Here is a 60,948-nt window from a genome sequence, read left to right as displayed (position 1 = left end):
TATCAATTGCACTTGGTCGATGTAGTGTTGTAATACTAAAGGGTTTTCAATCTTGCCATCGCCCAAATCGGTCCAACAAGCTGGCGATCTGCACAGCCTTCCATACAAAGCCTCAAAAGGTGCTATCCCAATACTAGAATGGTAACTGTTATTATACGCAAATTCTGCCAATTTCACATGTTTGTCCCATTTTCCCTTCCACTCTAAGACACATGCACGCAACATATCCTCTAAGGTTTGAATGGTCCTCTCAGATTGCCCATCAGTTTGGGGGTGGAACGCTGTGCTTAGCTTAAGCTTGGTACCCAATGCCTTTTGCAATTGCCCCCAAAACTTGGAGGTAAAACGTGGATCTCGATCTGAGATGATAGACTTTGGCACTCCATGCAATCTCACTATCTCGCCAATATATAACTCTGCAAGACTTTCTAAAGACTGACTAATTCTTATTGTCAGAAAATGAGCGGACTTCGTAAGTCGATCAACAATCACCCATATGACATTATGTTGTCTTCTGGTGTGAGGCAAACCTACCACAAAATTCATCGTAATGTCTTTCCATTTCCACACTGGGATATCAATTCCTTGCAACAAGCCCCCTGGCCGTTGATGCTCTGCTTTGACCTGCTGGCAAACTAAGCACTTTGCTACATATTCTACAATTTCACGCTTCATTCCAGGCCACCAAATTTTTTTTTTCATATTCTGAAACATCTTTGTACTGCTAGGATGCATAGAAAACTTTGATTTGTGAACTTTATCAAGCAACTGTCGCTTCACCCCTTCATCTCTAGGGACCCACAATCTTTGTCGGAACCGCAATGAAACCCTCTTCATCTTGATAATACAAAGAATTTACCTTCTTGCTTTCTTCCATGTTCTTAGCAAAATCAGAATCTTCCTTTTGCTTCAATTTAAGCTCATCCAACAAAGGATGTCGTATCAAAGCCGTCTTTGTTGTTTTGTCCTCACCACAAAGATAAGGCTGCCATGCTATCACATCTTGCAACAATGTCCATGAACGAGTCAACATACTGCACAACGTTGCTCTGCTCAAAGCATCAGCCACCACATTCGCCTTGCCTAGATGATGTGATATCGTAAAATCATAATCCTTTAAGTATGCAATCCATCTTCTTTGCCTCAGATTTCGATCCTTTTGGGAGAATATATACTTCAATGACTTGTGATCTGTAAACACCTCAAATGTTACCCCATAGAGATAATGTCTCCAAATTTTCAGTGCAAACACAACCGCTCCCAACTCCAAATCATGAGTGGGATAGTGTTGCTCATGTACCTTCAACTGTCTTGATGCATAAGCTGACTCCTGATGCATCTGTGTACACCACAAATCCAGAATGACCCGATGGAAGCGTTAGAATAGGGGCAGTAGTAAGCTTGTCCTTCAGGGTTAAAAAACTCTTTTCACATTCTTCATTCAAAAGAAACTTCACTCCTTTTCTTAATAGCTTAGTCATGGGCGTAGCTATTTTTGAAAAGTCTTGTATGAACCTCTGATAGTATCCTGCCAATCCCAAAAAGTTTCTAACCTCAGTTATCCTCCAGTTCTGTATAGCCGACACCTTAGCCAGATCGACGGATACTCCATCCTTTGAGATTACATGTCCCAGAAAGTTTACCTTTTCTATCCAAAATTCACATTTTGAGTATTTAGCATAAAGCTTATGCTTGCGCAAAAGGCACAACACACTTCTCAAGTGATCTATATGCTCTGCCTCACTCTCTGAGTATACCAAAATATCATCAACAAAAACATTAACAAATCGATCCAGGTAGTCTTGGAACACCTGATTCATGAGGTCCATTAACGCTGCGGGGAACATTGGTAAAACCAAAAGGCATGACCCTGAATTCATAATGCCCATATCTAGTTCGAAAAGCAGTCTTAACAATATTTTCCTCCCGTATCAAGAGTTGATGATAACCTGTCCTCAGTCTTGCATTATTGAGTTGATCAAACAAGTCTTCAATTCTTGGAAGCGGATACTTATTCTTGATGGTGACTTGATTCAGCATACGGTAATCTATGCACAAGCGCATCCTCCCATCTTTCTTCTTAACAAACAACACTGGTGCTCCCCACGGTGACACACTAGGTCGGATGAAGCCCTTGTCTAAGAGCTCTTGCAATTGCTTCTTCAATTCTTCTCACTCTGCCGGTGCCATTCGGTATGGTGCCTTAGAAATGGGAGCTATCCCTGGTAACAACTCTATCTGGAATTCCACTTCTCGTGTTGGAGGCAAACTTGACAGTTCCTCAGGAAACACATCGGGATACTCACTCACCATGGCAACCTCCTGTAACCTCGTTGGTTCAGTCTCATTGGTCAACACATTGACCAAGAATGCAACACTTCCATTTTCTATCAAATGTTTAGCTTTCAATGCAAACACCATTATCTTGTCAGTTCGACTAGCTTTACGAGCATGGAATTCTACAAGTTGCATCTCATCAGTCAACAATCGTATCTGTTTCTTCCTGCAATCTATATTAACGTAATGCGCATATAACCAATTCATGCCCAAAATCACATCGAACTCGCTGAGACTCATGATCACCAACTGTGCAGATAAGTGATGTTGATGGATCTCCACGTCCAGATCAGGTAGATACTCGTGACATGACTCTTGAGCATGCATAGGGCTAACAACTTTTAAAACATATGGCATTTTCCTAGCCGACACTTCTAGTGAAGTAGCAAATCGACTAGATATAAATGAATGAGTCGCCCCTGCATCAAACAAAACTTTAGCAATATGAGAACCACTAAGTAAAGTACCTTCAACAAGGTCGTGTGCCTGAAGCTCCTCCACAGTAGTCGCATAGACACGTCCTGTCGTCTGTCATGCGCTAGAAGGACCGGCCTCAGGCTTCTTCAATTCTTTTTCTTGTCTTATGGGCAATCTTTGATGAAGTGCCCCATCCCTCCACAATGTAAACACGCCCCGGTCACCCGATAACATGGCTTTCCGGGGTGCACACGTGAGCAAGTTGGGCACCTTGGTGAAGTCGGAGTGGCCATTGACCCATGTGTGGCCTCACTGCGGGTTGGCTGGTTCCGTCTGAACGTTCTGTCATCACGCCTCTCATATGGCCTTGCCCTGCCTGCAAAGGGTTGGCGCTTGACCTGCGTTTGCCCATAGTGTGATTGCTGGCCTGCCTTCTTGTGGTGATCCTTTTGTGTCCTTGCCCAGTCCTCTTCTATGCATCTTGCCATGGTGACGCCTCATCCAAGTCACGAGGTCTGCTTGTCAAAACATTGCTTCGCAGTCCATCCTGCAGCCCGCGCACAAACTTGCCTACTCTGGCCTCATCTGTAGTCTAAAGGTGCGGGCAATACACCTTCAAGTGTCGATATATCGTAATGTATTCTTCCAAGCTCAGCTGATTCTGCTGCAAATCAATAAACTCTTGCATTTTCTTGTCTCTGACATGCACTCGAAAGTAAGTGTTGAAGAAGGAATCTCTAAACTGCTTCCAAGAGATTGACAGTTGGCCCGCAAACCGGATCTCACTAGTCGATTGCCACCAATTCTTGGCAACACCCTTCAACAAATAAGAGCCATAATTCACTTTGTCTTCTTCTTGCATCTTTAGAAGCCCAAAATGCGTTCAACTTCCTCAATCCATTCTTTTGTCTTGTCTGGATTGCCTTCTCCTGTAAAGACAAGCGGCTGCATTGCCATAAACTATTGGTACGACACCGTCGTTGCCTTCTCCCAAAATGGCCTACTGGTGTCTCCAGTAGGGGATGTATGGCTCCTCTGATTACTGACCATCGACTGCACAAGGGAGGTCAGTGTCTGCAACGTTATCAGCAGTATAGTCTGCTGATCCACAGGTGGAGTCTGTCTCGGTGGGGTTTGGGCACCCACACTAATCTGAGCATTTTGTTGCCCAGATGTACTGTTATCCACTGGGGTACGTGCATCAGAATGGGCCGAACTTGGCTCTCTTTGTGCCTCTATAGAAGGCTCGGCACGCTTCTTGCCCCTACTTTGATACTCCATCTGCACAAACAAGAACTTTTATTCTCAAACCAAGTCTATGACCGAACTCACAAATCAAATCACAATATGCATGAGCACAAAGTTCAAAACATCGATCACATTATGTACTTATACTTGTAAAATAAAACTACAATAACAATTTAATCAAATAGATGCGTACCTGGGCAACACGGCTTTACAGATAGGTTTTAACTCACATCCATAATGGGGTTTGTCATAGCTTTGATACCAAACCTGTCACACCCCAACCTTTTTGACACTCAAACACATTTTTTTTTTCTAACATAAAGCATTGAAGTGTGACGACACAACAATTCAAAAGAGGGAGCTATGCCATTCAAAACAATGGAGCGAACTTTCATTCATATAACAACTTTGATTCATACAAAATCACATCTAAGTGTATGACAAAAATGCTCCAAAACATAGAATTGATGTCTAACAAAAACAAGACATCAATACAATCAAAATAAGACGCACCGGCGCTACAAAAGACCCAAAACCATCCCAGTAGAACGTGAGTAAAGCCATCTGCTCAACCTGCTGCCCCTGGTCCACCAAAACCTGAAAAATGAAACAACAGAAGGCTTAGCCTTCACAGTATGGCAACAAGCTAGGAAAATTCCAAACCCTCTTAGGTAGAGCTCAAATCTGAGAACAATCATAAAAACAATCTATCATCATGTCGTGTCAGGGTATAGTCACATCATTTGCCAAGAAAACCCCTTACATAGACCACGACATGTAAAGGCCACTCAAGGGCCATAGTAACACAATGTCAATCTCATGCAAAGCATGCATAAACATTTCATTTCATTCATATCATTCACATGCACATCAATCACATATATTCGTTCACATACTTTCATTTTCATTACCTTTAGTGAATTGACAGTTCTTGTGGGTACAAACACTCGCATGTGCACACCATGGGCGGCCCATAGCCGGGAGAAAACCCCTGTGGTGGCCCATAACGGTATGGATCCATTCATCCGCGGCAGCGATAGAGCACTCATTCATGGGTGTGTGAATTCCACGGAGAGATACTCTGCCTTCCTTAGGACACCTAGGTTGGAAAGGCAGGAGCCCAATGCTCCAAGCACAACACACAACAGTACTCTGGGGCCTTGCACCGCCTGCGGTCCGAATAGGTGAGACGAGTGGCGAAAGCGGGACGTCTCCCAAACACATTGCCACAACCCACTCGCCTCTCATCTCTTATTCATACATTATTATCATTACAAAAGCACATTCACAAAATGACTGGCTAGCTCATGAGGTTGGTTCTCTTCACGAATGCACCCGCACCTCCAATTGCCTCCACATGAGGTTTATATATAACATTTAACAGTCATAGCTAGTCGTCATACAGTACGGGTACAATTACCCTCCAATTCATTCATTTGCATCATTCTCCGCGGTAATGTCTATGCAACTAAACACAACCTTCACATCAATTATCACAACAATCACCTCTTTGAAAAACTTAGCCAAACCACACAAAGTAGTCTCGATCTGTGATTGGCTCGTAGCTGTCCTATGCAGTTATCATTCTAGGATGCTTTCTAATGCACAATTGGGGTCGAGGAGACACTCGACTCGATACCCCACCTCATCTGTCCTAAACAGTTATCAATTCTAGTCTGCACATGCAAATGCGTAACATTTTCAAAACATGCTTCTTGTTAGAATCTATTGTAATAGGGAACCGGGTCCGGATATGGATCCGGTCCCATGGGCGTGGGTACCGAGGCTGGCTCGGTACCCTAGGCAGGTCTTTCTATCTCTCCCTCTTATATTCTCCACTTTAGTGTAATTGTTGATTAAGTGAGAATAACATTTTTCTCTCTCCTAGGGTTGCGGTTGTGCCCCTAGGTTAGAGCTTCTCTGTGGTTTTTCACCTCTCCTTGAGGTTTTCCACGTATATCGTGTGTTTCCTCTCTTTCTCCTTTTCTTGTTACGTGTTTCTACATGGTATCAGAGCCACCGGGTGTGTGGTTTTTGCTCTGTGATCGTGCGCTTCCGTTGTTTCCACCGATGCTCGTCTCCCGCCGCTGCCGCCTGTTCTAGCCCCGCTGCCGCTACTGTCGTTTGTTCCAGCGCCATCGCCGGTGTCAGTTCTACTGCCGCCGTCCGTCCCAGCACCGCCGCCCATCCCAGCGCCCGCCGTCGTCATCGCCGCTAGCGTTTTCTCCGCCTCCACTGCCTCTTGTTTGTCATCTCTGGTGTTGGGTACTGCTTTTCTTGGGTGATTGTGATGGCCGAAGCGATGACTCCCAAGATTGATGATGCCCTAGACACGGGCAGCAATACCAAAAGCGAGAACTTGCCTGTTCAAGTCACCTCTATCCGGCTGAACAAGGACAACTATATCCCTTGGTCTGCTGCCCTAGAAATCGGGATAACCAGTCGTGGTCGCCTGTCATATATTACTGGGGAGAAGCCTGCACCTTCTAAAACCGATCCACGATGGGCGGCTTGGGCGTTGGAAGATAGTCAGGTTAAAGTATGGATTATTGGCTCTGTTTTTGCAGATATTCAGCCTTTGATCTTGCGTAAATCGACTGCATACGACATGTGGACTATGCTTTGCAGCCCTGAAGACTAAATGGGAGGAACTAGACTACCATGTGAATGATGACTGGCATTGTGGTTCAGATCATGCCTTGTATTGGGATAAGGAATGGATGGACAAGACTTTTATTTTCCTTGGAGGCTTACGCGATGAATTTGAACCTATTAGGAGCCAAATTCTTAACTGTGACGAGATTCTCGGGATTGAAGAGGTGTATGCTCGTGTGGAATCGGAGGAACAGCGATGCCAAGTGATGCACATTGACTCCAGTCAGGGAAGTTCTCCGTCAGCCTTTGTTAGTCGTGCTTCAGGGACTGGACAGCGCCCTGCTCGACGGTGTAGCCATTGCAACAAATTGGGACATTCTGTTGATTTTTGTTGGGATCTTCATCCAGAGAAGCGTCTTGTTCGGGGTCGTCCCCCTCCTAGTCGGCGGAGTCCTTCTGTGCCTGAGCCTAGTCAGAGTGGTTCGTCAAATGTTGCCAAATCGAAGCTTTCTTCCGATCAACTCAAAGAACTGCAAGCTTATATCAGCCGACTGTCTACTACTCAGGCTAGGCTCAGTTAGCCCAAGCTCTTGTTGCCACTAGTGATCAAGGTAATTCCTCACATGGTGATTGGATTGTTGACAGTGGCGCTACGCATCATATGACCGGGGACCCTAAGATGTTCCAAGAATACAAATTGTCTTCTGGGTAGCAACGTGTGTCTATGGCTGATGGCTCCTCTATCTCTGTGGCTGGGAAAGGGAGTTTGTCCTTGTTCAATAAATACTGCCTTCATAATGCTCTTCATGTTCCCAATATTCCTGTGAATTTGTTGTCTGTCAGCAGTATTACCAAGGAACTCAATTGTAATATGATTTTTTCTGTTGATCGATGTTTCCTGCAGGACTTGGTGACGGGGCAGAAGATTGGGATTGGTTCGGCTATTGATGGTCTCTACAAACTGCCTGTGTAGGTTGCATCTGCGCTTATTTCAGCCACTAGTGGACAGTTGTCAGGCGCAGAAGACAGATCTACTATTATGCGATGGCACGAGCGGCTTGGTCATCTTCCCTTTCAGTTGATTAAGAAGTTGTTTCCTAGTTTGTTTCATTCTATGTCCATGGACTCCTTCACCTGTGAAGTGTGTCAGTTGGCTAAACATGTTAGGGCCTCGTACCCTATTTCATTCAATAAAACCACTCGTCCATTTGCTTTGGTTCATTCTGATGTTTGGGGACCTTCGGGAGTACCCACTTGTCGTGGTTTTCACTACTTTATGACTCTTATGGATGATTACTCCCGTTGTACGTTCGTGTACCTGTTGAAAGAACGTAGTGAAGTTCCTGTTATTGTCAAAAACTTTGTGGCTTTTGTTGAGACTCAGTTTCAGACCTCTGTCCAAGCTTTTCGCACTGATAATGCTAGAGAGTGTGTCTCTCAATCCCTAGATGATTTCTTGAAGAGCAAGGGTATTGTCCATGAAACGTCCTGTAGTTACACACCTCCCCAAAACGGCGTGGCTGAACGAAAGAATCGCCATTTACTAGATGTTACTCGGGCTATTATGTTCCATCGGCGGGTTCCTAAGCGCTACTGGGGTGATGCACTCCTCACTAGTGCCCACCTTATTAACCGTATGCCTACCCGTGTATTGCAGGGTCATTCCCCGTATTCCATGCTTTGGCCGACTCAGAATCCCTGGCCTCTTACTCTGCGGGTGTTCGGGTGTGTATGTTTTGTTCATGACCATAGTTCCACTCTTAAGAAACTTGACCCTCGGTCTATCAAGGCTGTCTTCCTGGGGTATTCCTCCACTCAGAAGGGATACAAATGTGTTGATCCTACCACTTCTAAAGTCTATGTCTCCCGGGATGTTACTTTTCATGAACATGAGGCATACTTTCATGGGAATCCTCTTCAGAGGGAGTGTCTAGGGAATAGTAGTGAAGAGTATTCCTCACATCAGTTGATTCAGTTTATGGATTTTTTGGACTACAAGGCTAGTGACAGTGTGGCAGCCACAGTTAGAGATGATAGAGACAGTCACATGGACAGGGGCCTTGCTGATAATCAGCCTACAGCCCGTGATCACTTGTTTGGCCAGGTGTACGAAAGGAAGAAGACTGATGTGGTTGAAAATGTTGATGTAACCAATCCCAATCCTGTGAGTTTGTGTCTAGGGAACAGTAGTAAAGAGTATTCCTCACATCAGTTGATTCAGTTTATGGATTTCTTGGACTACAAGGCTAGTGATAATGTGGCAGCCACAGTCAGAGATGATAGAGACAGTCACATGGATGGGGGCCTTGCTGATAATCAGCCTACAGCCCATGATCACTTGTTTGGCCAGGTGTACGAAAGGAAGAAGACTGATGTGGTTGAAAATGTTGGTGTAACCAATCCCAATCCTGCGAGTTCCCTGGATGACCCAAGTCTGATCAATGAAGAGCTTCCTATAGCCCTGCGCAAGGGCACCAGGTCTTGTACCTCTCATCCTATTTAGAGATTTGTCTCTTATGCGAAACTGAGTAAGAATTACAAATGCTTTATTACATCCTTGTCTAAGTCTGTTATCCCCAGGTGTGTGGAAGAAGCTAGAGAGGATCCTAAATGGCTACAGGCCATGACAGAGGAGATGGATGCCTTGGCGAAGAATGACACTTGAGAAGTTGTTGATATTCCCAAGGGGACTCATTTAGTTGGTTCCAAGGGTGTTCAATGTGAAGTACAAACCAGATGGTACTGTGGAAAGGTATAAGGCTCGCCTTGTTGCAAAGGGGTTTAGCCAGAAATATGGTATTGATTATCTTGAAACTTTTGCTCCTGTTGACAAACTAAAAACTGTGAGGGTTATCTTAGCTCTTGCCGTGCAAAAGAAGTGGAGCATGGATCAGCTTGATGTCAAGAATGCATTCTTGAACGGCTAGCTAGAAGAAGAGGAATACATGAGCATGCCTCCTGGATATGTTCAAAGCGGGAAATGTTGTCATCTCAAGAAAGCCTTGTATGGATTAAAGCAGTCCCCTAGAGCATGGTTTGAAAGACTGAGGATAGTGATGAAGACTAATGGATACAAACAGGGGAATGGTGATCACACCCTTTTCATTAAGCAGAGAGATGGCCTGGTGAGTCTCCTTCTTGTGTATGTTGATGATATGATAGTCACAAGTGATGATGACGAAGAGAAAAAGAAGATGAAGGAGAGGTTAGCTGCCGAATTTGATCTTAAAGATTTGGGTAAACTAAGGTACTTTCTGGGATAGAGATTGCTCGGTCAGAGACGGGGCTGGTTATGAGCCAAAGGAAATACACTTTGGATCTGTTAAAGGTGATAGGTAAACTTGGATGTAGGCCCTTTCTAACTCCAATGGAGTCTGGCACAAGGATAAGCATCAAAACTGGCACAATCTTAGATGAGGAAGGAAAAGGGAAGTATCAGCGGCTAGTCGGTAAGCTTATCTATCTTACTCTTACTCGCCCTGATATTACATATGCTGTGAGTGTGTTAAGTCAGTTTATGCATGCTCCTACTGATTGTCATTGGAAGAGTGCAGAAAGAGTGTTGGGGTACCTAAAGAATGACTCAGGAAAAGGATTACTGTATACTCAGCAAGATCAACTCAACATTGAAGGATACTCTGATGCAGACTGGGCAGGATGCACAGATACTAGAAGGTCTACGACAGGATACTGCATATTTCTTGGGGGTAACCTGGTGGTATGGAGGAGTAAAAGACAGGAAGTCTGTTCCAGGTCCAGTGCTGAGGCTGAATACAGGGCTGTTGCTATGGGGGTTACAGAAATGTTATGGCTCAAAATTCTTCTAGCAGATATTGGGGTTAAAATGGAAGAGAAGATGAGGATGTATTGTGACAACAAGTCTGTGATTAACCTGGCAAATAATCCAGTCCTGCATGACAGCACCAAACATGTGGAGATAGATCGCCACTTTATACGGGAACGCATAGATGCAAAAGAGTTGATCCTGCCCTATATGAAGTCTGAAGATCAAGTTGCAGATGTCTTAACTAAATCCTTATGTACATCTCAATTTGAAAAGAATGTTAGCAAGCTTGGCATGTTCGACATGTATGCCAAGCTTGAGGGGGAGTGTTAGAATCTATTGTAATAGGGAACCGGGTCTGGATATGGACCCGGTCCCATGAGCACGGGTACCGAGGCTGGCTCGGTACCCTAGGCGGGACTTTCTATCTCTCCCTCTTATATTCTCCACTTTAGTGTAATTGTTGATTAAGTGAGAATAACATTTTTCTCTCTCCTAGGGTTGCGGTTGTGCCCCTAGGTTAGAGCTTCTCCGTGGTTTTTCACCTCTCCTTGAGGTTTTCCACGTATATCATGTGTTTCCTCTCTTTCTCCCTTTCTTGTTACATGTTTCTACACTTCTAATAGTCTTTCAAAACAAATCATATCATGTATCAAACCGTTTTCATGCATACACACATTTGTTCGCAAAACAATCCATCAATCATATCAAAATCCTAGGATCCCACGATCCTATGAACACTTTGTATGATTTTCCAGAAATCTGTGTCTCTCCGGCCTGAAACAAGAGTGATTGAGTACAGAAGGTAGAAGTCGATGGAAGAGAAGGTGCAGTTGGCGTAAAAAACCGCACTGCAATCCTTAATCACTGTTATTAAGACAACCTAATCAAATTACAACAGTTTGTACAAAAATATGTAAAAAAAAAGTTACAAGTATGCCACCGCCTAGTATATTTGGGCGTGTGGTTATAAAAGAATTGGATCGGGTCGTCTGGACAGACCTGATCCTGGGTGCACAAACTTAACTTGTTCTTCAATTCCTAGAAGTGCTGTCCTGTGAGTCCTTTGGTGAAGAGGTCAGCTACTTGTTCACTGGTGGGTACATAAGTAGGCAAGATCTCGGCTTCTTCAACCTTCTGACGGATGAAGTGTTGATCAATCTCTATGTGTTTGGTGTGATTATGTAGAACGGGGTTGAAGGTAATTTTTATCGCACTTTGGTTGTCACATAGTAATGGTGACTGAACAATAGGAAGGCTGAGTTCTCCAAGAAAATAGCATAACCATGACGCTTCAGCTGTCCCAGCAGCGATCGCTCTATATTCTGCCTCAGTGCTAGATCGAGCAACCGCGCACTACTTCTTACTACTCCAACAAATGAGATTAGAATCAAGAAAAAGACAGAAACCTGAAACTGATCGTCGATCATCGGGATCTCCTGCCCAGTCTGCGTCGGCATAGGTATAAATGCGATGTCCAAGCATAACACTGGGGCATCTTGTGTAGACTAGTCCATCTCCAAGAGTAGCTTTGAGATACCGTAAGATTCGCTTAGTGGCATCATATGTCCTTCCGTGGGTGCATGCACAAATTGAGAGATCTGATTTACAGCATATATTATGTCTGGGCGTGTTAAAGTGAGGTATTGTAACATACCAACAATGCTGCGATAGAGTGTAGGATTGAGATGCAGCAGTTCCATTAGAGGCAGTCAATTTAGTGTTGACAACACTAGGAGTAGTTAGGGGTTTGCAATTAATCATGTCTGCCCTATCCAAAATATCAAGAGTATACTTGTGCTGCGTAAGAGTCAATCTTTCATCTGTCTTGTCAAGTTCAACACCCAAGAAGTACCGTAATTCGCCGAGATCCTTCATCTTGAATTCTTGCTTCAACATATCTTTAACATAAGATATATGTGAAGAAGAATTCCCAGTGATAACAATATCATCAACATAGCTAAGTAACCAAGTGGTAGCTTCCCCGGTATGGTAGATAAATAAAAAGTGATCGAGAGAACTTTGGAGAAAACCAACTTGTTGTATATGATGAGAAAACCGATCGAACCATGACCTAGAAGCCTGCTTCAACCCATATAGAGACTTGTGTAACTTACATACCCATTTTTGAGGATCATGTGTAGCATAGCCGGGAGGTTGCTCCTTGTACACTTCTTCCTTTAGAATCCCATGAAGGAAGGCATTTTTGACATCCAACTGATAGAGAGTCCATCCATATGAGACTATAAGAGAAATAATTACGCGGATCGTTCCCATCTTGATGACCGGACTGAATGTTTCATCATAATCTTCCCTGTATTGCTGAGTGAAGCCTCGCGCCACAAGACGAGCTTTATATCGATCAATGCTACCATCAGGCTTATACTTTAGTTTGTAAACCCATTTGGAGCCCACAACATTCTTACCATCTGGACGAAGAACAATCTGCCAAGTCTGACACTCATTCAAGGCTGCCATTTCCTCATTCATAGCTTTAACCCAACATGTTTTCTTATTTGCATGTTGATAACATTTTGGTTCCACCTTTTTGTAGACTTCTGTCATAAAAAAGCTGAAAATCTAAGGAAAAATTGTTATAGCTCACCCATCTATCAATAAGATGCCGTACGCATTGTGATTTGCGTGGAGCTGTGGTAGGGACTGACCGCCGATAATACACCAGGCCTGAGAAGCGGTTATCTATAGGTGGATCATTGGGCTGAGAGGATGAAGGCAGGCTGTCCAAGAAAGTGGTGTTGTCCAAGGAACTATTGACAAATTTTTCTGGCTCATCAACAACTTTCTCTCTCTGCTCAGGCAACATTTCCGCCCCTTAAAATTTCAGCATGTAACCAAGTATCATATATCTCATTTTTATCATTGAGTGTCACAAAAGGCGCCTTTGGATCCTGTAACCTGCTTTCATAAAAAACAACATGCTGTGAAATATGCACACGCCCAATTTTAGGATTGTAACATCTATAGCCCTTGTAATTTTCTACATACCCCATAAATCTGCACAAAACAACACAATCTTGAAATTTGTTTCTTAAGAAAACATCAATATGCACGTAGCACACACATCCAAAAACACGCAATTCCTCAAAATGTGGCTGTTCCTGATGTAATAGAAAGAATGGTGATTTTCCATCAAGCAAAGCCAATGGCAGCCGGTTTATAACATGGACAGTTGTATGAAAAGTTTCGGTCCACAATGTCATAGGTAAATCTGTCTCATGCATCATGCTGAGCACACTTTTAACGATATGCCTATGTTTCCTTTCAGCAATTCCGTTTTTGCTGAGGTGTATGCTGGCATGAGATTTGTCGCTGTACACGACTAGCTTCGTGCTAAAATAACTTGGCCTTCAGATCTTCAAAGGATGGGAGGACAGGTAGAACTTCCAAAGCTGTGCAAAATATGTGAAAATCAGTTCCCAGTCCACTTAAAGCTTGCTGCACCTTGTCCTTGTCACTGGATGTCCAATGACAGCAAGCTGGTCGCTTATTTTTTTTATTTCATTCAAATATTCCAAAACTGTACGCGTCCCGCGCTTGATGTCCTGAAACTGCCGTTTTAATTGTAGAAATCGTGCTTCCGATACATGAGAGTACGTCGTGGCAAGCATAGACCACAACTCTAGGGCTGTTAAATCATCATCAACGCCTCCCAATACTTCCTCTGATAGAGTAGAAGTAATGTAGGCAACAAGAGACTGGTCGTGAGCCAGCCAAACTTCATACTCAGGGTTGTTTTCAGTAAGAGTTTCATACTCAAATCTGATCTCAGTCCCAGCCAAAGTCCCAGCAGCTTGATCTACCACTACAATCCTCTTCACTTCACGGTCGATGCACTTTGGGGGCACTGGGGTGGTGAAATCGATATGTCCATAGAGTTGATGGCTCTTAATAAATGGGACTATTTGACATTTCCAAGTCAAATAGTTGTTGTGATTCAGTTTTTGGGAGACAAGTTGGGAGAGAAAACTTGGAGATAAGAGAGAGGAGTTTCGCTGGTCCATGGCTGAATAATGAGAGCAGAAATCGAAGAGGAATAATAGAACGGGTTAGGTATTTTGCGTAATGGTTTGGTTTGGAGTTTGGAAGAATTAGGACAAAAGGGGATTAGGATTATGTGATGTAGAAATTAAATGGAACAGAATTAGGGCAGATAACACAGAGGTAGAATTTAGGGCAAGTACTGGAATTTGGGCAAATCAGGCCAGAAATAGGATTTATATCAAATACTGGAATTAGGGCAAATCACGCCAGGACTGAATCCACTTACCGGAAGACGATGCTCAACCTGGCTCTGATACCATGTAAGATTTTCCATAAATCTATGTCTCTCGGGCCTGAAACAAGAGTGATTGAGTAGAGAAGGTAGAAGCCGATGGAAGAGAAGGTGCAGTTGGGGCAAAAAACCGCACTGCAATCCTTAATCACTGTTATTAAGATAACCTAATCAGATTACAACAGTTTGTACAAAATTATGTAAAAAAAAATTACAAGTATGCCACCGCCTAGTATATTTGGGCATGCAAATGTAAAAGAATTGGATCGGATCGTCTGGACAGACCTGATCCTAGGCGCACAAACTTAACACACTCATTCACACATTTGCCCAGGCATGGATTTGCTTGGAATGCTGCCATACTAGTCGTGCGCCTACAAAACTCTTCAAAATGCCTCGAGCTTCGAAACTGGTCACTCAAGGTCTGTGGGACGTGCCCGGTGTACCTGCAGACATAATCATAAGATAAGATTTCTATTAGTTACTTATACAATCCAAACAAACATAAAACAAAATCATTGAGGCACATGTCATCACCTCAAGAAGGTGTCGACAGGTAGTTTCGATCTACAAGCCCTCCAATAGGCCTCCTCCTAACCTCTTGACGTTGCCACCAAACGTCAAAAATCACTGTTTTGATCAATCCATCACAACCCAATTCTCATTTGCTTCCTTTAGTCGAGGCGTCAACCCCATAGTCACATCCAACTTACGTATGTTTTCCCCAAATGACTCCAAGGTACACCCGTTCACAAAAACATGTGCCACGTGCTTACCAAGACAATTCTAAATCTTCCCCACAACATCACAATCTCTACCATGTTTCCCTATTGCTTCGAAAATCAACACCTCAAGCTTAAAAGATCAACAAATACATGAATCATCGCTTCTCCAACATAATCCTAAACTTTCCCCAAAAAGCAAGGTCGCTAACATGCATCCCTAAACATCAACTTCTAATTTCTAGCATGCTGAAACAATAATTATACATGCTCTAACAGAAAATATTCGACAATTTAGGTTACATTTAGCTTTGCTCACCCCAAATTTAGTGTCCAAACTGCCGCAATGTTCTTGACTACCGCCTCAAGCGTTCGATCAAGTGCCAATGCCCAAAATTGATCGCTGCCTCCACCACTAACACCTTCTAATCGTTGTTATGAGGAAAAGAACACGTCCCCCAAGCTGGAATCCTATCAAACAGTGATAAAATCAGTGAGGAAGAGTGTTCGACTGGGGAAAAGGGGAAAAACAAATAGAAAATGGGGAGAGAGAGCTCAAGTAGGGAGCATGTGGGCAGGGGGAGGCACTGACAAAAAGGGGAAACAGAGAGAGAGAGGGTTCAGACCAAAAAAAAGGGGAAAAACGGCAGTGAGGGTGAGAGTGCGTGAGAAGGGAGAAGAAAACGCGAGGGTGAGAGTGAGTGAGGAGAGGGACCGTGTGGGAGAGAGCTAGCAGAAAAGGAAAAGAGAGTGGCGAGAGAGAGAAAGAGAGAACGCACGGCAGAGAGGGAAGGGAGCATGGGAGTGGCAGAGAAGGGAAATAGCATGAAAGAGTCTTTACCCAAGCGCCGCCGTCGCAGCCACCGCTGTCACCACCGTCGCCACTGCTCAAACCTTCGCCTTCTTCTTCTCTGTGTTGCAGTCGTAGCTCAGGGAGAGTCGAAGAGGGGAAACGAGGGAGAAGAGGGACAGACGAGGGAGGAGAGGGCGACGTCGGGACCCTCTTGCGTGTGGAGATCGGGTCCGGGTCTGGACCCGCTCCAACCCGACCTGAAACATGAAACGAGCGTTACATGGAAAATCTTGCAAGCTAAGGAAAGCTTTATATGGGCTCAAGCAATCTCCTCGAGCATGGTTTGAATGACGTAGACTTGTAATGAGACAATGTGGATACCATCAAGGGAATGGAGATCATACACTCTTTGTGAAGAGAAATGAGCAAAAGTTTACTATTTTATTGGTATATATTGATGATATGATTGTTACAGGTGATGATGAAGATAAAATAATTAAGTTAAAGAAACTGTTGGCGATCGAGTTTGATCTCAATGACCTTGGTAAGTTGAAATATTTCCTTGGCATTGAAATTGCTAGGTCTGGGACTAGCCTCGTGCTAAATCAACGGAAGTACACTCTAGATTTGTTAAAGGAGACCGAGAAACTGGGGTGTAGACCAGCTTCTACTCCTCTAGATGCTGGCCATAAGCTAAAGAAACTGATGAAGATGAAATAATTAAGTTAAAGAAACTGTTGGCGATCGAGTTTGATCTCAAGGACCTTGGTAAGTTGAAATATTTCCTTGGCATTGAAATTGCTAGGTCTGGGACTAGCCTCATGCTAAATCAACGGAAGTACACTCTAGATTTGTTAAAGGAGACCGAGAAACTGGGGTGTAGACCAGCTTCTACTCCTCTAGATGCTGGCCATAAGCTAAGTCTTAGAATGGGGAGCCTCTCTGTGAAGAGGCCAAAAGAAGATATCAATGGCTTGTAGAGAAGTTGATTTATCTTACTCTCACTAGACCTGATATTACCTTTGCTGTGAATGTGATGAGTCAGTTCATGCATGCTCCCAGTTCATGCATGCTCCCACGGATGCCCACTTGAAGGCTGTTGACAGAATCTTGTGCTACTTAAAGAGGAATCCTGGCAAAGGTCTTTTGTATATCAAGCAAGACACTCTTGGGATCGAAGGTTATTCAGATGCAGACTGGGCAGGCTGTATTGACATTGGGAGGTCCACCTCTGGCTATTGTATATATTTGGGAGGGAATCTCATAGTGTGGAGAAGTAAAATGCTATATGTTTGTTCTCGTTCCAGTGCTGAAGCAAAATACAGAGCAGTTGCTATGGGAGTTTCTAAGCTTTTGTGGCTGAAAGTATTGTTGACTGATATTGGTATAAAGGTTGAAGAACCAATGAAGATGTATTGCGATAACAAATCTGCAATCAACTTGGCCAACAATCCTGTGCTTCATGACAGAACAAAGCATGTTGAGATTGACCGGCATTTCATTCGAGAGAGAATTGATGCTAAAGAACTTGTACTTCCATACATGAGATCTGAAGACCAAACAACTGATGTCCTGACCAAAGCATTGTCTTCAACTTCATTTGGGAGAAATGTATCCAAGTTGGACATGTTTGATCTGTATGACCAACTTGAGGGGGAGTGTTGACATGTTTTAATGTACGGGTTTGGATCTGGACCCGGTCCAGTGGGTGCTCTTATTTAGGCCTGTTGAGGCTCTACTTATATCTTTGTAACCTTAATTTTTGAGAGTGAATGAAATCTTAAGAGAGAGAGTCTTGTTGCTAGTGGGCACCAGTTCCACCTCATCCGTGGTTTTTTCCCTCTTGTTGAGGGTTTTTCCACGTTACATCATGTTCATCGTATTCTTTTTCCTATTTTTCGTGTTTCTACACTAATCATGGCATGACATCCCTGTGATGCTTCATTATTGACAGTAGGTAATGGACTTTCCCTGTATCTGTCTCCTTTTCACCCTTGTTTGGGATACTTTTGTAGCTTCTGTTTAGGTGTTTAGCTAAACATTAAAGCGGATAGGCGTTCGAGGCTGGGCAACAAGCATTGTTTGAAACTGACATATTTGAGCAGCGCTGGCATTTTTTCAGTGATGGTGGAGAAATCAGAGCCATATGGTACAAAAAATTGTGAAAGAACTAGTTGACTCCGGACAGCTTGAATTTTTGTACTAATAATTTGATTTTTCCAATCTGTTGAAACCATGTTTTCAATTAGGTGTTCTCGCTTCGCCTTTTTCTATGATGTTCAACTATGGATGGTGGTTCTGGAATTAATGGACCGACATGCCTTTTGACATTGTAGAAATGGTGGTATGTGTATGCATGACGAAGCTGCGCCCCATTACATCGATATGATTGAGCAGACGACTCTAGGTCATGGGTTTATAAAGGAAGAGTTTGGCAAGACACCTAGAATTGGTTGGCTGATTAATCCATTTGGACACTCAGCAGTACAAGCTTATTTGCTTAATGCAGAAGTGAGTTTTCTGCTGCTACTTTTTGTACTTAATTTTTTAATTTAGCTTTGGTCTTGTTGTTTCTTGATCTTTTTTTCACCTGGTGAGGAGGCTATGTCACAAGAACACTCCATTTTGATTCTGATTATCTTGACGTAGAAATTACATTGGAAACTTGAAAAGAAATCCGGGGCCTGCATGATGTCATTATTCTTTCCACCACTGTATCTGGTGACAGGTGTGCTCCACTTTGCAAAGGATACAAAGTAGCATCTTCAAGAATATAACATATCCATAACATAACGTGATTAGCAAAAGTAGAAGATTAAGAAAGGAAAAAAATGAATCCCTACCATGATGACATAATATAGACTATATAGTTACTCAAACGAGTTTGTCAAGCCTTAGTCGAGTCGAGCTCGAGATCAACAAGTAACGGTGAGTATCAAACGAGTTTGTAGAGCCTTACTCGAGTCGAGCTCGAGCTCAACACGGGATTGTCGAGTCGAGCTCGAGGTTTCCTTTACTCGAGCTGAGTTCAAGCTGACTGAACTCGGGGTCGACTCGACTCGTGTTCACCCGTAGTCTTCTATAAGGAGACACAAGGCCAGGTGAGAAATAAGATCATCATTGAAAATGGGCAGACATGGATTCCACCATCAGTTCGTGCGCTCCTGCTCAAGTAGAAGTTGAAAAGGTTGTTGTACAAAAGAACTTTCTCATTATATTACTTTTTCAAAGTGCTGTTATGTATTATCTAAACCATGCTTCTGTGTCTCATCGTAAAATCTCAAGATATGACCAAAACAAACTGAGATAAGAGAGATAATGCCATAAGATTTGTAATGCTTGCTAACATCTCTGTTGGTTACTTTTCATCTTCAATTGTTGAAAGTTGTAATGCTTGCTAACATTTTTTCTTGCTCACAATAACTTTCTTCATGTTGCAGGAATTGATTTCTCAAGCACATGCAATCTGATTAGCAGCAAGACTCGTGTCAAGTCCAGGGGAATGGCTTGCAGCAGTGTCATTGTTGCTAGAGCTATCAAAGAACTGTTTATTTTTATGTGAGAAAATTGGTTCCAGACCTGGTGCCATTCTACTTTTGATTACAATAAAATGCAATACTACTTATTCATTGGTAGCTGAAAAAGCAAACATGACCCTAAACAACTTGGTGAAGTGTCCAAAAAATAGCAAGATCATGGCAGAAAATAAACTTTTGGAACCTCTTCTCAGCAACCTCATTGAAGGTATGCACTTGATATCTACAGACTGCATTGCATCGTAATCACTTGACTGCACCTGCGTTTTCTAAACTAGTCGATAGTGCCATTTGCATATACACACAGGGATATGCATTCACCAAAAGTGACTGAAACATGTATGTATGTATAATACACACACACACATATGTATATGTACTATATGTAGGTATGCATGTATCATGTAACATGTACTTATGTGTCCTGTGAGCAGGAAGAAAAGTGTGAAGACCAAAAGTTTGCCACATTTTCTGCCCAATGTGGTATAATATTACATGTATAATATATGTATATTATATGTTGTATATGTATATTCTATAATATATTAGTAGTATATATGTTATAGATGCCAACATAGTGTTAACTTATTTTCATCTCATCAGTTGGACAATGTTTCTGCGGGTATGACTGAATGGAAGAGTCTTTTGAACAATTACTGGACAGGGTTTAGCAAGTACTGTGACCATGTGACCAAAGTTGATATTCGACAGGTATTCCTTGTTTCCAAATTGCTAATGAATTGCAGGAGATTTTTTTTTTTTTAGGCTGTTGCTTATAAATTTATTTTTCTATTTGAATCTTTGTAAAATTCATATTAGGCATTTCAGCTAGTTGTATTGGTATGAAAATCCCTGAACAAGGGAAAGGTGCAAGTTGTAATTTACCTCTGCTTCTTGCTCTTCTCTTACTGGCCACTCTTCTTGCAGGTGGAACAGATGTTGGGAGAGACTTTTAAGGATCAATTATTCTCTTCTCTACTTATTAAACACAGAACCTGTCCTAGGTACTTATGCTGGTGTACACTTCTTCTTTTTTTTTTTTTTTTGGGTTCACTAGCACCCTATTCCACAGTTATCTGGCTTCAGATATAATTTCCTGCACCTAATTTCTACCAAGCTTTCATGAATGACCAAAGATGAGTGGAGGGAGATTTGATACTAACAGCTCAGCTTGCTGAGTTGTCAGTTTGCTGGATGGGCTAATGCATTCAATCTTGCTTTTTCTTTTGGGGTGCTCAAGGAGGTCTAGTCAGAGCCTCACAGGCCAATGCATGTACAAGGAAACGAATGGACATGAAAACATATTCATATTTGTAATGTGCTGATATGGTAAATATTATTAAGCTATTTGCAAAATTTGCTTGAGAAGTTTCCGACCAGAGCTAAGGAATTTTGTGTGTGACCAGGTTAAACACGAAAGGACAGAAAATTAGAAAAGAGCAAGGTACTCACGAACTGATAGAATATGCACAAAAGTTTGTTTATAATGAATAATGATGTCATATAAAATGACACTAGTGTGGCTGTGTTTTGCTTGTCACACAGACACAAGACTGTGTGAAGAAAATGATCTCGGATGTATCGATGATTCAGGGTTTCTCTCTCTCTCTCTCTCTCTCTCTCTCCATCTTTAAGTGAATCACAAAGTTAAATAAAAAAATATATGTAAAAATTATAGCTTACAGCATAAATGCTTATCTGGTAATGACAATTATCCTCCTCTATGTTTGAGAGATTGAGTTATCAGCATATGCAGCAACTCATCAAAATATCCGAGCAAAATCATATACCAGTTTTTGAAAAAATAAAGGAAAATTTAGTGTTGAATTATTTATCTCGTTACATGCTTGTCTGGGATTTGTCATATTGATATGAGCTCGATAGACACCAATGCTGGGGCCCTTAGCTTGTATATGGTCCTGTGTTCATCTTGTCTGTTTCCTTTTTCTAGTTTTGAAGAAGGAATCAAGTATTATTGTATTGGTAAAGAAATGTCATATTCTGTAAAATTAAATGTATGACCTTTGTTACAGTTGTCTAGTTGGGAGCTTGATCTTTAAGTCAGTAGACATGGTTCCAGATACTTCATTGGTTGTGATCAACATCCAAAATGCACGTGAGTTTTTTAGAAAAATTACTCATGCTTTTTCTCTTGCAGATTTTACATGTAAAACTAGTTATTCTTTATTTCATATCCAAGATTTTATTTTTTGTCCATTTTATCCTAGACCAGCAGTTGTTGCTTGCAAGTAGTCTTTGAATCCCTATTTTTGTTCATGAGCTATAGTTTGATGTAGTACAACTCTCCCTCTCCCCCACACACCTACATGTTACATTCATGTGCATCTGTTTGGCCTTGTCAGAGCTGCTAGTGAAAACTGTAAAAGTATAACGCTATCTGTGCTACCAAACACTGTTTAGCAATCTAGTCAAGCTAATCAATATGCGATGTCCTCATATTTCTATGTAACACATTTTTAGACCGATCATGCATGTGCAAACTTTAGGGCATCCTATGATGTATCATTACACACTTCATTTTTGTTGGACAAAGAGATGATAAGTGTAGGATGAGGATTTAGCAACTACATATTTTTCATTCTACGGGCTTATGTTTCAAAAGATAAGGAAAATGGAATGATGGACAAACTTATTCATTGTTCTTCTCTCTTTAGTTTTTTATTGATTTTTTTGTTTTAATCTATGATTCTATACGGTTAAACTAGCAAGCTTTGGTTGCTAGTCCACCAACTAGTCCCTGGCCTCCAAATTGCCAGTGCATAGATTGAGGACTTGTTGGTTGACTTGGACATTCTTCTTCTTTCTTCCTTCCTCTCTCTCTCTCTCTCCCTCTCTTTCTCTCACTATGTGTGTGTGTGTAGCCTCCTCCTCCTTCTGTTTATTATTATTATGGTTACTATTTCTAATCAACTGTCAAAATTTTCTTATATAATGCCTTTTGATCAGTCTGTGATCTACAGCTATCAGTTGTCTTGGGAAGCAGATATTGTGTCACTGTGTGCATTTATCTTTATTGATTTGTGCACATGCTTGTGTATCTATTTGGTTTTGTTATGACGAGTTCAAATTTACCAATACACACTCTCACACACACACACACAGAGAAAGGTACGTTTCTGATGAATTATAATATTTTGCCTTATTTTACTTTTGGCACACCAAATATTGTGTTTCTACACCTTATTGATTTTATTTTAGTAAACCAACTAATCCCGATTAGTCATGACTAGTGTTTTTTAGCCCCTTGACTGACTGTCTGACTCACGAATTTTGACATCTTAGGTTTCAATAAATTCAACAAAATGTGGTCATACTATGTTACACTGATTCTGGTTGTGAGTGCATCTTCAAGAAAAAAAAATGCATCAAGACTTTCATCATCTTCTTAACACAGCTTTTTGTATTTATGTTTCTTTGTTGTCTTACATTTGCTTGGTCTCTATTAGGTTAATCTGTTGTTTGCAACCAACGTTGCTGAAGAAGGCCTTGATATTCAAACATGTTGTCTCATTATCCGCTTTGACTTACCATCAACAGTGGCCAGCTATATACAATCCAGAGGTCGTGCTTGCATGCAGGAGTCTGAATACCTTCTTCTAGTAGAGAGGTAAATTTTCATTTGTTTTCTTCCTGCAGGATCCAAGTGTTCTTACATGGAACTTAGGGCTTGTCTGAATGTTGGAATAAATGGTCTGAGACAAACCTTCTGTCTTGAGCATCCCATCCACATTTTGACATGGAAACACCCTTCACCATCTCCTTTGATTTTTCTTTTATGGCTCGTCTGACACTGCACTCTCTTCTAGAATTTCCGTCACACTCTTATGGGTGCAAAGAAAAGTGATAACAAAAGGTCCTGGGATATGCTGTTTGAGATCTTTCTTACTGCTATTAAAACATACCCTTAATTTTCTCTTTTTCTGTTGTATTAAGTGTCTTTTCTTTTGGCTTACATTATAAATTTTGTCATCTGATGTAGGAACAATATCCATGAGCTAAATCTGGTCAATGATTTCATTTCTGGTGAAAAACATATGAACAATGAAATTTGAACCGGACATCTGATGAGACTTTTGATGCCACAGAAGATTCAATTTATAAAGTCGAAAAGACTGGTGCTTCCATTAGTACTGCATGCAGTGTGTCTTTACTGCATCACTATTGTTGAAGACTCCCACATGATGAGTATGGGTTTGCCTTTTTCTTTTTTAAATTCCTCAATGTTTTGTTATCTAGGTATGTCCAAGCTTATCTGTCTGAATGATCCTTATTTAGCTTCTCAGGATCTCTTTTTCCTGGTATGCGCAGAATCCTGCCCCAGTGTTCATTTATTTGGATGATTTGGATGGTGTCACTTGTCATGTGGTTCTCCCTTCCAATGCCCCCATTCATTGTGTTGAGGGGCCATCATGTGCTTCAAAAGAGGATGCAAAAAAAGCCGCTTCTCTTCTAGCATGCAAGAAGCTGTATGAGTTAGGTTCCCTGATGGACCATCTTTTGCCAACGCAAAAGGAGAAGATTGAAATATTTTTAGAAAATCTACATGATAAGCTTGTAAATTCTAGCGGTACAGGTTCTTTTTATGTCCATTAAGCTCTTTCTCTTATTACTTTAGTTGGTTCTTTTGAATGACCATGATGCTACATTTAGATGACTTCTCCAGAGCAGAGCTTCATGAAACAATAGTACCTTCTGCACTTCAAATGGACTGGAGGGGATCTGCTTCTCATCTCACATTTCATTTTTATCATATGATCTTTATTCCTAAGCCAAGGGATTGGTGCTATAGAAGATTTGGGCACCTTTTGGCACTTCCTCTTCCCAAAGAAGCTGAAGATATGCAAGTTGACCTTCATCTTGCTCGTGGTAGAATTGTGGAAACAATACTTATCCCATCTGGGGTAATTTCATTTAGTGAAACTGAGGTAAGCCACTTCCAGGTAGAACAGACTATGAATTTATATTTACCCATTTTCATATTTCCTTATTTTGTAATGTGGACAGAGGGTGGAAGGTGGGAGATTTCAAGAAATGTGCCTCAAACTCATGCTTGACAGGTCAGGGGTTAGAGATGACTATGTTCAATTGGGTAAGCATGATTCATGCCAATTGAGCTCTTCAACATACTATTTGATGCTACCTCTTAAACAAGTTGAAGATACTGATGATCGATTGACAGTAGACGGGTCATTTTGGATTTTGTCAATGTTGAAACGGTAAAAGCGAGTAGAGCAAGAACAAACACAGATGTAACGTGGAAAAACCCTCAATTAGAGGGAAAAAACCACATATGAGGAGGACTGGTGCCCACTAGCAACCAGACACTCTCTCTCTTAGATTTTCATTCACACTGAAATTAGGGTTTACAATGATATAGTGCCTAAATAAGAGCACACTGGACCGGGTCGAGACCTAGACCTGAACACTAAAACGCTTCAACACTCCCCCTCAAGTTGGGAATACATATCAAACATGCCAAACTTGGATACTTTTCGCTCAAACAAAGTAAAAGGCAGGACTTTTGTCACACCCTAACCTTTTTTTACCCTCAAACACTTTTTTTTTAACATAAAACATTGAAGTGTGACGACACAACAATTCAAAAGAGGGAGCTATGCCATTCAAAATAATGGGGCGAACTTTCATTTATATAACAATTTTGATTCATACAAAATCACATCTAAGTGTATGACAAAAATGCTCCAAAATATATAATTGATGTCTAACAAAAACAAGACATCAATACAATCAAAATAAGACGTGCCGGCACTACAAAAGACCCAAAACCTCCCCAATAGGACGTGAGTGAAGCCATCTGATCAACCTGCTGCCCCGGTTATGCCAAAACCTGAAAAAAGAAACAACTAAATACTTAGCCTTCACAGTATGGCAACAAATAGGGCTCAAATATGAGAATATACAATCATAAAACAAATCATCCTCATGTCGTGTCAGGGCATAGTCACATTATTTACCAAGAAGGCCACTCAATGGCCAAGATAACACCATTTCGATTCACACACACACCAATCATATACTTCCATTTTATTAGCTTTAGTGAATTGACAGTTTCTATGGGTGCAAAAACAGGCACGTGCATACCATGGGAGGCCCATATCCGAGAGACAACCCCCGTGGTGGCCCATAACAGTATGGATCCATTCATCCGCTGCAGCGGTAGAGCACTCATCCATGGATGTGTGAATTCCAAGGAGATATACTCAGCCATCCCTAAGACACCCAGGTTGGGAAGGCGGGAGCCCAACGCTCCAAGCACATCACACAACAATACCCTGGGGCGTTGCACCGCCTACGCTTCGAACAGGCGAGACCAGTGGCGAAAACGGGATGTCTCCCAAACACATAGCTACATCCCATTGGCTTCTCTTCTCTTATTCTTTCATTATTATCATTATAATAGCACATTCACAAAATGACTGGCTAACTCATGAGGTTGGTACACTTCACGAGTGCACCCACACCTCCAATTGCCTTCACACGAGGACTACACATAACATTAACAGTCTTAGCTAGCCGTCATAACAATACGGGTACAACTACCCTTCAATTCATTCATTTGCATTATTGTCCACGGCAATGCATATGCATCAATTCACAGTATTCACATTCATAAGCACTCACATCTTATCAAACACATCATTCACATCTTTCAAAACTTAACCAAATCTCAAAAAGTAGTCTCGATCCGTGATGGCTCGTAGCTGTCCTATGCAATTAGCATTCTATGATGCTCTTTAATGCACAATCAGGGTCGATGAGACACTCGACTCGATACCCCACCTCATCTGTCCTAAACAATTATCAATTCTAGCATGCACATGTAATTGCATAACAGTTTTCAAAACGAGTTTCTAATAGTTTTCCAAAACAAAACTTGTCACATGACAAATCATTCACAACAAGACTGGCTCTTTCATGAGGTTGGTTTACTTCACGAGTGCACCCACACCTCCAATTGCCTCCACACGAGGGCTACACATAACATTAACAGTCTTTTATAGCCGTCATAACAATACGGAAACAACTACCCTTCAATTCATTCAATTGCATCATTTCCCATGACAATGCATATGTAGCAAATCACAACATTCACAATCACACCCATCAGTCATATCTTTCAAAACTTAGCCAAACCACGAAGAGTAGTCTCGATTCGTGATTGGCTCGTAGCTGTCCTAGGCAATTATCATTCTAGGATGCTTTTTAATGCACACTTGGGGTCGAGGAAACACTTAACTCGATACCCCACGTCATCTGTCCTACGTAGTTATCAATTCCAGCATGCACATGCAATTGCGTAGTCATTTAACAAAAAAATTACGTAGTGATTAAACAAAAAACAAAACTAATCACATACATTCCATCTTATGCATACATTCATTCAAATACATTACAGTCATCCAATCACATCATAATCCGAGGATCCAACGATCCTGGACACACATTCACAAATTGGCCCCAGGCAGGGATTTACCTGGAATGCCGCCATACCTATTGCGTGTCCACTAAACACCTTGAACTACAACCCACGTTGCTCAAGGCCTACTTGACATGCCCGGTGTACCTGCAAACATAATCAAATGGTAAGTTCTTTACTCGTTTCGCTTTACAATGTATACAAGTAGAAAATATAACTAGTGAAGCATGTCATCGCCTCAAGAGGGTGTCGACGGGTGGTGTCGACCTACAAGCCCTCCAATAGGCCTCCTCCCAACTTCTTGACGTTGCCCCTAAACATCAAAACTCAATGCTTCGATCAATCCATCACTAACACATTTCTCATTAACTTTCTTTAGTTGAGGCGTCTTCCCGCAAGCTCACCCAACTAACATATTCTTTCTCCAAATAATGCCAAGATACACCCATTCACAAAAGCATGCGCCACGCGCTTACTAAGACGGTTCTAAATCTTCTCACCCACATCAAATCTCTACCATGTTTTCCTATTGCTTCAAAAATCAACACATCATACTAGAAAAACACTTATACACATAGATCATCGTCTTCTCAACATAGTCATAAACTTTCCCAAAATAGTAAAGTCGCTAACATGCACCCCTAATCATCAAATTCTAAATTCTAGTATGCTCAAACAATAATTATACATGCTCTAATAGAAAATAATAGTTGATTTAGGCTTGGTTAAGCCTTGCTAACCCCAAAATTAGAGCCAAGACTGCTGCAATCCTCTCAGCAGCCACCCCATGAGTTCAAAAGGCCCCCAAACGGCTAGAATCATGCAATGCGACCACCACAACGCCTTCAATTTGCTGTTATGAAGAGAAAAGATGCACGCCCACCCCCAAACTGCAATTCCGATCCAACAGCCACAGCTAGTGAGAGAAAGTAAAACTGTGCTCAAGAGGAGGAGTTCGGCTAAGGAAATGGTTCTGTTGGGGGAGGCAGGGAACAACGAGGGAGAGGGAAGCTGGAACTGAGAGAGACCACGAGAGAAAAGAGGGAGACGGCCAGTGAGAGGGTGCTGATGGTGAGGGAAGAGTCTGCGCAGGAGGGAGGAGGAGAAGAAGGACGAGGAAGGAGGAAGAGGCGAAGAGACGTCAGAGGCTTACCCGCGCCACTGCTGTTGTCCTCGTCGCCGTCCTGCAACACCTTCGTCTTCTTCTTCTTCTCTACGCTGGCATGAGAGGCAACCAGGAGAAAGACGGGGGAGAAGAGGGAAAGGCGAGGGAGAAGAGCCCACGCGTCGGGCTCCTTCACGCAAGCGGGTTCGGGTCTGGGCCTGGACCTGACCCGGCCCACCCAAAAAGTCAAGTATTACAGCTTTAGTTAGAACATCAGCAATTTGGTCTTCAGACTTCATGTATGGTAAGATTAATTCTTTAGCATCAATCCTCTCATGAATGAAGTGACGGTCAATCTCCACATGCTTTGTTCTATCATGTAGCATAGGGTTGTTGGCTAAGTTGATTGCAGACTTGTTATCACAGTACATCCTCATTGGTCCTTTAGTCTCTATTCCAATATCAGTCAACAATATTTTCAGCCACAGTAATTTTGACACTCCTGTAGCAATAGCTCTATACTCAGCCTCTGCACTAGAACGGCAACACACATCTTGTCTCTTGCTTCTCCTGACAATAAGGTTTCCTCCCAAGTAGACACAGTACCCTGAAGTAGACCTTCTAGTATCAGAACATTCTGCCCAGTCTGCATCGAAATACCCTTCGATCACAGTAAGCCCTTGTTTCACATATAAGAGCCCTTTGTCAGGATTCCTTTTCAAGTAACACAAGATTATGTCCACAGCCTTTAAGTGTGCATCTATAGGGGCATGCATGAATTATGTGTCTGATCTTAAGCAGCTGGCCTGGGCAATCTGACAAGCACTCACAGTAAAATCTGGACCAAACATGTCACACCCCAACCCTTTTGACCATCAATTTTTTTTTCTAAACATAAAACATTGAGGTACAACAACACAACAATTCAAAATGAGATGAGCCAAACAATTCAAAACAATGGGTCAAACTTTCATTTATATAACAATTTCAGTTGCTAGAAAATTACATCAATGTGTATGACAAAAACGCTCCAAACCATATGATTGATGCATAACAACAACAAGACATCAATATAACCCAAAACACGACGCGTCGGCACTACAAACGACCCAAAACCTCCCCAGTAGGATGTGAGTGAAGCCATCTGCTCAACTTGTTGCCCCGAGTCTGCCAAAACCTGAATAAGAAAAACAACTGAAGGCTTAGCCTTCGCAGTATGGCAACAAGCCAGGAAAATCCCAAACCCTCTTAGGTAGGCCTCAATTATGAGAACAATCATAAAAACAATCTATCATCATGTCGTGTCAAAGCATAGCCACATCATTTGCCAAGAAGGCCCCTAACATAAACCACGACATGTAAAGGCCACTCAATGGCCACAGTAACACGTTTTCAATTCACATGCAAGGCATGAACAAACATATCATTTCATTCATAACATTCCCATGCATATCAATCATATACATTTCATTTCATTAACCTTAGTGAATTGACAGTTCCTGTGGGTGCAAACACAGGTACGTGCACACAGCGGGCGGCCTACAGCCGAGAGACAACCCCCGTGGTGGCCCAGAACAGTATGGATCCATTCACCTGCTGCAGCGGTAGAGCACTCATCCATGGATGTGTGAATTCCAAGGAGAGATACTCAGCCTTCCCTAGGACACCCAGGTTGGGAAGGCGGGAGCCCAACGCTCCAAGCACAACACACAACAGTACCCTAGGGCATTGCATCGCCTGCACTCCGAACAGGCGAGACCAGTGGCAAAAGCGGGACGTCTCCCAAACACATTGCCACAACCCACTGGCCTCTCATTTCTTATTCTTTCATTATTATCATTACAATTGCACATTCACAAAATGACTGACTAGCTCATGAGGTTGGTTCACTTCACGAGTGCACCCACACCTCCAATTGCCTCTACATGAGGTCTACATATAACATTAACAGTCATAGCTAGTCGTCATACAATACAGGTACAAATACCTTTCAATTCATTCATTTGCATCATTGCCTGTGGCAATGTGTATGCAACAAAACACAACATTCACATCAATTATCACATCAGTCACATCAATTATCACATCAATCACTTCTTTGAAAAACTTAGCTAAACCATAGAGAGTAGTCTCGATCTGTGATTGGCTTGTAGTTGTCTTATGCAGTTATCATTCTAGGATGCTTTCTAATGCACAATTGGGGTCGAGGAGACACTCGACTCGATACCCCACCTCATCTGTCCTAAACAGTTATTAATTTTAGTATGCACATTAACATTTTCAAAACATGCTTCTAATAGCCTTTCAAAACAAATCATATCATATATCAAACCATTTGCATGCATACACACATTCGTTCAAAACAATCAATCAATCGCATCACAATCCTAGGATCCAACGATCCTAAGAACACACATTCACACATTTGCTCAGGCAGGGATTTGCCTGGAATGCTGCAATACCTGTCATGCGTCCTCAAAATTCTTCAAAATGCCTCGAGCTTCGAAATTGGTCGTTCAAGGTCTACGGGACGTGCCCGGTGTACCTGTAGACATAACCAAAAGATAAGATTTCTACTAGTTACTTTTACGATCCAAACAAATATAAAACAAAATCATTGAGGCACATGTCATCGCCTCAAGAAGGTGTCGACGGGTAGTGTCGACCTACAAACCCTCCAATAGGCCTCCTCCTAACCTCTTGACGTTGCCACCAAACGTCAAAATTCACTGTTTCGATCAATCCATCACAGCCCAATTCTCATTTAATTTCTTTAGTCGAGGCGTCAACCCCATAATCATATCCAACGTACATATGTTTTCCCCAATTAACTCTAAAATACACCCATTCACAAAAGCATGTGCCACGTGCTCACTGAGACGGTTCTAAATCTTCCCCACAACATCACAATCTCTACCATGCTTCCCTATTGCTACGAAAATTAACACCTCAAGCTTAAAAGATCAATATATACATGAATCATCGCCTCTCCAACATAATCCTAAACTTTTCTCAAAAAGTGAAGTCACTAACATGCATCCTTAAACATCAAATTGTAATTCTAGCATGCTCAAACAATAATTATACATGCTCTAATAGAAAATAACAGTTGATTTAGGCTTGGTTAAGCCTCGCTCACCCCAAAATTATAGTCTAGACTGTTGTAATCCTCTCGGCAGCCACCCCACGAATTCGAAAGGCCCCCAAAGGGTTAGAATCCCTAAATGCCGCCACCACCAACGCATTCACCTCACTGCTATGAGGGGAAAGGTGCGTTCCCAAGCTGCACATTGACCAAAAGGCCATAAATGAGTCAAAAATTGACCAAAGGGAGTTCAAAAAGGGGTCTATCATTACAAGAGGCCCTCGGTGGTGGTGTGGGAAGCTGAAAACGAATGGGGAAAAGGGCGCTGGCAGAGAGGAGAGACAGAGAGAGGGTTTGGATAGAAAAGGGGAAAATGGCAGTGAGGGTGAGAGTGCATGAGAGAAGAGAGAGCAGGTGCGAGTGTGAGAAGGGGGGGGGGGCTGACGACGAGAGGATGAGATGGGACATGAGCTGCCGGCTGAGAGTTCGAATCAGGGAGGGAGACGGTAGAGAAGAGTTGGGATAGAGGAGAAGACGACAGAGAATAGTAGGGGAGAGAAAACAGAAGGGATCGAGAGAATGTGAGGGTTTACCGTAGCGCCATCACCCTTCACCTCTGCCAGTTCCTCAACTGCTGCCGCCGCTAATCACCCTGTCGCCACTGCCACTCCTTCTGCCTCCTGTTTCTCTCTGTCGTGCGAACCAGCGATAGACGAAGAAGAGGGAGATGGCTGAGGAAGGCGAGGGAAAAGAGTTCCCTCGCGCCATGGGCTCCCCTTGCTAGTGGATTCAGGCCTGGGTCTGGACCCGATCCGGCCCACCTACAAAAACAACGAGTGTTACAAAACATGTCGACTGCAAGGATCAACAATGTAATAGATGAAGCATGTTCTCATAGCAGAAATGCAACCAAGAATGGCCCTATGACTGCCAAAGTTTTCAGTGTTGTAATTGCAACAAGTAGTTTGATCATCAACTGCTAGACTAGCAATCTATCAAGTTTTCACATTTGACGGATGCAAAGGCTCTGCAATCCTAGCTGCTTTTGAGGATGACATTACTGATGGAGTCGACCTACTGTCCCTCTCGCTTGTGACCAAGTGAGCAAGGACACTAGCATGAATAAGAAATATCGAGATAACAATACAGGATAAGCAACTGATAAAGAACTAGCAAGGGAGCGGCACCTCAAAAAAAAAAAAAAAAAACCATTGATGCCAAAATTCATGACACATATTTAACTAGTATTTGTGTGTGAGCAATGTACAAAACCATCCACATAATCTAAATGAACACGGTCGGCTGCATCGACATATACTACTAGCTAACTTATTTGATCGGTTGACATCCCTAATTAATAGGTACACTTATCATTTTCGCTGCATAATCTCATTTTAATGTGCACATGCAATTTAGTATTTCAACCGCTATAAAATTGATCATATAATATAAGTTTGGATGTAATCTTTGTATTACTAAGAAAGTGCATGGAGTTATTTGATGTATTATAAATGCTTCATTTTACATGGTTTTTGCTTCCCACCTCTGTTAGCAAACCGTCTCGATCGGAACCCCTCTTTCTTCCCCTCCCAACTCCCAAGCTTACTCCGGCTCTTTGATCGAAAATGTTCACGTGAAAACAAAAAACTGACGTGGAAAGGGGAAAAGGGAAACGCTTCTGGACTGTGGATCCAAGTGTACCATTGCCATAGTGATTTCCTTGGGGATCGACCGCAACAATAGGCCAACTTTGTTGTAGTGTATGATGGGAGATTTCCCTCATGCATATACAAAAACAATATGCCCTAAACACGATCGTGTTCCTGCTAAATCATTGAAACAAAAACTTTAACTTAAGCAGAAGCGTACCTGAATCCATCTGAAGTGCACGGACGGTAGATCGTAGTAAGATCTTCCAGAGTCTGTGCGGTGCACGTGAGGTTTCTCTCAGATGGGGAAGATACAACCCTAGAAACCAATGTTTCAAGCAACCATTGCACGACCCCAGGGACTACTACCCTTTTATATCAAGAGCAATTACAGATTCAACCCATCAAAGAGTCCATAATTGCGTATAGGTATCTATACATTACAAAATTACCTCATACCATATAAAATGACGTAATATCCCAAAATGCAATCACTTAAGCAGATATTTACATTAAGACAGCCATAATGTCTGAAATTTCTCATAGATATATGCTGGCTCACCAAATGATCCTTACAATCTCCCACTTGGGCCAAATATGTCTTTATACATTCAAGCATTACATAAAACCTTAGGAGCTCATAACTGCTATTTTATTAAACGTCATTTTTACCAATCTCGTCCATGATTATATCAACACAGAACCAGAGCGGCTTTCGCTATATTAAAATTAGCTAAACCTTCAATGATCACAAATGTTAACACAATCAATGACATAGATCTGATATGGATGTATAGCATGAGAATTACATGTAATGTGATTACAACATGTCTATTCTCAATTGGTCCAACTTTAAAACTTTATGGAGATCAAAAATACAAACACAGATGTAACCAAAGAACTTTGAACTTTATTCTACATAAAGCTGAATATGTGTCTATACATAAGAACAAATACAATACAAACTCCCACTAAACCAGCACATCATTCAAAGGTAACACCCCCATACGAACAACATGTTCATGAAAGACCTTAGGTGTTAAACCTTTAGTAAGTGGATCAGCAATCATAGAGTTTGTCCCAAGATGCTCTAAGGACACCTGACCATTCTGTATCATCTCTTTAACAACCAAAAACTTAATGTCGATGTGCTTCAACTTTGACAAACTGCGGCTATTATTAGAGTACATAACTGCTGAATTATTGTCACACAATAAACTTAGTGGTCTTTCTACACCATTCATATTGCACTACCCCGTGACAAAATTCCATAACCATAAAGCATGATTGGATGCCTCGTAACATGCTATGAATTCTGCTGCCATGGTTGAAGTAGCTACAAGTGTCTGTTTGACACTTTTCCAAGATATAGATCCTCCAACCAATATAAATACATAGCCTGAAGTGGACTTGCGACTGTCTTGGCATCCAGCAAAGTCAGAATCTGAATACCCAATGATCTCCAACTGATCTGACTTTATGTATATGAGCATAATTTTTTTTGTTTTTTGTAAGTACCTCAATACTCTTTTGGCTGCTTTCCAATGATCAATACCTAGATTACTTAAGTATCTGCCTAACATTTCAACGATAAATGCAATATCCGGACGAGTATAGACCTCAACATACATAAGGTTTCCCACAACAGACGAATGGAGAATCCTTTTCATTTCCTTAGATTCAATTTCACTTTTAGGGCACTGTTTGAGACTAAACTTGTCTCCTTTAGCAACTGTAGTATCTCCTGGTTTATAATCCTTTATGTCATATCGCTGAAGCACCTTATCAATGTTGGCCTTTCTTGATAATCCAAGAATACCTCGAGAATGATGTCGAAATATTTGGACCCCAATACAAAAGATGTATCACCAAGATCCTTCATGTCAAACTTTGTTGACAAAAATTTCTTAGTTTCATGCAATATACTCACATCATTATTTGCCAGCAATATATCATCGATATGTAAAACCAGAAAGATAAATTTACTCCCACTGAACTTTTGGTATACACATTCATCAACCATATTAGTCTCGAAGCAAATGAAACTATAACTTGATGAAATTTGTAATTCCACTGACGGGAAGCTTGCTTTAGACCATAGATGGATTTCTTGAGTTTGCAGATCATTTTCTTTGCATCCCCTGAAACAAAGTTTTCTGGTTGTACCATATATATCGTTTCATCAATGTCTCTAATTAGAAACACTGTTTTTACATCCATCTGATGCAGCTCTAAGTCAAAATGAGCCACAAGTGTCATTATAGTCCTGAAAGAGTTTTTCAACGAAACTGAAGAGAAAGTCTATGTATAATCAATGCCTTCCTTTTGAGTAAAGCCCTTTGCGACAAGACGTGCCTTATACTTTTCAATGTTACCTAATGAATCCCTCTTGGTTTTAAATATCCATTTACAACCAATGAGTTTCACACCTTCAGGCAATGGAACAATGTCTCATACGTCATTATCCATCATAGACTTTATTTCCTCATTCATGGCATCTATCCACTTATGAGATGTAGAACTCTTTATTGTTTGCTGGAGGTTAATAGAATCATCCTCCATTAAGCCCATATCAACATCATGTTCTTAGAGATAGACAAAATCATTTGAAATTGTATTTCTCCTCTCTCTAGTGGATTTCCTCAGTGGTACCTCTACTTGATTTTCTTGAGGTTGTTGAGTTTGTTCCTCAGTAGTTTGAATGTGGAGATCGTCTTCATTGCCTTCTTCTGAATATGTTGATGGAATAATGCTAGGAATAAAGACCTAACTATTGCTTTCAACATTGTATAAGTAGACTCATGCATCTCTTTAAAGGCAATGCTTTTAACCTGATCACCTCCCTCAAACTCAATATCCTCAAAGAAATGGCCATTTCTCGTTTTAAAGAAAGACTTACTGGATGAATTATAAATAACCCCTTGACCTTTAGAATATCCAACAAAGTAACAGCTAACCGTCTTAGAGTCCAGTTTCCTCTCGTTTGACATATATGGCCTCCCTTCAGCTGGACATCTCCAAATATGAAAATGCCTCATCCTAGGCGTTTTGTCTATTCATAATTCATATGGGGTTTTTGGTACTGCTTTTGATGGTACTCTATTTAGAATATAAGTTGCAGTCTTTAATGCCTCTCTCCAAAGGGACTCTGGTAAGGTAGAATGATTAATCATACTCTTTACCATATCCATAAAGTCTTGTTTCGTTTCTCAGCTACACCATTCATTCTGGGAGAACCCGGCATGGTGTATTTAGGGACTATACTACATTCCTCTAGGTACTTAGCGAAAGGCTCTGACATTGATCACCTGATCCATCAAATCTACCATAGTATTCAACACCACGGTCAGATCTAACAACTTTAATCATTTTGCCTAATTGATTCTCAACTTCGGCTTTAAATGATTTGAAAACGTCTAAGGATTGAGACTTCTCATGAATCAAATACAGGTAACCATAACAAGAATAATGGTCTATGAATGTAATAAAATATTGTTGTCCGTTCCAACAAGTCGTAGGGAATGGACCACAAACATCCGTATGAATCAGTTCCAAGACGTCTGAAGCTCTACTTGCACCTGTTTTCTTAATGTTTGTTCATTTTTCCTTTATACATTCAATGCAAACATTAAAGTCTGCAAAATCAAAGGACTCAAGAATTCCATTTGACATAAGCCTTTTTATTCTCTTTTCAGAGATATGTCCTAAGCGCATATGCCACAACATAGCAGAATTCTCATTGGCTAATTTTCTTTTAGTATCACTAGACGTAACATGCAAGGTTTTATGACATGAAGCAACCGTATCAAACAAATAAATGTTATCGCTACCAAACAAAGAACCAGTGACTATCAAATTTGAGTGCAGAAACAACTTAAATTTAATATCTCCAAATGAATAATAATAACCTAATAATAACCAAATTTGTCTGACAAGGAAATAGAAACCAAATTCCGTCTAAAAGACGGTACTACATAAGTTTTTGTCAAATTCAAATAACAGCCAGTCTTTAATAATAACCAAAAATTTGCTATGGCTTCAACCTTTACCTTCTTGCCATTGCCTATGTAGAAATATGTAACGGAAGAGAGAAACAGAGAAGAAACACACGATGTACGTGGAAAACCTTAAAAAGAGGTGAAAAACCATGGAAAAGCTCTAACCTAGGGGCAAAACCGCAACCCTAGGAGAGAGAAAATTATATCAACTTAATCAACAAATTTACAATAGGTGGAGATTATAAGAGAGAGAGGTAGAGAGCCTGCCTAGGGTACCGAGCCAGCCTCGGTATCCGTGTCCATGGGGACCGGGTCCATATCCGGACCCGGTTCCCTATTACAAGTTATTTTAACACTCCCCCTCAAGCTTGGCATACATGTCGAACATGCCAAGCTTGCTAACATTCTTTTAAACAAATTTGCCAACAATACATCTTTATTGTATATGATTTTGCACTACATGATCCCTGTTAACTGCGTCTTCCCTAGTTATTGCTGTGAGCCTGTGATATATCGTTTCATGAGAGGATTCATCTATTTTGAATGTATTTTGAATTATGATTTATGAATATGATGATATGTTATTCTGTTTGTTTGTAATTTTTGATATAGATATGTGCAAATATATTTTTCTGCATTTTTTGACATATATATATGTGTGTATGTGCGGCCGTACCCCTGTACCCATATTTTTTGAAAATGGTTCGTACCCGTACCAGTACCGGCACCCGTACCCGTACCCATGTGACATAGCATTCAACTTTTATATCCAAGAACGTATTCTCTTTCGTCTCCTTCAATTTGTTACAAAAGCATGACAACATATCGCCCCTATGGAAGGATGACATTTTCCCCTACATAACCTGCTTGGTGCACTATATCGCTTTATGTAATGCTGTTTAAAATTTTTTCTGTTTCTCTTTTGGTTTGGTGAGGTTTACTCTCCCAATTCAGTTTAGAATGTCTATTGATTATGTACCATTTGGTTGTCCTTCGTTTGCTCCTTTTAGACCAATGACCTCCCACCACAACACCTCCTCCCCCACCCCCCCCTATTAAAAATTTGATATCCAGATCAACAGTTTTAAAAGTTGAATTGTAAACAACCAACTCATGTTAATGTTAATCTTTCACCTATGTAGCAATTAATCACATCTACAATGATCCTAATCACTATATAAATAGGATTAGAGCCTCCCCAGTTGTGACACAGCAGTCCTCTTATCCTCATTTGTAATCATCTCTTCTTGTAACCTCCTCTATCTTAAAATTGTTCTTTCTTCTCTCTTTCCCTGCTCAATACCCTAACAAACTAGTATCAAAGCTTTGGTTCTTTCCAACAGAGGTTCCCTTCAAGCACCACAAATTATTTTCTACAATACATCCCTCTTTCACTAGTTAAAAACTCTTTTATCATCACCCTTTCCATCCAACAGCGGTAGCAAGTGGAGAATAGGTATTTTGACAACCCTAGTACTGAACCGCTGGATTACCTGTCATTGTCAACAAGCTGCACGTGAGAGAGAGAGAGGAATAAGGGCCTTAGACTTCACGTCTGCCCCCTCCCATTAACTTATACAAATTACAATTTTGTGTTACAAATAAATTACACAAAACAATAAGAAAAACTACAAGTATGCCACCGCTCACATTATAAGTGGCGTGTGGAGAAAGTGGGTCGGATCTGACTTGACCCGGCCCATATCCAAACCATATCTTAACAGCCCCTCTCAAATTGTGCATGAGGTTTGACCATGTACAACTTGTTCTTCAATTCCCAGAAATGTTGCCCCGTAAGACCCTTGGTAAATAGATCAGCCACTTGTTGAGACGTGGGTAGATATAGACAGTCTCATCGAGATCACCGTACAAAAAAATATTTTTGACATCAAGCTGATACATGTGCTAGTCATGGTATACAGCCATAGAGATGATAAGACGAATGGTCCCCAACTGAGCAACAGGAGAGAAAGTCTCGAAGAAATCAATCCTGTAAGTCTACGTGTAGCCCTTAGCAACCAACCGAGCTTTGTATATTTTCATAGAACCATCAGAATTATATTTCACTATGAATACCCACTTGGAGCCAACAATGTCACAACCAGGAGGAGGATCAACAAGTTCCCTAGTGTTTCGCTGAACTAATGCATCCATCTCTTCTTGCATAGCTTGTCTCCATTGGGTATCTAATAAGGCATGTTGGTGACAAGTAGGAATTGCATGGGCCGCCAGAGCTTGAATAAATTGTTGCATATTTTTACCAGCACCGTCAGTAGAAACAAAATGAAATATAGGATGCAGAGTACATTGTCGCTTGCCTTTACGAAGAGCAATAGGTAAGTCCTGACAGAGATCAGATGGACTAGGTATACTCACTTCAGATGTACTTACCTCCTGAGAAGCAGTTGGGGAAGGATCATGAGAAGGGTCCTGTCGACGTGTGTAGACCAGGGGAAGATCACGAAACTTGGACACTACAACGGGAGAATCCCTAGAAGGAGACTTTTAAGGGAATGACTCCAAAGGAATATGAGGAATAGGTAGTGGGTAAGATGATAATGACATCTCAGTAGAGTTAGGTGAGGAACTATAATAAGGCTGAGACTCAAAGAATGTCACATCCGCACTGATATACTCCTTTTGAGTCAATGAGTCTGTAGAAATATGCAACTTAAGAGAGAAACAGAGAAGAAACACACGATGTACGTGGAGAACCTCAAGAAGAAGTGAAAAACCATAGAGAAGCTCTAACCTAGGGGCAAAACCGTAACCCTAGGAGAGAGAAAATTAATTCCACTTAATCAACAGATTTACAATAAGTGGAGATTATAAGAGAGAGAGGTAGAGAGCCCTAGGGTACTGAGCCAGCCTCGGTATGATCACCTATTACAAGATATTCTAACACTCCCCCTCAAGCTTGGCATACATGTCAAACATGCCAAGCTTGCTAACATTCTTTTCAAATTGAGATGTACATAGGACTTTAGTTAAGACATCTACAACTTGGTCTTCAGACTTCATATAAGGTAGGATCAATTAATTTGAATCTATGCGTTCCTGTATGAAATGGCGATCTATCTCCACATGTTTGGTTCTGTCGTGAAGAACAGGATTATTAGCTAGGTTGATCTCAAACTTGTTGTCACAATACATCTTCATCTTCTCTTTCATTTCAACCCCAATATCTGCTAGAGGAATCTTTAGCCATAACATTTCTGTAACCCCCATGGCAACTGCCCTGTATTCTGCCTCAGCGCTGGATCTAGAGCAGACTTCCTACCTTTTACTCCTCTATACCACCAGGTTACCCCCTAGGAAGATACAGTACCCTGTGGTAGACCTTCTAGTATCTGTGCACCCTGCCCAATCAGCATCAGAGTATCCTTCAATATTCAGTTGGTCCTGCTGAGTATACAGTAACCCTTTCCCTGGGTCATTCTTCAGGTACCCCAACACTCTTTTTGCACTTTTCCAGTGACAATTAGTAGGAGCATGCATAAACTGACTCAACACATTTATAACATAAGTAATATCAGGGCGAGTAAGAGTAAGATAAATGAGCTTACCAACCAGCCTCTGATATCGTCCTTTACCTTCCCCATCCAGGATATCACCAGTTTTGATACTTATCTTTGTACCAGACTCCATTGGGGTTAGAAAGGACCTGCATCCCAGTTTACCCATCTCCTTTAGAAGATTCAGAGTGTACTTTCTTTAGCTCATAACAAGTCTTGTCTCTGATCGAGCAATCTCTATTCCCAGAAAGTACCTTAATTTACCCAGATCTTTAAGATCAAATTCAACAGCGAACCTCTCCTTCATCTTCCTTTTCTCTTCTTCGTCGTCACCTGTGACAATCATATCATCAACATATACAAGAAGAAGGCTCACCAGACCATTTCTCTGCTTAATGAATATGGTGTGATCACTGTTTCCCTGTTTGTATCCATTAGTCTTCATTACTACCCTCAGTCTTTCAAACCATGCTCTAGGAGATTGCTTTAGTCCATACAAGGCTTTCTTGAGATGACAACATTTTCCGCTTTGGGCATACCCAGGGGGCATACTCATATAGACCTCTTCCTCTAGATGGCCGTTCTGGAATGCATTCTTGACATCAAGCTGGTCCATGCTCCACTTCTTTTGCACTGCTAGTGCTAAGATGACCCTCACTGTCTTCAGTTTAGCAACAAGAGCAAAAGTCTCAAGATAATCAATTTCATATTTTTGACTGAACTCTTTTGCCACCAAGCGAGCTTTATACCGTTCCACAGTACCATCAGGTTTGTACTTCACATTAAACACCCACTTGGAACCAACTAAGTGAGTCCCCTTGGGAATATCAACCACTTCCCAAGTGTTGTTCTTTGCCAAGGCATCTATCTCATCTGTCATGGCCTTTAGCCTTTTAGGATCCTCTTTAGCATCTTCCACACACCTGGGAATCACAGACATAAACAAGGAAGTAATAAAACATTTGTAATCCTTGATGAGTTTTGCATATGAAACAAATCTATGAATGGGGTGAGAAGTACATGACCTGGTTCCCTTACGCAAGGCTATGGGAAGATCTTCATTTAGTGGACTTGGTTCATTCGGGGAACTCATAGGATTGGGATTGGTTGCATCAACATCTTCAAGCACATCTTTCTTCTTCCTGGTGTACACCTGGCCAAACAAATGATCACGGGCAGTGGGCTGTTCATCCCCAGAGCCCCCTTCCACATGACTGTCTCTATCACCTCTGACTGTGTCTGCCACACTATGACTAACCTTGTAGTTTAAGAAATCTATAAACTGAATCAACTGGTTTGAAGAATACTCTTCCACACTGTTGCCTATACACTCCCCCTGAAGAGGATTCACAGGAAAGTACACCTTATGTTCATGAAAGGTAACATCCCGGAAAACATAAATTTTGGAAGTGACAGGATCAATACATTTGTATCCCTTCTGAGTGGAGGAATACCCCAAGAAGACAACTTTGATTGACCGAGGGTCAAGCTTCTTGAGGGCAGGACTGTGGTCATGGACAAAACAAGTACACCCAAACACCCGAGGAGTAAGAAGCCAAGGGTTATGAGTGGGCATGAGCACAGAATAAGGGGAACGGCCATTCAACACACGAGTAGGCATACGATTAATAAGGTGGGCACTAGTGAGAAGAGCATCACCCCAGTAGCGCTTAGGAACGTGTCTATGAAACATAATAGCCTGGGTGACATCTAATAAATAGCGATTTTTTTGTTCAGCCACGCCATTTTGGGGAGGTGTGTAACTACAGGACGTCTCATGAACAATACTCTTGCTCCTCAAGAAGTCATCTAGGGATTGGGAGACATACTCTCGAGCATTATTAGTGCGAAAAGCCTGAACAGATGTCTGAAATTGGGTCTCAACAAATGCAACAAAATTTTTGACAATGATAGGAACTTCACTATGTTCTTTCAACAGGTACACGAACGTACAACGGGAGTAGTCATCAATAAGAGTCATAAATTAATGAAAACCACGACAAGTGGGTACCCGAAGGACCCCAAACATCAGAGTGAACCAAAGCAAACAGACGAGTGGTTTTATTGAAAAAAATATGGTACGAAGCCCTGACATGTTTAGCCAACTGACAAACTTCACATGTGAAAGAGTCACTAGAAACAGAAGTAAAAAGCCTTGGAAACAACTTCTTGATCAACTGGAAGGGGAGATGCCCAAAACGCTAGTGCCATCGCATAATGGTAGATCCGTCTTCTACGCCTGACAACTGTCCACTAGTGGCTGATATCAAGGCAGACGCAACTTGCACGGGCAGTCTGTAGAGTCCATCAATAACCGAACCAATCCCAATCTTCTTTCCCGTCACCAAATCCTGCAGGGAACAATGATCAACAGAAAAGATGATATTACAATTGAGTTCTCTGATAATACTGCTGACAGATAACAAGTTCACAGGAATATTGGGAACATGAAGAGCATTATGAAGATGATATTTATTCAACAAGGACAAACTCCATTTTCCAGCCACAGAAATAGAAGACCCGTCAGCCATAGACATGCGTTGCTGCCCTGAGGACAATTTGTATTCTTGAAACAGCTTAGGATCCCCTGTCATATGATGCGTAGCCCCACTATCAACAATCCAATCACCAAGTGAGGAATTACCTTGATCGCTTGTGGCAACAAGACCTTGAGCTAACTTAGCTCCCTCGGACGTGGAAGTTCCTTCTTGCGTAGTAGATAGCCGGCTGATATAAGCTTGCAATTCCTTGATTTGATCGGAGGAAAGCTTTGATTTTTCAACAGTTGACGAACTACCCTGACTAGAGTCAGGCACAGAAGAACCCCACCGACTAGAAGGAGGATGACCACGAACAAGTCTCTTCTCAGGATGAATATCCCAACAGAAATCCACAGAATGCCCCAACTTGTTACAATGACTACAACGTCGAACAGGACGCTGTCCAGTCCCTGAGGCACGGCTAACAAATGTTGAGGGGCAACTCCCATGGCAGGAGTCAATATGCATAACTTGGCGACGCTGCTCCTAGGATTCCACCCAGGCATACACCTCCTCAATCCCAGGGATCTCATCACAATTGAGAATTTGGCTCCTAATGGATTCAAATTCATCACGTAAGCCTCCAAGGAAATTAAAAGTTCGGTCCATCCATTCTTTTTTCCAGTACAAGGCATGATCAGAACCACAATGCCAATCATCATTCACATGGTAGTCTAGTTCCTCCCATTTAGTCTTCAGGGCTACAAAGAAAGATGCTACAAACAAGTCACCCTGTGTAAGAGAGAAGATGCTACGTTTGATTTGGTACGTATGCAATACTCTCTTCTTACGGCCATACATCCGCGCAAGCACAATCCACATGTCATATGCAGTCGACTTACGCAAGGTCAGAGGCTGAATATCGGCGGACACAGAACTAATGATCCATACTTTAACTTGACTATCTTCCAATGCCCAAGTCGCTCATCGCGGATCCGTTTTAGAAGGCGCAGGTTTCTCCCCAGTAATATAGGACAGGCGACCGCGGCTGGTTATCCCGATTTCTAGGGTAGCAGACCAAGAGAGATAGTTGTCTTTGTTCAGCCAGATGGAGGTGATTTGAACAGGCAAGTTCTCGCTCTTAGTATTACTGCCCGTGTCAAAGGCAACATCTATCTTGGGAGTCATCTCTTCTGCCATCACAAGCACCAAAGAGACGCAATACCCAACACAAGGAGACGCTGCACCAGTACCGGAGACAACAAACAAGAGGCGGCGGAGGCGGAAGAATCACTGGCGGCGGCGGGAAAAACTTGACGGCGACGGCGGTGGTGGAGAATCGCTGGCGGTGATGGCGACGGCGACGGTGACGCTGGAACAAACGACGGCAGTGGCGCTAGAACAGGCGACGACGATGGCTGCGCAAGGAGAAGCAGCGACGGAACAACGACGGCAGCTTCTAATAGAAACACCAGCAGCGGCGGAAACACACGATCACAGAGCAAATCCCACACGCGCTGGCTCTGATACCATGTAGAAATATGCAACGGAAGAGACAAACAGAGAAGAAACACACGATGTATGTGGAAAACCTCAAGAAGAGGTGAAAAACCACACAGAAGCTCTAACCTAGGGGCAAAACCGCAACCCTAGGAGAGAGAAAATTATATCCACTTAATCAACAAATTTACAATAGGTGGAGATTATAAGAGAGAGAGGTGGAGAGCCCCGCCTAGGGTACCGAGCCAGCCTCAGTATCCGCACCCATGGGACCAGGTCCATATCTGGACCCGGTTCCCTATTACAAGTTATTCTAACAGCCCATATAGATGAATCTTTCAGCATCATTTGGCGTTCGACAATTTAAGCAGTCTTGCATAGAGACACTTATGTGAGTAGTAGCACTTGAATCTACCTACCAAGTGTTCTTGGGTACTGAAGTTAAATTAACCTCAGATCAAACCAAAGTGAGAAGTGTACCTTTCCTTTCATGTCATGCATGATACTTAGTACGATCCTTCTTCATATGACCTTCACCCTTGCAAAATAATCTGTTTGATTGACATTCCTTATGTTTCTTTTGTTTTTTAATGGATGACCAGTCAACTGCAACTTCCTTAACAGTCTTTCTTTTCTTACTTATAAAATTCGAATCATTTAACTCAGGAATAGTATTCAAATTTGCAAATATCAAAGAAGCAGAACTCGCTATACAAAGAACAAAAAAAAAAAACAAACATGCTCACAATCAATACATGTACAAAGATGAAATAAAAAATATAAATAAATTTAAATACAGTGGCCTAAATCCCATCACAAGGTACCGGTGCAACATTAATATCCAATCTTTGGATTGAAATATTAACTATAAGTGGTATTCTTGGTCGACAATGAATATAGTTAATTAGCCATGTCAAATAATGAGCCTATCTTTAGATTGACTCATTATTTATATGAAAACCTAAAAAATTATCATATATTTCATTGCACTGTATACTTAAACCTGACCAAGCAACAATCCTCCTTTGCGTTGATCATTACCTGTATGGATTAAGTATACTATCATCTAATGTTCGAAAGAGGCAAATTCGTACAACAGATGTCACTTTGGCGACATAAAGTACAAACCTACTCATTTCGAACAATAGACATGACCAAATATTAAATTCATAGTCCAAATATTCATCTAAGCCACACCCACAATTTTAATAACATGCAAAACATGATACATATATTAAAATTCACATACAAAATTGCCTTACATTGAATCAAAAACCAAATGATTCAATGAAATAGGTCCAAAATAGTCTAAAATTTTATAAACCAGTTCCAAAATTGTGTTTAAGTGGGTCAAAAACTACTGAATCGGCCTTAAAATGGCTCGTATCGTTCTTAAACCGCAACTAAATCACCCACATGCCCCTAAATAAGGCTGAACCGATTTAAAAATTGGACGAACCGGTCAAAAATAAACTAAATCGGTTCCAAAACCCATTGAACTGGTTGAAAAATGGCTAAAATCAGTTCTAAAACTGAATGAACTGGTCTGAAAAGCCCTGAATAGGTCTAAAAATCAACTGAATCGGTTTTGAAAAGCATGAACCAGTTTGAAAATCAATTGAACCGGTCTAAAAAACAACTGAACCGGTCTGAAAAGGGTCTGAATTTGTTTCAAAAGGTATGAACCGGTTCTGAATCCAGTTGAATCGGTTGTAAACTTAATGAACCGGTTTTGTTTCAAAAACAAACCCTACAGATACGGGTCGGACCCGACCCTATCCTACTCGCTCGCTCGACCGCGCAAGCGGTCGCGGGTGTCGCCTCCACCGCTCGCCTGCCGAACGGCAGGCGGGCGGTGGTCTTCCACCGGCAGGCCACCCAACTTCATGGGTGGCCACCGGCTGGTGACTCCAAGACGGCCAGTCATCGCCCATCGAAAACCGATCGGAATCGACCGGTTTTCTTCCCGATTCAAGTCTGCCCCTTTCTCTTTTGTGTGTGGTTGAAACGGCACCGGCGAGCCTCCTTAGACGTTGGGTGGGCGCCGGTGGGTCGCATGGGCCTGTCCGGCGACACCTAGGTTGCCAACAGTCGCCCTTCGAAGGCCGTCGGTCCTCCTTGCCGTCGCCCCTCCCTGCCGTCCCCTTTTCTTTAATTGGCTGCAACAGACACTAGGGAGCCACCGGCAGGCCACCCAACTGCGTGGGTGGCCGCCGACTGTCGCCTTCCGGCGACCGTAGCCCGTCGATCCGGCCGTATGTGTCCTCATGCGGCTGCAACGGAAGCCGTCGCCCACACCAATTTTTTTTTTTTGAAAAATCATGCAGCCGAAGAAAGGGAACATCCGAAAGGGAAGATCACACAAAAATTCATCCAAAAAATCAACGATTCGACAATGAACATGGGCTCTGATACCAATTGATGGGAGATTTCTCTCATGCATATACAAAAACAATATGCCCTAAACAGGATCGTGTTCATGCTAAATCATTGAAACAAAAACTTTAACTTAAGCGCAAGCATACTTGAATCCATCTGAAGTGCACGGACGGTAGATCGTAGTAGGATCTTCCAGAATCTGTGTGGCGCACGTGAGGTCTCTTTCAGATGGGAAGAGACAACCCTAGAAACCAACGTTTCAAGCAACCATTGTACGATCCCAGAGACTACTACCCTTTTATATAAAGAACAATTACGGATTCATCTCATCAAAGAGTTCATAATTGCGTACATGTATCTATATATTACAAAATTACCTCATACCATATAAAATGACGTAATATCTCAAAATGCAGATACTTAAGCAGATATTTACATTAAGACAGCCATAATGTCTGAAATTACTCATAGACATATGTCGGCCCACCTAATGATCCTTATAGTGTATACCTATATTCTTATTAGCTCCTCTTTTTTCTTTTCTTTTTTTTAGTACATGGCTTATGTTAGGTCGTTTTTTAGTACATGGCTTATGTTAGGTTATGATATTTATGTTTATATTCTATCATTAAGGGAAGGCAATAACTAGGAGTAGAGAATTGGTGGTAGCTGCTATGGATCGAGGAGAACACGCTCTGAATTATGCACGGCTGATGTGTTTCATTTTGCAAACTAAAACATGTTTCCAGTTATGCCTGTATTCAACTCTTGTATGTGAATTTTGTTGGTTCTTCAATTTTTCTAAAATAGGGGGTTTTCTCTCATACAAAACACGCACAGGAATGCCCTCGAAGGAAGGAATGGGTTGCTGGTGGGGTGGAGTAGTTTCTACATGCCCTGCTGTTTATAATTTGGCATAATTGATGCATACATTTTTGTTCTTCTGTTAATTCCGATGCTTTGAGCTGTTTAGTTGTGGCTTTGCTGTTTGTGTTGCTTTCTGTATTGGGCAACTGCAATATTTTTTTGTAAATACTCTTCACTTCTTAATAGAGGCTGGAGAGAAGCTTGAGACCTAGCAGGTTGTTGTTGGACCAAACCTCTTACTCATGACCTGTTTTCATAATTAAGCAGAAAGTATAATTAAGCAGAAAAGGGGATCAGAGAGAGAGAGAGAGGGAGAGAGAGAGAGAGAGCTCATGACCTGTTTTCGTTATCAATATTAGGCGGCTGTCCGAATCAAAACGCTCGTCTTCTTGTGTGGATAGTCCAGAAAGACGTGCCAAAAAGTTAGGCAACGACAGCCTTTTCTTTTCTTTTTCTCTTTTGACGACCACTTTGTGGTGGAAATAAGGTCAACAAAAGTAAGTCGAGCGGCTGCTTGCAAGGACTAGTTAATGCTCCTGGACTCCATCCTAAGGTCAAGTTGATTGACTGAGACGACAAGTCCCGTGCACGAGACTCCTTCTCTTTCTCATCCCGCAGATCGAGTTACTGCACCAACAACCAGGCAACTAAGTGAATGTTTCTTACTATTGTTACAAATGGTAAATAAATCGGTGGTGACCACGCTTTCTCGGCTCTGTCAACCGCTAGTAGACTTCAAGAGTTGAGAGGGATGTGAGGCCTGTGATATCTATTTGTCAAGAGGCCGTATGCTCCATAAGAAGCTTCTTTTATTGTTGGTGGTGTCATGTTTCACGAAAGAAATTTAAACCCTGATTTGCTTGCTCAAGTGAAAGCTGATCTCCTAGTTATGGCTCTCAAAATACGCGTTTTTTGCCACACTAAAAATGCACCCATGACCTTTTCGATATTATGAAGAGTGTAAATATGGAGAGTTAATACAAAACACAAAGATATAAATGCCCTCGACCCAAGGCAAAAATTGTTGTCAACATCTTCCAAATTTCCTTTGTATCGGCTAAAACGTGACGCTCTCTCTTACTGCTTGTTTACGATGTTTACAAAAATGTTAACTAATTAATTTACCAAGCTCTGGTACCATGTGATGTAAGCATGTCTAAAAGACTTCCATATTATAACATTTCTTTTATGACCTCCGTTTGGAAATTTCGGCCGACTATCCCGTAGCAACGTTCCGTTTCGAAATTTCGAGGCACTTTCTTCTTCAAGGTGAAAACGACAAAAGCCAAGTCAGTCGTCGAAGTTGTTTTCATCGAAGCTTCGTTTCTAGTTCTGATATCCTGGCCTCCCTCCTTCCTCTCGGCCGGACCATGATTCGTCCCTAGCTACAAATATCAGCCGACTACCAGCAGCGTCCTCACTGCTACCACCATCACTCCAACAGCCTAGCTCATCGATCAACCACAGCAGCAGCAGCAGCAGCACCTGTTGCAATATGACTTCTGAACAAATAGTTGCAGTCCCAAAAATGGAGGATTCGCAAAGTTTGACGACCGCTGCAGCACTCGTGGCTGCTGCTCTCGTCTTGTGGGTAGTCCTCTTCCGTTCTCGACGCCGACTGACCCTTCCTCCAGGGCCGCGGCCATGGCCTATCATTGGCAACCTGAACCTCATAGGCGAGCTCCCCCATCGCTCCATCCACGCCCTCTCCCTCAAGTATGGCCCCCTGATGCAGCTCCGTTTCGGCTCCCACCCCGTCGTGGTCGCCTCCTCCGTTGACACTGTTCGGCTGGTCCTCAAGACTCAGGACATCACTTTCGCCTCCCGCCCAAAGACGGCCGCCGGCAAGTACACCACCTACAACTACTCCGACATCACCTGGTCGCCCTACGGGCCGTACTGGAGGCAGGCGCGGCGGCTGTGCCTCATGGAGCTCTTCAGCGCTCGGCGCCTCGGGTCCTACGAGTACATCAGAGTAGAAGAGGTGGCCGCGCTGCTGAGGGAGCTCTGCGACGGCGCCGGACAGCCGGTAATGCTGAAGGACCACCTCTCGTCCGTCAGCCTGAACGTGATCAGCAGGATGGTGTTGGGGAAAAAGTACCTGGACGGCGACGAGGCAGCGTCGGTCGGATTCACGCCAGAAGAGTTCAAGCGGATGCTAGACGAGCTGTTCCTGCTCAGCGGGGTGCTCAACATAGGGGACTGGATCCCGTGGTTGGCTTTCCTGGACCTGCAGGGCTACGTTCGCCGGATGAAGGCTGTCAGTCGGAAGTTCGACAAGTTTCTCGAGCACGTGCTCGACGAGCACAACAACGCTAGGAGGGCAGGAGGTGAAGGGTACGAAGCCAAGGATATGGTAGGTCTGCTTCTCCAGCTCGCCGACGACCCCGACCTAGACGTCAATCTCACTCGCAGTGGTGTCAAGGCCTTCACACAGGTTTGCTCACATAATGCTCATTCTTTTCTCTTATCATCTCCTCTTTCAGTATTAATGTGAGCTTCTACCGTTTATTGGTGGAAGAGGAAGACTGAGCAAACCCGATTTTCTTCTTAGGCTGAGGTGTTTGTTGTCACACACAACACCATTCAAACCACTATTTCTGCTGAAATATTTTGTCTACGGTTTCGCTGGCAGCCGAAACCTCCACCCTTTTCTGGGATACCGAGAACTCGTGACAAAATTAGCTGCCAAACAGTCCCGGCCTGGTCAATTGAGCCAACCCATTGAGAATAACTATCAAGTTAGTTCATCTTTGAAAAAAAAAAAAGCCTATCATTTTGGTTTCATTAATTAGCACGACAAATTTTAACCGTGTAAGGCCTTGGGATTGGAGTACCATAAGACATGGCCGGTACTAAATAGGACCCACCATCACATGCCATGTTTCATTACCGGAGGGCATGGAACTCCGAGTACTTTCAGTTGAATAGTGAACCAATTCTCACAAATTAGAGCTGTAAACTGGGAAGCAACCCATAGGATTCGAATCCGTTTGGAACAAAAAAAATAGAGAGCTCAAGTTACCAAATATGCACTCCTGTTCCCAACATGGCAGGTTTGACTCTGTAAATGTATACACAGGTGGAGCAGGGAACCGGCCTGGCAGGGCCATGGCCCGCAACTGTGTTATTGGAAAAAAAAGAAAAAAAAAGAAAAAAGATAACTGTGTGATAATTTACAAAAATCTTTATTTGGTTCTTTCATAAATTTTTAAAAATGTCGTTTGGCTTGGTAAAAATTAAAAAATTAAAAAATTATAGTTCGCCCCCTTGAAAAAATTTCTTCCTCAGCCCCTCGGTGTAAAGGTTGTCAAATTAGATCATAAATAAACAAATTGAAGAATAATGTATCCACTAACTAAAAAGGAATTGGTTAGAGGGAATGTAATAACTCACTCGAGTATGCTTCTTCCATGCAGCTACTTCCCTTTCAGTGGAGGAAAGGTACACACAAATTAATAATTTGAGCACCCTTAAAAGTTTTATATATATATATATATATATTAAACCAGTCACACAAGAAAAGATGGAACCGTGTGAACTAGAATCCCTTTGAATATTGATGCGTGGATGAATTGAATTGGTAAATAGTCAGTGGATATTGGTTTCAGGATTTGATCGCTGGGGGGACAGAGAGCTCGGCGGTAACAGTGGAATGGGCGATGTCGGAGATGCTGAAGAAGCCGGAACTGTTCGAGAAGGCGTGGGAAGAGCTGGACAGGGTGGTGGGCAGGGAGCGGCTGGTGGAGGAGAGAGACATCCCTAACCTCCCTTTCCTCCAGTCCATCGTCAAGGAGACGATGCGCATGCACCCGGTCGCCCCCATGCTGGTGCCTCGCCTCTGCCGCGAGGACTGCACCCTCGCCGGCTACGACGTGCCGGAGGGCACCCGCGTCCTCGTCAACATGTGGACCATCCACCGCAATCCCGACATCTGGGACCGACCCGACGAGTTCCGACCCGAGAGGTTCCTCGACAACCCCATCGATGGCAAGGGCCAGTTCTTCGAGCTCCTTCCCTTCGGGTCGGGTCGTAGGATGTGCCCCGGTTACAGTCTCGGACTCAAGGTCATCGAGCTCAGCCTCGCCAGCCTCCTCCATGGTTTCACCTGGAAGCTCCCCGGCGCGATGAAGCCGGAGGAACTGGACATGGACGAGATATTTGGTTTATCAACACCCCGGAAAGTGCCGCTGGTCGCCGTCCTCCAGCCTCGCCTCCCCTCGCACGTCTACAATTACCAAAATTGAACTACTCCTTCCAATATTGTTGTTCAACTATTTAATAAATGTTGTTCTTTGATCTATTTGGATCCCTCTTTCTAGTTTATGTATCTCCAATCGGTAGATCGATCCGGTTATGCTTGCGTAATGAGGATTAATGTACTTGATCATGTGGTCGTGGTTTTTTTGTAGTGTGAGAAGGTTAAGGGAACTTCAAATGCGTCAATGAAGGGTGTATTTTTTGTAGTGATCGCCATATCTTATATGCCGGCAGCTCTTTATCCTCACTCTGTGCTGATCTTTTCTTTTCTAAACAATGGAGAAGTAGAACCGTGTGCCCCTCTTTTCCCCATTCTTGATTTTGAGTACTGTTGACAATATTCATTCCATCTACACAACCTTGGTAAGCACAATACTTTTAGGCCCAAGATGCACATTGGAAAATGTCAATTTGTTATCGGTTTCTCAGATACAGATAAATTTTAGATGAAAAGCTTCTTTTCCAAAGCTTACATTGGCCCAATAGGCCGCATCAAGGACAGGTTGATACGATGTGTACAAGGAGTGGAACCCTCATTTATATGACTATGACTTCGAATGTGAATCGCCAGATTCCTGACAATTAAATTAACACCCACCAACCCTACTCGTTGCCGTTATCAATTGCGAGTGTCCATGTCCATTTGCGTCCACGAATCTGTTGACGTCAATGCGCCAAAAACATTTTTTCCCTTTCTTTTTGGTCCATTGTGAATGTCCATTTGCGCATATATATATATATATATATATATATATATATAAAGGGTTTGCTTTAGTCTACGACGAGTGAGCATCACGATAGGCCTCAACAACGGCCCATAATGGGCCACGCCGGGTCCTTAAAATAACCCTCAAACCGTAAAATAACTAGGCTTCGCCTGCCCCGTAAAGAATTAGGTCGGATTGGACCGGGTAATGGGGATCTGGTTTGATGACTAGGTCTTAATAAATTTGGAAGGTTTTTATTACTTTCATTACATCGGCTCTGTCTCATTACATACAAAAAAAAAAAAAAACACTAATGGTATATCTTAATGATCCAAGAGCAGTGTAAACTTTTCAAGCAGCCTTTTCCCTAATTACCAAAATATTTATCCCAATAAAATTAGTTTGTTCATTATTGGTATGCTGGTTTCAATTTTTTTTTTATGATGAGCATTAAAAAATAATCTAAGTAGTCGAAAGAAAAAATGCTTAAAAAAAACAATACATTTGTTGTATGTTGGTTTCAATCAGAATATTGTTGTAGATCTTTTAACAATAACAGCATAAGAAGCTTAGGGTTTCGTACAGGCCCATCCAAGAGTACTATATGAACTTCTAGAGCAACTTTTCCTCATTTAAATCAAAATGTTTTTGTGCCAATAACACTAGTTGTTATATATCACTTAATGTTCTGGTTTCAATAGTTTGTTGTAGTCTAAGGTCATCTGTGCATGCCAAAAAGCTGGTCCGTAAATAGCATTTTCGAAGAAAAAAACATGTCCAAAGTGGGGTTTGATAAAAAAATAAGCCCTCTTAACTTTTGGGATGTTTGCTGTGTTCGGATAAGTTTTATTACCAAAGAACTCATATGCAAAGACAAGGTCTCCGTCGTATGAGAGCTATTCAAGCACTTATAAGAACTTCAATAGTTTCTCCAGGTTTAGTACTAGTAATGTGTGGTTTGTTGTGGATATTGGTCAAACCACAAATGTCTAGATAATACAACTTGTGCAAATTAATTGATCAAAAGTAACACTCTTTCCCTTGATGCCTGGACAATTGGGTATTCTTGGACATTATAATTCACATACTCTTGTTGTTGGACTCGTAGAAAATACCCTGTATCTCAATTAACCTCTCGAGGAGACAGGCCTCTCGTGTCTTGTGGAAATCTATGTATTAGCAGTTTGTTATTGTTCCATGAATCTGCATAAAAAATTGGTGTAGTGAACACCATAACACAATGTTTTATAAATCTTCTCCAATTCTTAGGCAGCTTCATATAACAGTAATAAACTGCTTTTGTTACCAAAGGTCTACTATGTGTACCCATTGCTCTAGAACCTTACGTCAATCTTGAAATTCTGAGCGATCCCATAGACACAATTTCTCTTGGAGTGATAGTTCCATGCTCAAGCCTATGAGGTTTCTTGACTATTTGAAACATTGAAGCAGTTTTTCAATTGACCTCGGTGGCCAGGTACTTGATGTGGGCATTTCCTCCAATAAATGTGGTAGTGGAGTGGAGAAAAAGAGACAAATATTTGAAAGGCAGGAGAAAGGGGGAAGGGACTTGTGAATTAGGGAAAGAGAGGATGGGCAGTGGCAGTGACAAAAAGGAGGAAAGGAGAAAAGTCAATGGAAGAAGAGTGGCGGAGTTGAGAAAGGAAGAGGTAGGGCTCACGTGTGTGTGTGTATAGGTGAAAGAAGAGAGGGAGGGAGAAAAGTAGTAGTGGGGATCAGAAGTCCCAAATGAAGAGACACAAAGAGCATGGATCGACATTCTAACCTCTACAGCTCCAACTTGTGCCACTGGCATTTTAATTAGATAAAACGAGACAAAAGTCACAGATGAGCTTTAATCATGTTTGATGCACCAGAAAATGAGGACATTTGCACCAAAGTTGAAAATAACCAACACAATTTGACGCACTTTAAAGAAACAATTTCAATAAAAAAAGCCTATCATTTTCTATGCTGGTCTCTATTAGAGAAGGCACGCAGATGGCAGTTAATCAAAGAAATTTTCAAAAACCAATATCATCCGATAGCCAAGGAGAGAGTCAAGGAGAAGATAAGGAAATAAAAATCCTGAATGACAATGCGAAATCTCGTGTAACTGTTCCTGAATACAAGGAACAAACTGATATTTATAATAAAAATTACAAATAGGGACTCTCGATTTTCAACAGAAACTGAGCAAGAGAAATTCATTTTCCAATTACTCTCTCTCCTTTCTCAAGATGAATTTCCATGACAGAAATTTATCATGGTATCAGAGCTGAGCCTCATGGAGACTCCATTCCTACGGTTTCAGCCATGGCATCAACAGAACAAGGAGATGTTGAGAACTTGGATCCAATGCATGTCAACATTGACAATAGATGTTCTTCTCTTTTACTTGCGCACTCTAACTTCCATACTTTCTCGCAGTCAAGTCATTCGCTGATTAACTTTTTGCTACGAAAATCTCAATTCACCTATCTATTGAAGAGTTATGCTCTTTTGGGTCTTGTTGATGGCTCTTAACCGTGTCTTGAAGAATTTTTTAACTGCCAAGAAAGATGTGTAAATCCTACATTTGCATATATAGATAAGACCAGCTTCTACTTAGCTCGATCTTGTCCTCATAATCGACATGGTACATAGTCATGTTGTTGGATTAACAACATCCCAACAAGTTTGGTCTTCTCACTGTCAGATATATGCAGCGAGGTCTCGAGCGAATAATTTTACTGCGAGACTCAAATCTCAATTGATTAATTTGAGGAAAGTGGCATAGACAATCTCAGAATATTTCTTTAGAGCAAAAGCTATTGCTCATCACCTCACCCTTGCATGTAAGCCTGTAGACGAGGAGGACTGGATGTCATAGATTCTAACAGGGTTGCCGAGTGGTGAATATGGATCAGTCCTCATTGCCTTGAAGATTTGAACAAAATCCATATCTATTGAGGACCTTCTTGCTATGCTGCTTACACATGAGGCACAGCTCCAGTCCAATGAAGAATATGAAAGTGCTTCTGCCATTTACCTTTTTATTAGACATGGTACTTTCAAGTTTCAACTGACCTCCATTTAATGATTAAAAGAACAGCAAATTCAAAGGCAAATGGCAGTAAGGAGGACAAAAGGGGACAATTGTGGCTCGTCATTCATGCGGTAATCCAGGGCACACATTACAAACAATGCTTCACCAAGTGCCAACTTTACAAAACATTTAATAATGTTTGCGAGGCTTGACAGTTGGGTAAGAGTCATTCTCTATCATTCAACAAAGCCTTTCAACACTGTTGGAGGCTTTTAGAGTTGATTATTTCAGACATATGGGGAACCTTCCAACTCTTTCTCTGCATGGACATCCATAGTCTGTCTTCTTTGTTGATGTTCATTCTCTCTATTGTTGGATTTTTTTTTTAAAAGCAAAAAACAGATGTTCTTGGAGTTGTTCAAAATTTTCACTGATCAGCAAGTAGCGGACCTTATGACGAAGCCGTTAACTATAGCTTGGTTCATGACTCTACGTGAGTTTGAGGGGGGATACTACGGCACATAGATGGCAGGTTATCAAGGAAATCTTGTAAAACCAATCTCATCAGATAGTCAAGGATAGAGTCGATGAGAATATAAGGAATAAAAATGTTGAGTGTGCCAAATCTCGTGTAACAGTTCCTAAATATAACGAACTTATCAAATCTGGTTAACTGATATTTATAATAAAAAGAATAAATAGGTCTTGATTCTTAGCAGAAACTGAGAGAGAGACATTCATTTTTCAATTATTCTATCTTCTTTCTCAAGATAAAATTTTCATAATAGAAATTTATCAGTCTCACAAAATATTCAGGAATTCTCTTCATCAAACAAAATGCTATAAAAAATAGTTTTATTTCCAGATTTTGGGGAGAAAACTAAAAAAAAAAAAACTAAGATAAGAAGTTTAAACTTTGATGACTGAAATACTTGATGCAATCCTAGAAAATTAAATACCACGAAAATTTTGGAGTGAACAATGAGAGGGTCGTTACTAACTACTAAAACCACTTACGCTCCATGTGTATCAAACTAGTCATGGGAGGGAGGCAATAGTGTGACTCCTTGGTCGTGCAAGAATGCAAAACATTTCACCATGGAAGTGTGCAATGTTCACAAGGACCTTAGACGAGAGAAGGAGTGTGAGAGAAAGAAAGAGGGAGAATCGTATAAAAGTTGATACCAATTGGTCACAAGATGAGAGAGAAAGATGAAACTGAAAAGAGAATTAATATTTGTGAGGAAAGGAAAATGAATCATTATAAAAGATGGTAGAATGTATTTAATTATGGATGAAACTCGTAAATGCAAGAGTATGCCCAACGGCTATGGCCAATCAATACCCATTTGAAAATTTACATTTCAGTTATTAAATCTGCATTATATCCATTGTGGATAGAAGGGCTTTGTCGTTGAAAAATTGGTTGTAGGATTAATGATGTAATCTTGTCATTACTGCCTTTACAAAACAACATTTTGCAAAGAAAAACTCAGAACCTCGGCCAAAGTTTTAAGCACCAAATTCCGACCAAGGGAAGCATGGTGAATTACAATGTTCTTTATTATTGAAACTTCTTTATTATTGAAAAAATGAATTACAATGTTTATACAAAAAGAAGTCCAAACAATCACAAACACTCAGGTATCTACATCCAAATAAATCAATCCAAGCCTTAGGAAAAGGATCGAAGTGGTGCTTGGCTCCTCCAAGTCAAAGGTATTCTCATCTTTTTGCTCAAAAAATATATTGAATTATGCCCTAAAATGATGCCACAACTTATATCGGTTAGTAGCTTAGAACCCTGAAAATAGAGAAACGAAATCAGTATGACAGCCAAACAAGTTTTTTTTTTTTTTTTTAAAAAAAAAGAGCAACATATAAAATGACTTCACCTACCCTCACTAACCCTACCCCAAAAAGTGAGTTAAAATTCTTTAAATAAAGCTCTTAAATATTAAAAACCATATGAATTATGACTGAGCTAAATGACTTTGTTATTCCCTTGTCACCAAATAATATAGAAGAAAGCTAAAAACATTTAAAACTTCAAAAAGTATTGGTAAAGTGTGACTAAGTAAACTCTATGTATGGATTTGGATTTTGGCTTTAGATAAGAGACTTAATTCTTGCTTTGAATTGAGAAAAATGTATTTGGATATTAGATATGAGATCCAGATTTGAAATAATGCATATTATGAATCCAAATTGTAGATTTGGAGTTTAAAATCAGGATTTGAGATCGAAGCGCATGATATGGGCTCAGCTTGGGTTCAGTAGGTTGAAGCTCAATGCTAAGATGTTAAGTTGGGCTTGCACTGAGTTTGAACCAGGTTGGATGTAGGTCCATACCAAGCTCAGCTCAACTAGGTTCAGTTTTATGTCAAATTGAGTTGACTGAGTTCAGTTTTGATTTGAGTTGAATTCAAGATGAGTTTAGACCCTGTGTGAGCTAGGTTCATATGAAATATATAAGTTAGATTCATGTGGTTCCTAACATAGAATGAAAGTCACACACATTTCCCAAATAACGGATTTGCTCCTAGTGCAAAACCATGTTTTTTGAGTTAGAGTGGACATCAAACCATGCAGAATCATAGACAATTAAAAAATATGTGTTCATGTGAAGTTTCATGGACAAATGACTTGATTTGCCCTTGAAAAATCAAAGTTTTCAAAATTGACCAAGCTATAAATGAAAAATATGGACGGTAAAATGGGAAACCATGATTTTAGACTTGTTTATGATAAATAGATGCACTTATACTCTCTTTGAGTGATGCTGAACCTATTGAAATTAGAATCCCATATTGATCAGAATTTTGCTCTGAAGCCACAAGCGGTAGTGTCTGGATTTAGACAACGTTGAGTGGTTTGGGATAAAGATGAATTTTGTGATCAAAATTTGATCTCTGCAATCTGAAGCTGATAATACTCTGTTGAGATGTGTCTGATCACACTGATGTGAAGAAATCACCAATTTTACTCTTAAATTGTGAGAATTTCTGCTCAAAATTTCAAGCTAGCATTGAGTGCTTCAGACATATGAGAGAGACGAGTGAAAATGAAAAATGGGCTAGATTTTGGATGAATTAATCTAAATTGAGCTTAAGATGGACTGTTCTAACATAGAAGAACATGTAGCTAGCTTAGACGAATTTTTTGCAGACACCCAAAATGAAAGAGAAAGAGTGACCTTAGTCTTAGGACAATTGTCTAGGGCTCAAATTTAGGATGAGTAGGCAGAAAATAACTTCGAAAATATTCTTCTGCCACTGAAAAGACATTACGTCGGTGGACAGGCTTGAGCATTGAGTCGGCCCGGCCCGGCCCAACATCCTTAACCCAAGCCAAGAACCGACCCAATGCCTAGGCTTATCGGTGGACATTGACAAGGTGTGATTGGTGAGAATTATCCAAATCACTGGGCAAGTGAGCTCAATTCAACTAAAATTGAGGGAAATGAAAGATTTATGATGATAATTTGACTCTGAAAATTGGGGGTTTGGCTGAAAATAGTTTGCTGATATGAAAAAGATTTGATAATGAAATTGGTGAGATCAGTATACAATCTGGTGTGAAGAAATTGCTAACAAATAGTTAGAAATGAGTCATATTGAGCTAAATTCGACCAAATATGAGCTGAAAAATGTGTTGTGGAAGCTCTTGGTGAATTGCAGATATTTGAATTTTCATAATTGAAATGGTAAAATATAATTCTCAAAAATTCCAAAGACATTTCGTGAAAATTTGACAAAATTTGGGCAAAATGGGGGTGATCAGGGGCAAAATGATCATTTTTTGACTGGCGACAAGTTGCGTGATGTGGGTCAAAGACATTTGGATTATGAAACCTATGTCTATGTGACCTTTGGCTTTTGCACTTGAAAAATATTTGATAAAATCAACACATAATCTATTAAGAGGGGCAAATGGGTCATTTTAATTATAAACAAAATTGGGTTGTTTATAGATGCACCTCTTTGCCACTAAGCCGGTGTCAAGCCGTGGTTAGTTGCAAAGGCCACTCAAATTTTGAAAATAAATTTTCTAGTGTTGGGAAAAGTTACTAGTTTTTGAGAACCATTTTGTAAATGTCTTGAGAAAAGTTCTCTTTAGAAAATAAAGATGCCTAGAGGCACAAGATTCTAATTAAACTGATTTAGTAATAGATAAAATAAATGTTGTTTGACATTTATTGTTCTTGTCAGTGTTTTTGTTAAGATAAGTCACTTCCAACGTATATAATATACATGTTAAGAGATTAACTGATTCTTGTCAAATCAGCTATACTGAAAATTGAATCTGAGATGTAAAGATTTGATTAGAGAAACTTCACTTTCAAGCCGAAGCAAGAGGGCCCAGCCATCAAAATTTTTTTGAAATGTATGAAGAAAAAACCATGTCCTAAGCTTTGACAAAGACATAACTTTTAATGTGATGGCTTTGATGATACTGCTGAGAATGACATGAATCCAAATAAATCTTTTTTTTTTACATCTCTGTTTTATGTTTTGCAATACTTAGCAGTATAATCTCTCATATAAGCTTTCTAAATGGCAATCACAGTAGAAGCTAACAAAAAAAAGGCCCTCTTGAATAGCTTTTATTTTCTTTTCATTCTTGAGGAAGTAGTATGGATGATTGAGACTTGATCCATGGTTTTCAACGTGACATTCTTCACAATTCTTTCTTACCAGCTACTTTCCATAGTAAGCATTTGAAGACTTCCAATAAGATGTTTTTTTTTTAAATTCTTTGCCAATTGTCATGAATGATTAAGAAAAGAAAACCCACAAAGAGTTTTAAGCTAGCAGCCTAAAAAGGTTAGGAAGAAAAGACGAATGTTATAGATTCTGCTTATGAACTAAACCATGATATGGAACAGAAGGAAAGCAGCTTGTAGTTTCTTGGAAAGAAGTTGTATATCAGTTTCCTTCAGACTTAAGCAACCACATGTTCAGCAACTCTCCCCTTTTAAGTATCCATTCATGATATGTTTTACTCATGCCTATTGACAGTGATACATGCTATTTCAAGGATGCGAGGCGAAAAGGCTACCAGTTTATTTTGTTTTTGATACTGCTTTACACAACATTGACTTGATTGATGCTGTTAAGAGAATGGGTTGAAAACTCAGAGATTACTAGTGTTATGTAGACATGCATGCTTGGCCAAAGGAAAATTTTT

General features: G+C 41.3%; 3 protein-coding genes across 3 annotated transcripts; 2 read left to right on the top strand and 1 right to left on the bottom strand.

Moving 5' to 3' along the window:
• Window positions 1–3,714: 3,714 nt before the first annotated feature.
• On the bottom strand, window positions 3,715–6,211 carry LOC116262215 (GPI-anchored hemophore cfmA-like). The gene is made up of 3 exons (XM_031641357.1): window positions 6,071–6,211; window positions 3,901–4,035; window positions 3,715–3,807 (listed from the first exon to the last, which is right to left on the bottom strand). The coding sequence occupies exons 1-3, from the start codon at window positions 6,209–6,211 to the stop codon at window positions 3,715–3,717; spliced, it is 369 nt and encodes a 122-aa protein (XP_031497217.1).
• Window positions 6,212–20,350: 14,139 nt separating this feature from the next.
• LOC116262467 (endoribonuclease Dicer homolog 4-like) lies at window positions 20,351–26,278 on the top strand. Its single transcript, XM_050079973.1, has 6 exons — window positions 20,351–20,437; window positions 23,194–23,354; window positions 24,031–24,314; window positions 24,398–24,672; window positions 24,752–24,836; window positions 25,838–26,278. The coding sequence occupies exons 1-6, from the start codon at window positions 20,351–20,353 to the stop codon at window positions 26,182–26,184; spliced, it is 1,239 nt and encodes a 412-aa protein (XP_049935930.1). The 3' UTR covers window positions 26,185–26,278.
• Window positions 26,279–49,082: 22,804 nt separating this feature from the next.
• On the top strand, window positions 49,083–52,231 carry LOC116262511 (trimethyltridecatetraene synthase-like). The gene is made up of 2 exons (XM_031641957.2): window positions 49,083–50,200; window positions 51,375–52,231. Exons 1-2 carry the CDS (start codon window positions 49,259–49,261, stop codon window positions 52,008–52,010), a joined length of 1,578 nt encoding a protein of 525 aa, XP_031497817.1. The 5' UTR covers window positions 49,083–49,258; the 3' UTR covers window positions 52,011–52,231.
• The last annotated feature ends 8,717 nt before the right edge of the window (window positions 52,232–60,948 follow it).

This window comes from Nymphaea colorata, chromosome 10, assembly GCF_008831285.2.
Source record: "Nymphaea colorata isolate Beijing-Zhang1983 chromosome 10, ASM883128v2, whole genome shotgun sequence".
NCBI classification, from domain to species: domain Eukaryota; kingdom Viridiplantae; phylum Streptophyta; class Magnoliopsida; order Nymphaeales; family Nymphaeaceae; genus Nymphaea; species Nymphaea colorata.
This window is presented reverse-complemented; position numbering and strand designations above follow the sequence as displayed.

What these genes read in the sequence shown, in the direction of transcription:
- LOC116262215 (XM_031641357.1), bottom strand. Translation starts at nt 6,211, where the DNA reads ATGACGACGGCGGGCGCTGGGATGGGCGGCGGTGCTGGGACGGACGGC. An exon ending in GCGGCGGGAGACGAGCATCG is followed by an intron (nt 4,036 to 6,070) that starts GTGGAAACAACG and finishes TTGTTTGTGCAG; the next exon opens with ATGGAGTATCAAAGTAGGGG. An exon ending in AACAAAATGCTCAGATTAGT is followed by an intron (nt 3,808 to 3,900) that starts GTGGGTGCCCAA and finishes TCCCTTGTGCAG; the next exon opens with TCGATGGTCAGTAATCAGAG.
- LOC116262467 (XM_050079973.1), top strand. Translation starts at nt 20,351, where the DNA reads ATGACTGAATGGAAGAGTCTTTTGAACAATTACTGGACAGGGTTTAGC. An exon ending in TTTCATTTAGTGAAACTGAG is followed by an intron (nt 24,673 to 24,751) that starts GTAAGCCACTTC and finishes TAATGTGGACAG; the next exon opens with AGGGTGGAAGGTGGGAGATT. An exon ending in AGATGACTATGTTCAATTGG is followed by an intron (nt 24,837 to 25,837) that starts GTAAGCATGATT and finishes GTGCAAAAACAG; the next exon opens with GCACGTGCATACCATGGGAG.
- LOC116262511 (XM_031641957.2), top strand. Translation starts at nt 49,259, where the DNA reads ATGACTTCTGAACAAATAGTTGCAGTCCCAAAAATGGAGGATTCGCAA. An exon ending in GTGTCAAGGCCTTCACACAG is followed by an intron (nt 50,201 to 51,374) that starts GTTTGCTCACAT and finishes TATTGGTTTCAG; the next exon opens with GATTTGATCGCTGGGGGGAC.